This window comes from Phyllostomus discolor, chromosome 1 (assembly GCF_004126475.2).
Source record: "Phyllostomus discolor isolate MPI-MPIP mPhyDis1 chromosome 1, mPhyDis1.pri.v3, whole genome shotgun sequence".
NCBI lineage: Eukaryota > Metazoa > Chordata > Mammalia > Chiroptera > Phyllostomidae > Phyllostomus > Phyllostomus discolor.
Window position 1 is genome coordinate 143,568,746 of NC_040903.2, and position 59,911 is coordinate 143,628,656.

The 59,911-nt window shown below is 44.6% G+C and overlaps 1 protein-coding gene across 4 annotated transcripts; it reads left to right on the forward strand.

Annotated features, from left to right (window-relative positions):
* Nucleotides 1-13,134: 13,134 nt before the first annotated feature.
* Nucleotides 13,135-58,825, forward strand: SLC7A8 (solute carrier family 7 member 8). Of its 4 annotated transcripts, XM_028506089.2 has the most exons (12): nucleotides 13,135-13,611; nucleotides 13,847-14,025; nucleotides 27,080-27,284; nucleotides 28,196-28,347; nucleotides 44,559-44,684; nucleotides 46,512-46,665; nucleotides 47,276-47,399; nucleotides 48,764-48,867; nucleotides 52,706-52,802; nucleotides 54,394-54,543; nucleotides 56,114-56,291; nucleotides 56,808-58,824. In XM_028506089.2, exons 2-12 carry the CDS (start codon nucleotides 13,881-13,883, stop codon nucleotides 56,939-56,941), a joined length of 1,569 nt encoding a protein of 522 aa, XP_028361890.1. In that variant the 5' UTR covers nucleotides 13,135-13,611; nucleotides 13,847-13,880; the 3' UTR covers nucleotides 56,942-58,824. The 4 variants fall into 4 exon arrangements, with proteins under 4 accessions (XP_028361890.1, XP_028361889.1, XP_035886127.1 ...); XM_028506088.2 differs by having other exon boundaries at nucleotides 13,140-14,025; XM_036030234.1 differs by lacking the exons at nucleotides 13,135-13,611; nucleotides 13,847-14,025; nucleotides 27,080-27,284; nucleotides 28,196-28,347 and adding an exon at nucleotides 37,516-37,670.
* The last annotated feature ends 1,086 nt before the right edge of the window (nucleotides 58,826-59,911 follow it).

The following is a 59,911-nucleotide window of genomic DNA, read 5'->3' on the forward strand; positions in this document are numbered from 1 at the left end:
GTTTTATATTCTACATCAGTGAGCCCCACACCATAGCCTGGCAAAAGTTTCAAATGACTGGGTTCATACATTTTCACATAACTAGACTTTTGTATTTCCTTCCCAACTTAGCTACACATTTCTTGTATAGGAGATCACAGTTAATTATCATGATTTGGTGAGAAAGAGATAAGAAAAAATAAAAATGTAGTTTTTTTAAAACTTGGTCTTAAGAAGAACAATTAAAGTCATAGCTTTCACTAAATTAGTCACCCTACTTTTTGGCATCCCCATAACTGGGACACTCTTGGATGCAAAGCATGGAAGGAGATACTCTTTGTAAAACCCCCCCTTTGGAATTTAGAATTTAGGTTTTCAACAGTTGGCAGTAAATGATTAAAATTTATCTTGAAAATATACCTTTATTTTCCTAACTAATTCAATACTCAAGAACTATTGAATAAATATGTATTTATTAAATTCCTTCTACATGCCAAACCTTGCTCTAGGCACTAGAGAGATTACATGAAAAAATAAGCCAAAGTTTTGTTTGTTTGTGTGGGGAAAATTAAACATACAAAAATAGAGAAGATAGTGTAAGGACCTACCCACCATCCAATCTAAACATTATCAACTCAGAGTTGCTATTCTTTCATTAATAATCTACTTCTCTCTCTTCCTATATTCCTTGGAAGTAAATCCAAGAGATATGATTTCATCCATAAACATGTTGGCAAATATCTGTAAAAGATAAGTACTCTTTAACCATAGCCATAAAATCATTACTCCACCTAAAAAATAAAAAATCCAATAATCTGGAGCTGACCTACTAATAGGAGAGACAAAGAAACCAGTAAACAAACAAATAATATGAGGTAATGATGGTAGAAAAAAGAAACTCAACAAAAAACAAGGTCCAGCTGATGGAATAGAGATTGATTTTCTGTTGGGTGGTCAGAGAAATTCTTTGTGGGTAGTGACATTTGCTGAGGGACATGCATAAAATGAGAGAGCAAGGTGCATGACTGCCTGGAGGAAGAGTGTTCCTGGCAGAGGCTCCAGCTAGTGCAAAGTCCTGAGGCAGAGCTCAGTGTTCAAAGAATAGTAAGGAAGACTATGAGTCTGGGAGGACTAAGTGGAAGGAAGAGAAGCAAAATGTAATTTTGAAGTGGACACTGAGGCCATGACAGAGATGCTTTCAGATTTGATTCTAATTAGATGTGATGGGCAGCCATCAGAGAGTTTTGAGGAGTGACATGGACTGACATGATTATAACATCATTCTGGCTGCTGCGTTGAGAATAGTGTATAGGAAGCCATTTGTAGTAGAACAAGTGTGGCAATAGGGAGACCAACTAGCAAGCTATTGAACTAGTCTAGGTGAGAACTCATGGTGATGTGGTGATGAATTAGGATGGTAGCAATGGCAATGATAAGATGTGATTCATTTCTAGATAAATTTAAATCTAAAACTAATAGGATTGGCTGGCAAACTGAATGTAGGATATGTGAAAGATAAGTCAAGGCCAACTTCAAGATATTTGGCCTGACAAACTAGTGCCATTTACTAAAGTGGGGAATACTGGAGGAAGAGCAGGTTTGGAGGGGTGTGCAGGCACTGGACATGTTAACTCTGAGATGTCTAGTAAGTATACAAACAGATATCAAATAGACAAATTGATAGCCAACTCTAGAGTTTATGAGAGAGATGAGGGCTGGATCTATATATCTGGGAAGTACCAGTGTACAGATGCTCCTGGAGATCATAGTACTGGATGAGATTACCCAGTTAGTGAAGGAGGCTAGAGAAGAGGAGAGATTGGGAAGAGAAACGGATCTAGCTGAGGAGCCCAAGAAGAGACCAGAGAAAAGAGAAACCCAGGAGAGAGGATGTCTAGGAGCCATGCCACTGTGAGATCAGTAAGGTGATGACTGAAAAATGACCACAAGATTGGCATGTGTGGTGGCTACTGGTGACTTTGACAGGAATTGATTAGGTGGAGTGACAGGGATGAAGGCTTAAATGCAGTGGATTCAAGCATGAATGGAGGTGAAGTGAAAACGGGGAACAGAGAAGTTGGGTAGGCAGCTGAAAAGAAAAGTTGAGTCAAGGAAAGTTCTGTTAGGATTTTTGTTGTTGGTTTTTAATACCCAGTTCTTGTTACAGAACAGAACTGGGGTGGGGGTGAATGATATACTATTACTGAATGGACCCCCGCTTGTGCTCCAGGGTCCCCTGCCCCATACTAGGTTTGCCTTACCCACCACCAGGGAAAGGCCTCTCTCAATGCCAGAGATTGGTGAAAAGGAAAGGGATTATTTATGTAAAGAGTTATACAAACTTAAGAGTAATGACTTAATGTCTTCGTTGAGATCCCAAAGTCCTTTAGAACACCCACAAATGCACAGTCCTTCCTTCCCTCTCTGCCCAGTCTGGGGTACTGTATCTCAGACAAAGAAATAGAAGTCCATGGTTCATTTCTGCCCAAGCTGCGTGGTTCCAAAAAGACCCCACATGGCTGCCATGACTGAGTTTAAATCCCAGCACCAATCTTCCTCTGCTGCACCCTTTCCAACTCCTCCCACAATTGGCCACAGCTGCCAGCATTTTTCCAGCTTTACTGGGCTACCATAGTAAGTCTGTGCAGGTGTGGCAGTATGGTGTGGAACCAATCACCTCCAAGCTCTTACTCAGGCTCTGTAACCAGGGGGAGTTGCCTCGCAGTTGCATCATGGGTTGATGTCACTCCCATCCCCTGGCTCAAAACCTGGTCACAGCTATTTAACATATCTATGGAACCAGTTAAAGGTTATAGATATGTTAAATGACCATTCTAGAGGTTATCTGCAAAACTGTTGCTATGCAAAACTGCTCTCAGTGGCCCTGCTCCATGTGTCCCATCCCCCAGCTCAGACTTGAGGGGTGAGGACATCCTATATACATTTTTTCTAATATTTTCTGGACACCCTGAGTTCTGGACCCCATTACAAATCTCTATTTGCCCCACCCTGGCTGCACCCTGTTATACTCTTACAGCATGTTTATAGGCTGACAGGAATAATTCCCTAAAGAGTGAAAAACTGGCAGTGCAGGAGAGAGAATAATTGCAGGAGCAATGTTCCTGCATAAGTGAGAGCAGACAAGGAAGCTCATGCACAAGTCAGGGACATATATAGGAGCACATCCATTTCTATGGGAAGGGAGTCAGAATACATGGGTAAAGCTATGGGCAGATTGACAGATTTAGTGCTTGGAGGATGTGGAAGTTCTCTTTCTGCTATTTCTATTTTCTCCGTAAAACAATAAGCAAGGAGGTCAACTGGAAGTGAGAATTTGGAGGATGGTGTTAGTTTGCAGAGAGGAGAATGTAAAGGTAAAGGTCAGTTGATTACAGACAATGGTAGGATTGCTGCTGGGCAGTGTTGAAAGCCTGCTTGAAATCTGTGCTCTATGTGAAATAATCTATAAAGTCAAACCATGATCACATTTTTCTTTTTTCTACAATTCAGACCCTCTCCAGGCACTGAGAGCCATACGAGGGTGGACCCCTGAAAAACTGAAATTATCTTCTGGAAGGACCTGGTAGTACAGGCTTTCCCACCTAAATGAGTGTTTTAAGAATCCGGCTGTATCAGTGTACCAAATGGCATTGTTGTGAGAGGCTTCAGTGGATTGTTTTTCATACTCTTTCAACACATTTTGTTGGGAACCGCCCTGCCTGGTATCAGAAGCTGTAACCCCCGCCTAGGCTAAGGCTAAGGGAAGACCCTTGGAACCGTAACTCAGGGAGGAGACAAGCTTATCTCCCTGACAGGAGCACCACTTCTGCTCCTTCATACCTCACCCTGCCTGGACCCCAATGCTTGGTCAGTTAGCCAATGACGGGTAAGATTCCCCAAGGGGGGGAACGATCTAAGACAGGCACGATCACGTGGGAGGCCCCCAAAAGGACTTTGGGGGCTACAGCAAAAAGGGGTGATGGACTCTCACCCTTTGGCTTTGACAAACCCCGAGTCCTCCTGCTCTGCAAGAAATTCTCTTAATCTCTTGGCTGCCTTACTTCCCTTGCTCCACCTAAGCCTGAAACAATGACAGGGTGATACAGCTCTGTGCTGCAAAGGGCGGATTCCCCAGGTGATCAGGCCTAAGAAAGAACTTGTAAATTCCTGTGAAACCTTCTTTGTTTAGAATGCTCTCAGTTGAATGAGAAGGGTCCAAGGAGGAAGTTAGTTTGTTCCTTAAAGTCTTACAGCTCTTTGACCCTGACTCAAAATAGACCCTCAGAGTTCCTTGTTACCTATTGTTTGATCCTTACTTCCTCACAATGAGTGATGTGCTTTACCTGAATTCTTATGCAAAATGAACCCAATAAAAGCTGGTTTGGACAGTAAATCGGCGCGCTCCCCACTAGACGGGGTGGCCATTCCATCTCTACTTCTCCACAGAAACTGGTCTGTCTCTGTGCATGTATTTTCTCGAGTTTTGATGAGACATCCGCAGCGTTCCGTGATCACTGCTGGCCGGTGACCCACGCATCAACATTTGCCCACTTTATGATGGATGATCTATGAGAACACCTGCCCACACCATGCTAACTGGTCAGCAGTTTTTGCCCCAAAATGGCATGACCCCCATTCCCCACCATCCCTATTCACCAGGTCTTGACCTGAGCAACTTTTTTTTGTTGTTGTTTCCCGGGATGAAAAAAGTCCTCAAAGGGAAACATTTTGCCAGTGTAGAAGAGGTAAAACAGAAAATGGCAGAAGCACTAAAACTCATCAAAATCAACAAGTTCAAAAACTGTTTGGAGAAGTGAAAAAAAGTCTTGATAGGTGTATCACATCAAGTAGAGAGTACTTTGAAGGTGACTGATGTTTAAACATGTAAGAATAAATACACAATTTTTTATAAACAAATTCCTGTTTTGGGGGGTCCCCCCTCATGTCTCACTATGATTAGTCAGCAATTCAGTCCATCCATTATTGCATAATACTTACTTTTTATGCATAAATGTACATCACCTTTTTTTTTATATGTATTAACATTTTTTCAAGATAATTATTTTTTTTTAAGATTTTATTTATCCATTTTTAGAGAGGGAAGGGAGGGAGAAAGAGAGAGAGAGAGAGAGAGACATCGATGTGCGGTTGCAATGTGTGGCCTGCAACCCAGGCATGTACCCTGTCTGGGAATCGAACCCGCGACACTTTGGTTTGCAGCTCGATCTCAATCCACTGAGCTACACCAGCCAGGGCTACATCACCTTTTTAGAAAGATTTTATTTACTTATTTTTAGAGAGAGGGGAAGGGAGAGGGGAAGAGATGGAGAGAAACATCGATTGGTTGCCTTCACATGCCCCCAAATGGGGACTTGACCCACAACCCAGGAATGTGCCCTGACTGGGAACCAAACTGGCAGCCTTTAGGTTCGCAGGCCGGCACTCAATCCACTGAGGTACACCAGTCAGGGCAGAGGTACATCACCTTTTATTCATTCATTCATTCAATCATATTTTTGAGTAACAGACATCATTTTAGTTATTATGTTTACAGAAGTGAACAGGACAAATCTCTGACCTCAGGGAATTTATCTTCCATTATCCTGAAAGATATGAGCCCTCTTGCAGCATCAGACTTTGTTAACAAACAAAATTGCATGGACATTTAGATATATTATTATTTATTATTTTTAAGTATATATTATTGATTATGCTATTGCAGTTTTCCCAAATATTCTTCTCCCCTCTATCCTCCCTCCACCCCATATCCCTCTGTTACAGAACAAAAAAGGGGGGCCTGGGACGATACACTATTATTGAAAAAAAGCCCCCAGGTCCATCATGTCCACCACCAGAGGAAAGACGTCTCTCAATGCCAGAGATTTGTGAAAAGGAAAGGAAATGTTTATTTAATGCTATACAAGCTTAAAGTAGTGACCTAATGTCTTTATCAAAATCCTAAAGTCCCTTAAAACATCCACAAACAGACACAGTCCTTCCTTCCTTCCCCTTTTGCCCAGTCCAGAGTACCGTATCTCCTAAAGCTGCGGGGGTCCCCACTCTGGCAAAGGCACATGGTCCTCTCTCCCCGGGCTACGGGAGTCCCCACTCTGCCAGAGCCACATGGTTCTCCCTCTCAGGGCTGCGGGAGTCTCCACTCTGTCAAGGCCACGTGGTTCTCTCCCTCAGGGCTGCGGGAGTCTTCACTCTGCTAAAGCTGCATGGTTCTCTCTCTCCAATGGCTGTGATCCTCTCTGCACTTCCACAGCTGCATGGTTCTCCCCCTCAATAGCTGTCACCTCTGGGTTTAAATCCTCCACGCTAATCTTCCTCTGCAGCCCCATTTCCGACTCCTCCCACACTCGGCTTCACCTGCCAGAACTCATATCCTTCCAGCTTTACTGGACTGCCATGATGAGTCTGGGCAGGTGTGGCCCCATGTCCTGGAGCCAATCTTCTCCAAGCTCCCATGCAGGCACTGTAGCTTGTGGGACCTGCCCCCAGTCACATCTTGGTGGGGAAGTTACTTCCATCCCCCTGGCTCAGAGCATGGCCACAGCTATTTAACATATCTAAGCGACCAGCCAAAGGCTATAGATATGTTAAATGACCACACCAGAGGTTAGCTGCAAGGCTGTTGCTATGCAAAACAGCTCTCAATGGCCCTGCTCCATTTGTCCCTTCCCCCAACCCACACCTGGGGAGTGGGAGTGAGGACATCCAAAAATCCCCTGGACACCTTGAGTTCTGGACCCCATTTTAAATGCCCATTTGGGGTCCCCCCCTTGGCTGCACCCTGTAACACCTCCACCCTCTAGCCTTCCCCCACTTAGTTCATGTCCATAGGTTGTACATATACGTTCTCTGGATTCTCTGTTTCCTTACTATTCTTAATCTCTTTCCTTCTATTTTATGCCTACCAATTATGCTTCTTATTCCCTGTACCTTCCCCCCACTCAGTTCTCCCCTCCCCCTCCCCAATGATAACCCTCCACGTGATCTCCATTTCTCTGGTTCCATTCCTGTTCTAGTTATTTGCTTAGGTTTTTGTTTGTTTGTTTGTTTGTTTGTTTTTTAGGTTCAGTTGTTGATAGTTATGAGTTTATTGTCATTTTACTGTTCATAGTTTTGATCCTCTTCTATTTCTTAGATAAGTCCCTTAAACATTTCATGTAATAAGGGCTTGGTGATGATGAACTCCTTTAACTTGACCTTATCTGAGAAGCACTTTATCTGCCCTTTCATTCTAAATGATAGCTTCGCTGGACAGAGTAATCTTGGATGCAGGTCCTTACTCTTCCTGACTTTGAATACTTCTTTCCAGCCCCTTCTTGCCTGCAAGGTTTCTTTTGAGAAAGCAGCCGAGAGTCTTATGGGAACTCCTTTGTAGGTAACTGTCTCCTTTTCTCTTGCTGCTTTAAGATTCTCTCCTTATCTTTAATCCTGAGTAATTTAATGATAACATGCGATGATGTGTTCTTCCATGAGTCCAATTTTTTTTTTTTGGACTCTCTGGGCTTCCTGGACTTCCTGGAAGTCTATTTTGTTCACCAGACTGGGGAAGTTTCCCTTCATTATTTGTTCAAATAAATTTTCAATTTCTTGCTCTTGTTCTTCCCCTTCTGGCACCCCTATGACTCAGATGTTATAGTGCTTAAAGTTGTCCTATAGGTTCCTAAGCCTTTCCTCATTTTTTGGAATCTTATTTCTTCATTCTGTTCTGGTTGGATGTTTATTTCTTCCTTTTGTTCCAAATCATTGATTTGAGTCCCAGTTTTCTTTGCTTCACTGTTGGTTCCCTATATATTTTGCTCTATTTCACTTTGAGTAGCCTTCATTTCTTCCTTCATTTTGTGACCAAGCTCAGTCAGTTCTGTGAGCATCCTAATTACCAGTGTTTTGAACTCTGCATCAGATAGGTTGTCTATCTCCTTGTCACTTGGCTCTTTTTCTAGGATTTTGATCTTTTCTTTCATTTGGGCCACATTTCTTTGTCTACCTGTTATGTTACAAGGGTGCGGAGCCTTAGGTATTCACTGGGGGTGGGGCAACCCTCTTTGCTGTGTTGTGGTGCTGTATGTGGGGGAGGGGTACGAGAGGGAACAATGCTGCTTGTTTGCTCCACTCTAGCCCCACTTTCCAACAAATTCTCCTGTGAGACTGGGAGTTTCTCCGACCATCGCAACCCCCACAGTATTTTACAGCTAGCTTTGAGCATTTCATTTCCCATTCAGTCAGCCCCTCCTCACCCTCATGGTCCACTGCCTTGCCACCCATCCTCTCTGCCCGCCTGTCTTCCACCTCCACCTGTCCTACAGGTCTGGATGAATGTTTCTTTAAGTCCTTGGTTGTTGGAGTTTCATGAAGTTTGATTCTGGGGCACTTCTGATTGTTTATTGTTTGTAAATTGGTTGTTATCCTTCTTTTGGTTGTGTAAGGAAGTGAAACATTTCTACCTACATATCCATCTTGGCCAGAACTCCAGATACATTATTATTTTATAGGCCCCAAAGCAAACACTTTTCATTAACTATGGGGATAATATTTTATTTTTTTGGTGTATTAGCCATAGTCTGGAGGAGAAAGACATATCTCTTTAGGATGTTCATTTTTGTAGTTGATTATGATAAAAGGCATTTGTTGGGTGCCTAGTTGCTTTTGTATTGTGTTAGATTTAAAAGCAGCTGTGCTTTCTCAATATATGCTGCATTGTCAGAAGCAACAGCATATTGTTTTTTTGAGCTATCAATAAAGATCCTCATTTTACTCTTTCTACTCTAAGTGTCTTAAATTAAATAAATAAGAGCCCTCATCTTTGGTAGAGAGTAATCCTCGGTAAAAGTCAATTAAGAAATGAAAGTTTCCATATTTAAGCACTCAGAACTGGAGTCACCTAAATCCTTAGATAATACCAAGCCTCCACCACAGATTGGGCTCAGCCAAAGAGTTAAGAATGTGCAGCCTGCCTTAGGCAATTCATCTTTATTTTGTTCCCACTAGTGCTGGGCTGGCCCCATGGAATCCAACCAAGTGCAGGAGACAGAAGAGTAATTTGCTGGAATTTTTGTTTCTAGTGTCAGAGCAAGGATTCATCATTATCTCCAGAAGAGCATGAATTAATTGACCATCATAACAAAACAAGTTCACCTCATCCAAATTCTCAGGACTGCATAAACCCTAAAAGATACAATTCCCTTTGAACTTATGAATATGTCCAAAAGGCAAACAGCATACACTAAAAAGGGCTTATTAATGGCTGCATCTCCACATTTTCTCTTACCTTCTTTCTTTCTGACCTGTTTTGGCAATTTCTATTTTCTCCTTCATCTTTGCTCACTAATTTTTGTCTACTTTCCATTTTTAGTGAAATAAAGGCTCCCAGAACCACTAGCTCAGGAAGCCACTGTTCAATCATAGGCAGTGATCACTGGGACTCTAGGAAAAGAGCTAGCTTTAATTGAAGTCAGGGTTTCCTTTTGACTCTGCACATATAGGTGCAAGAAGAAGAGTGGAATGGGAGCATAGATTGTGACTGTGACTTCTCCAGCAAGAGATTTGGGTCCTCTATTAGTGACCTCAGATTTCACAGCTGTTACAAAGAACAAGAATAAAGTACTTCTTTCTTGGGTCCAGAAAAAAAAATGAAGAATGGGGTGAATGAGCTTTGTGCTCTATTTCTTGGCATTAATAGATATTTCTTACCTGTTATTTCAAAAAGAGAATATATTGGAACATGACTGTGTTTTTGTTTAACTAGTATACAAGCAGCACATCCCATCCCGTATTCCTCTTTGTGCAGTAGGTGTCAGCCTCACACAGCCTTTCTCTTCCTAAATGCACCTTCATAACGAAATGACCCTCTTATTTTCCTTGGTTAAAAGAACCAATTTCTTTTTCTTTCCATCTTAAACATGCACAACAATAGAAAACAGTCACCCACATATTGGAAACAAAGTTGTACTAACGTACTTGAAAAATTACCTAACCAAATGTTGAGGTGGAGGACTGGAAAGGGCAGATTAAGTCTTACAGGTCACACTGAACAGATGTTAAGTGTTGGCTTCAGGGTGGGTCTCTAAAAGATGCAGTTATGACACCAACTCAAGAAGAGCTGGACATGACCTTATCCAAGGGTCTTCTATTTTCTTCAGGCAAAGGAAGTTGAGGCATCAGCAAAGAGCTATAGTGTTCTGAGAAAAGTTCTCAGTGTAAACCATCGATATCTACCTTTTCCATGAATAAGTTAAGTGTCTTATCTTTGACCTCAGGCAAGACACTTCTCTGAGCCTGGCTGTCTGATCTTTATAATAGGAAAAAATAACTGCCTTGTCTACCCAAAGTGTTCAGCGAGGAGGGAAATAATTGAGATGTCATCCACAAAACAATCTGTAGATGGTAAAGCATTATTTAAATGTAGAAAGTAAAATAAAATATATAAAGGTAAGGGTAGAATAGAGTTATAAATAAAAAATATTCAGTGCTCAAAATTTAAGAAATTTCAATTAATCATTTCTGTAGATTTTTTTAAAATAAAAGTGACCTCAAACATCAAGGGCTATTCTTCTTCTTTTTAAAAAGATTTTATTTATTTATTTTTAGAGAGGGAAGGGAGGGAGAAAGAGAGAGAGAGAGAGAAACATCAATGTGCAGTTGCTGGGTACTATGGCCTGCAACCCAGGCATGTGCCCTGACTGGGAATCAAACCTGCGATACTTTGGTTCGCAGCCCGCGATCAATCCACTGAGCTATGCCAGCCAGGGCAGATTTTTCTTAACATACCTCACCAACACATTTTTCTCTCCTGTGTTCAATGTTAGTGATATAAAATTTTAACACACTTAGGGTTTATTTCCCAAAGCATCCCAACCTAAAAAGAACCATGTAATATAAATAAATGGCCCTTTTGAAGGAGCAAGAGGAGAGTCTTTTCCTAACTTTTACATGTTACCACTAATAGACAGTCATAGGTAAATACTAAAGAAATAGAAATATTAATCTTCACCAACACTTCCTTTCCAATTTGGTATGCCTCATACCATGATATCTCAAGAATGTATTTGACTGCATATTCCTCACCCTTGTTAGCTTCTAATTTCATAAATTAAAATGGCTAAAGTTTATCATATTGTAGTCAGTTTGCACTGGTTTGGGCAACAGACCTCCTACTCATTGCATTCATGTTTTATCTCATAAGTCTACATAATTTAAATTCAAGTGCAAACATAACTGAAAGAACTTATGTTTGAAAAGCAGGAAGATTTGTTTTATATTTTGATGCTGAAATTTGATCAGAAGCCCTCAAATCATATTGTTTAAAAACGAATCCATTAATTTTTCTCCCAATGCTTTCTAATGTTGTCAGGAAAGGCCAGAGGCAATTCAAAATTTTTCATGTCCCCTAACTTATCCCACCTATTGAGTTTTGTGCTATATATTCCCTTCCTTGTCTGTTCTTTTTGTTAAAAATCCTTTTTACATCACCACCCCCTCTTTTTTTTCCTTTTTTCTTTTGCTGAGGTGTTCAATTTGCAATATCTTGAACTGGCAGAGAAGAAGAAGGGGTGGAACTCTCAACCTTTGAAATCTCTTCATACCTCCTGAGTGGATCAAAGAACAAAGTAGAAAAGACTGATGATTGAATGCACTTTACCCCACAGCTCAAACACCCCCATTTTAAAGGAGTATTTATTTTCCTTAAAAGTCAAAATCTTTGCACTGGCCAGGTGGCTTGTTGGTTGGTGTGTTGTCCCATACACCAAAAGGTTGCAGGTTCAATTCCTGGTCAGGATATAAGATTTGATCTCTGTGGTCAGGGTGTGTGTGGGAGGCAACAAACTGACATTTCTTTCTGTCTCTCTAAAATCAATAAACATATCCTAGGGTGAAGATAAAAAAAAAGTTAAAATCTTTTGGAACATGTTCCCAAAAAGTGAGGCCAAATTTCTGTACTTAGTGGTTAGCTTGGGGAACTTTGGTTTTTAGACCTGCTTTAAAATCAAATACTTTAGAGTAATGTATTTAATACACATTCGGAATAACTTTATTTTAGGTTTATCTTGTTGCCTGCTATATTGCTTTTTGCTGTTTTTTCAAAGTACTTTACAATTATAAATAGACGTCATTGCTCTCATGCTTCAGGCAGCAGTTTCTGGGTGAAATTCTTCAGAGAAGCCAAGACACAATATCATAAGTTAGTCTTCTCTTAACATCAACAATCTGCTTCATGATCAGAGAGGTGCTGATAACTTCCTACCTCTCCTCAATCTGCCTTTCAAATAATTTATAGATGCAAAAAATATTAGAAACTGTGAAAGGCCCCAGTCCACTAGATTTTGTGTCATTCTTTCCTGGAAGCAAGGTGGGAGCCATTTTTTTTTCCTGTCTCAGCTAACACTAAGAGCTGCAAACAGTGAAGCTATTATCTCCTCCTAGAGAGCTTGTTTCCACTATATTCTTTACAGTTCAGGATTATAATGAACCTCTTTTCCATTCTTTTTTTTCCTAAGATTTAAAAAAATTTGTTTATTATTGTAATATTAACATTTTTTAAAGATTTTATTTGTTTGTTTGTTTAAGAGAGAGGGAAAGGAGGGAGAGAGGGTGAGAAACATCAATGTGTGGTTGTTTCTCACGTGGCCCCCACTTGGGGACCTTCCCTGCAACCCAGGCATATGCCCTGACTGGGAATCCAACTGGCCATCCCGCAGTTCACAGGCCCGCGCTCAATCCACTGAGCTACACCAGCCAGGGCCCATTATTCCTCATTCTTTCCATTTCCCACCCCCACAGGTGGCTCTTCTCCTCCTTTCAGAAACCTGAAGATGATGACCTTACAACCTTCTCTCTAGTATCCTCAAATGATCCAGACATAAATATTTTAGTGCATTTGCCAGTGTCTTTCTGATTGCATGAAAGTATCTGCACAACTAGTCTCTCATTTATAAAGCTGTATTGACCTATAACGCTCTACTAGCTAATGAACTCTCCTGGAACAGTTGACATGGAGGAAAAGAGACGATTACGAAGAGAAATATTTTAACCCATCTTCTCTGTGGTCTTTGGAGGCTGAGTGCTAATATTAAATTGAAGAGGGAGGGGACGAGCGAGGATGGGAGAGGAATGGACAGAGTGAAGGCGGAGCTAGCTCAGTATATAAAACCACCAGCGAAAAGAGAAGCACGTTCCGCTGAGCCAGAGCCATTCTCCAAAAACCGAGAGAGATGGGGCGGTCTGTGCCGTGAGCACGGAGATTGGAAGAAAACAAGGACAGGACAAGCGAGACAGAAAAGGACATCTGGAAAAATCAGAAGGCAGAAGACGGGGCAAGGAAAAGAAACCCACACCAGGTGGAAACAAGATCCAGAGCAAACCGGTCGGATCTACAGTTGTTTTTCTGCAAAAGAAGGGCTGGAGGATTGCCTTCCCCCCCTCCAGTTAATGAAAAGTATTTTATCCTCCTAAAAGAAAAGGCTGAGGGACGGTAAAAATCTGTTTTCTTAGGGAGCGAGCCGAGGGAAATCCAGACTCTCCCTTTTTGAAGCGTTTGAAATAAGCCGCTGCCTGAACACTGCAGAACCCTCCTGTTTTCTGAAGATCTACATTCCTCCAGGAAAATTCCAGCCGGAGTAGCCGGTACAGTTATATTTTCGTATTTAAATATCTGTGTCTCTTCCCCCCCTCCCATTAACAACATTTTCCTGGTTTGTAAGCACGAGTGACAGTGTCAATACAGAGTAGGAATATTTTCAGTTTTCTCTTATCTGCCTGAGTGTTTTTTAAGAGGGTAGGAGTGGTCCTTGTTTCGGGAGAAGACATTTTAATTTGAAAGGCTCATTCTGTAAATATATTCACACCCATTCGCATTTAGAAAGACATCTTTCGGAGGTTGAAATTCTACTAAGATGGAAAAAGGAGCCAGGCACCGAAACAGCACCGAAAAGAACCACCCAGGTGGGAGCGAGTCAGAGACTGGGCCCGGAGAGGGAGAGGGCGGAGTAGCCCTGAAGAAGGAGATTGGATTGGTCAGTGCTTGCGGTATCATTGTAGGTGAGTGCAATTCCTTCTTTCCCCCTCTTGGTGGTCCTTCTGTGGAAACTTAACCCTTCTAAAGTACTGTTTTGCTTCCTGTTCCCTTAGAAAAGGATTGTCAGTCACCTGTACTGTAAGGCTGCAGCCCACCTGCTGCTGGCCAAGTGTTATTTAAACCAAGCAGAACAGTTTTGTCCAGTGTTCATAGAATGGGCAAATAGGGATCACACACCTGGCTGAAGGTCAGCATTGCCTGAGAGCTTGTTAAAAAAAATACAGGTCTTCGGGCTCCCCACTTGAAGGTTCTGATTCAGTAGGCTTAAGGAGGGGGTAGGGAACCTCAAGTTTTAACAAGCTTTCATGCAGCCATCTCCTCACAGACTCTAGACTAGCTAGGTTTTGAGACATGTTTAGTAGATATTTGTTGTTGTATGTTATATAAAACTATGGGCCTGCAGAGATGCATAATAATAAAAATAGCTACAACAGCCATAATACTACCTTGCCTTTCTATAGCGTTTCGACCTTAGGCAGCACTTAGTGAAATAAATATGGCAGGGCTCTTACTTCCATTTCACAGATGAAGAAACACATTATGGAAGAAGAGACAGATTGTGCCTTTCTGTAACTGTTTAGTTTGCACTTTCTCTAGTTGCCTAGTGAAGTTCCCCTGTCTGTTAACCCTGTGAGGTTCTGAGATGGAATGGGGAGTAACTAGAATGTGGAGTCAAGTAAGAATTGATGGCCCCCTGCCTGGTGTGGCTCAGTGGATTGGGCACGGCCTGTAACCCAAAAGGTCGCCAGTTCGATTCCCAGTCAGGGCACGTAGTGCCTGGGTTGCAGACCAGGTCCCCAGTAGGGGGCGTGTGGAAGGCAACGACACTTCAATGTTTCTCACCCTCTCTTTCTCCTTCCTTTTCTCTCTCTCTAAAAATAAATAAAAATCTAAAATAAATTTTTTTAATAATTAACCTAATTTTAAAAAGAGAAGAACTGATGGCTAAAATGTGTCCTGGCTAAGAGGCTTTAAAACTGGGGAGCTGGGTGTCCCTGAGGGTGCCAATGCCAGCCACTCCAACCCCTAACTGTAGTCTGTTCAGCAGGGGGGCCCAAATATGGCTTCACCTCAGAAAATACTTCCTCCTCCTTAATGGCGCATTACTGTCCTCACTTCAGAGGGAGAGGGTTTCTTCTGCTGTCTTTGGCAGAGGGCTTAACCTTTTCCCCATGGAAAGGAGATCTGGTCAGAGAAGCTGGATATGCTTCTGCATCATTTCTCCAGAGTTCTTTTTGAAGGCTTATTGTTTCTCGGTGCCCACAAACCAGTTTCTCCGGATGACCTGATGATCCATGTGGTGGCGCAGAGACATTTTTGGCACCTGTGCAATAGTGACACTGGAGAACACCCTTGAAATCAAATAAAATCAGTACAGTATTCAGATAATCCTCTTCACCCCTACACCCAGACTTCAGTGATAATTATCTCCACCCTGTTTTTAAAATAGAATCCCATTTTGTTTAATTCTCTGATTGTGGGAGGTTTTGTAGGCATCTGCAGTTACAGGAAAAGTAATGTTATTTTAAAAACTATAGCCCTGATCTCAATCTTTCATTACCCTTTCTTTGCCTGTTCTTCATCCCAAGTGCTCTAAAAAATGAGATCAGCAAAGTACTCAATATGTACAGCACATGCCAATTTAAGATTTATAAATAGCCCAGCGCCTGTTACCTCTTTCACCAGTTTGACTGATAGGATTAAGCGTTTTCCTCCCTTTGGAAAGGTTCTGATTCATACACAAATGCGCACACTCACACACACAAACACAACTGCCTTCTTCCTGCCTGAGTTTTGCTCACCCACCCCAACATATGAGCAGGTTTTCAAGGTCAGAGGATATTTTCCTATATGCTAAGATTGGTTTGTGTCTTTCTTTAACATTTTTCTAAGCCTATGAAGAAATGGGAGTGTTCAGATATAAAAAGTACAACTCGAGTGGTTGTTACTACTGACTTGTCCACAACCTCATGGATCACACTATGGCGAAAAGAGATTCCAAATATGTGATTTCAGAGAAATCAGGATATTTTTCTAAAATGAGAGAATCCTTGTAGAGTTACTAGGCACTATCCTACATTTAAGCTGGGATAAGATGCCAGCTTCCCCTTTAGGATGACACGGGGGCCAAATCCTTTCTGCTTCAACTCCTGCATGGTCGTTGAGTTACAAATGTGCTTAGCATCATTTAGAGGAGTTTCCAAGTGGATGATAGTGACTCAAGTTTTTTTCAAAACCAAATGCAAAAATAGAAATGGCATTTTCTACACAGAATTTAGTAATCTGGTGTTCAATGTCACCACCATGGAAGAAACAGAATTAGAAGGCAGAAAGAGAAAGGAAATTTCCTAAGGGAATCAGGTGATGTGCTACAGGAAAGTAGCAATTGCCTCAATTTTATCTGTCTACTACACAATTGACTTAGAGGGATAAGTGAAACTGTATTTCATACAAACTCATAAAACTTCATTCACAATCATCATTGATGCTCTAAAGTAGAAATAACAGAATGACAAGTGCTATAGGATTATAAAATGAACTAATAGAAAACTCATGCCCTAGAGTTCCTTATAATCTAATTGGGGAGCTCAAATCCATATGCATTAAACAGAGAACATTGAAAATGCATGCTATGATTGCATAAGAGGTGAAGGGAGGCAAAGTTAAGTGAATGGTGGAAAACATAAAAAGAGAGAGGTTCTCACCCAGAACTAGATTAAGAAGCATCTTAACAGATGTGAAAAAAGATAGAGTAGAAAAGATAATTTGGGGAGATTTTGTAGGCAAGAGGGCAATAACTAAACTGTTATTTCCTTGAGCAAAAAAGATGTGTCTTATACATCCCCAAGTCTTTATTGCTTAGCAGAGTGCCTGACAGGGAACAATTACTCAAATGATTGTTGAATTTAATGGACTCTTGGACAAAAGTCCTAAGACAGTAATAATAAGTGTTTATCTGCGAGGATATTGGGAGCCTGGTTTGAAAATCTTTAAGCTAGGAATAATTTCATCAACCTGCACAATTAGGTTGTTCCATTTTTCTTTCTTTAACTCCACCTTTGCCCTAAGCTAAACAAGCTATTGGTCTGCATGTAGTTGGCTAAGGAAACTCTTGGGGACAGATGAACTTAGATTCCCCCATGAATGTGAAATCCCCCCACAATGTAAAGAACATGTGAGGGAGCAACAAAATCCATTTAATGATTACACCAAAGCTACTAGCTTTCATTATGAAACACATATTATACACCAAGCACTCATCCAATTATATAACATACATTATCTTATTTATTCCTCACAATAACCCCATGTGGTAGACACTTATCATCCCTTCCTCCAGATATGGAAATACAGGCTCCAAGGGATAAACATCATGGTGAAGGTCACATAGCTGAAAAGTATGGAAGCTAAGATTCAAACCCAGAGCTTGTCTGAATCCTGAATTGAGCTCTTAAGAATTATTCTCTGCTACTTCTGTTTTTATGTCCTGAAAAGGATATTCTCTGCTACTTCTGTTTTTATGTCCTGAAGGGGTATTTTCCTTTAGATCCTGGCAAGACGTCCTTATTCATTTTTATAGATGAAGCAGTTAGTGTTTGTTGTGTTCCCAGCAAGGACGTGTCCCAGACTAAAGGGAAGCTGCGCTATCGCCTGGGGTGGAAGAAGGTAGTATTCCTGGTACAACTGCAGGAAGACTTGAGGGGGAAGTCTGAGGTCTGTCAGCTCAGCTACCACAGGATCTGGCCAGCACAGAACACACTCCCATTAACACTCCCACATGCAAGCCGTTCCTCTATGGACCAGCAGTCTTCCTAACCATGGAAGAGAGATCTAGAGTTCCTGGCCATCTAGGTCACTTTATATCAGTTACGTACATAGGCACATACTTAGAATCTAGGTCTGAAGGCACCAGACCCACTGCAAAGCCTAAAGAAAAATATTCATACTTGGTCAGACCATTTTGTTTTTACCATAGTTTGTGTTCCTGGGGGAACTCGATCAGTTTCCTACAGAGCAATACTGGATGCAGGTCTAGCTACTAGACGACTCTCTCCCAATTAAAAAGATGTTTTAAAAAAACAGTACTTACTGAGCTCTAAATGTCATTTCCTGCACTATAAACTCTTTATGTATATTACCTTATTTAATCCTGATCACAATTCCATGGAAGTAGATATCATAACTATCTCTATTTTAAATATGGGGAAGTTGCCCTGGCTGGTGTAGCTCAGTGGATTGAGCACTGTCCTGTGAACCAAAGGGTCACAGGTTCGATTCCCAGTCAGGGCACATGTCTGGGTTGTGGGCCAGGTCCTGGGGGTTGCATGAGAGGCAACCACACAATGATGTTTCTCTCCCTCTCTTTCTCCTTCCCTTCCCCTCTGTCTAAAAAGAAATAAAATCTTTTAAAAAAAAAATAAGTAAATAAATAAATAAATATGGGGAAGAATCACAGAGCTAGTAATTGCCCAACGTCATACACTTGATTTCTGAGATGGTCTGATTCCATGGCCAAAGCTCTTAGCCATTCCCCATTTCTAATTGGTAACCAAGAGAGGAGGGAAGGAAGCTGGTATGTATTGTGCAGTGGAGGAGTGGGCAATGGAGGACTACAATGTAGGCATTGGAATCTGGAAAGACCATGAATGTCTGATACTGAAAATTTGGGGGAAAACCTTTTTTTAAGGCTATTTGTCAAGAAGTTTGGCTATAATTATAACCATATGAAGTGGCACTGGGCTAGTTTGGAAAATTTTCAAGACCAAAAGATTTTCAGACCCATGTATTTTATACCACTTTAGAAAATTTTACATTTTAGCCTCTAATATGATATATCAGCTTTCTAATCCCTAAAATGTCTACTGGATGTTAACCAGGTGGATGGAATATGAAAACTGCTTCTTGAGTTTGTAGTTCAATTATTTTTTTTTATGCATAGAGAGATTAGGATTTGATTCATTCAGGATGAAAACAAGTTTAAAACTCTCATTGTCCTTAAAGAAAACTCTGAGACAGAAACCAACTGGGAACCTTGTCAAAACAGATATGTCTTGGTGAATAGAGAAAGGCTATACCCAGCAGTCTAATAATAGTAATAAGTATTATTACTATTATTACTATTGTGCTTCAGATACCCAGTATTAGGTATATATTAGCTATACCCAGTATTAGATATTCTTATCTAATCCCATGAAATAAGTGTTATAAAAAGGAAGGGTTTGAGTAAATTGTAATTGGGCAATGGCAGAGCCAGGATTTTCACTCAGGTCACTGAATTCTGAGGCCACTGGGCTTAATCAAAATGCTCCACAGCATGGAGCTCAGGGTGACTGGGACCAGGGATCTGGTTGAGGCGGCTACTCTCAGAGCTAGAGTATGTTCTTTCAAAGAGTAGTTATACAGGTCAGTGACTGCCAGGAGATGATTAGGATTGGGGAAAGAAAATAGGAATGAGGCAGGAAAAAACTATCTAAGAAATAGAACCACATAGCCCATTATATTTAGAAAAACAAAAATACCCATACTCAGATTAGACAGACTTCTCTGAGAGGCCTGCACCATATAGTGTATTACTTTTCTGAATTGGCTGCTTGAAGCAGCAGGCAGGCATAGGGCAGACTAGTTGGCTGCTCAGGTTGCTTGGCTACCAAGGTTTTCTGCTTTCCTCGGAGGGTTAACCCAGCAGCACGCTGCCTGCAAAGAAATGCATCTGGAATTTCTGTTGTTGTTCTTGTTGTTTGTTGTTGTTATTGTTTGGGGTGGTGAGGGGGTGTTAAAAAAAAGGAGGCATGAGCTTTTTATATATAATCTCAAGAATATATTCTGAGCTACCAAAAACAATAACAATTCAGGAGCCCAGGGGAACTGTTCCATTCCAATTATTAACTCCCAGCTGGCTGAGCATCCATAGCAAGAAGAACCATAGCTTGTTCTCCTCCCAGAATTTACCTACAGATGAGTCATCCCCAACCCCCATCGCTTCTCCATGGAGATCTGGAAATGGCAAATTACAGGCTGTTCCCTGGCACAGGGGTGGGGACTATTGGTCATAGGATTCAAGATGTGTCCATAGTTCACATTCAGAAAACCCTTATTGCACATTATATGCTAGACCCTGTGCTGAAAGCACTACTGAATTTTATTTCTAAGAAACAAAATTATTCCTTAAATCTATTTTAAGCTGTTTTATTTATAAAAGAAATAAAGTGTGAGCCAAAAAGCTTTATCGATTATATTTTGTCCCTTATCCTTTGTCACAGTCACAAGTCTTCCCATTGGATCACTCTCTGCTTTAAATATTCTCAGCATTAGCAGTGGCTTCCGGGGAGAGGCTTTCACAATATACCTTAGGGTGTTCAGGGCAGCCTCACACTGAGCTGCACGTGATGAAAGGAGATTACCCAGAGATAGTACCATTGCTGCAGCATTATCACTATACTTTCCTTAGTTATATATAGATTTTAAAAGTGCCTGTTAGTACATCTTTGAAATGCATAAATGCTTTAGCTTCTTCTTTAGAGTACAATTCTGCATAGAGTGTTTAGTAAGCAACTGATACAGGGAAATCAGGTTGCCTGGGAAAAGGAGCCATTTGTTAAGTGAACCCTGATGCTGGAAGTAGAAAGTATGTAAATTTTTCTATGACTTGTGTCAGTGTGGTATGGAAAGGGAGGAACCATCCACAACACAGCAGAGGAAGGGCTTTGGAGATAGTTTTGGTTTGTAAACTGCTTCCCTATTTACAAACTTTTAGCCTTGAACAAGTTAATTATCAGTTTACTTACCTGTAAAATGGAAGTTTCTTGTGGAATATTAAAATAAAGCTGGTGTCCTATGGTATACATTCAATAAATGTATTTTTTTCTCTCATCATCCTCCTACCACCTCCACTTCCCCTCTTCCCCTAACCCAAATACACACACTCTCTAATTCTGGTCCACAGATTTTGATAAGACTGACCAGGTGATGAAAAGTGGCTAGTCCAGCCCAAGTCTGATCTGCTTATCAACCAGCCAGTGCTTTTCCTTTTCTTTCTGTTGATTTGAGTCAACTTATTCATCAGCATCTGTTTTGTACTCCTCCTTGTCCAGTAAGCTTTTTTGGAACAGCCCATACCAGAGACGTTTTCCATTCCTTTTTTTAAATGTGTGGGTTTTTTTTAATTTACATTCTTCTTTCTCTTTTTTTTATTGTTGTTCAATTATAGTTGTCCTCATTTTCCCGCCATTACTGTCCCCCACCCTACCCACCCCCACCACCCACCTTCAGTCTTCCCCAATCCCATTGTCTTTGTCCACAGATCCTTTATACATGTTTCTTGACTTGACCCTTCCCCTTCCTTCCCTGTTGTCACCCTCCCTGCTCTGGTTATTGTCAGTTTATTCTTTATTTACATGTCTCTGGTTCTATTTTGCTCACTTATTCATTTTGTTGATTAGGTTCCAGTTATAGGTGAGATCATACAGTATTTGCCCTTCTCTGCCTGGCTTTTTTCACTTAGCACAATGCTCTCCAGTTCCATCCATGCTTTCACAAAAGGTAGGAGCTCCTTCTTTCTTTCTGCTACATAGTATTCCATTGTGTAAATGTACCGTAGTTTTTTGATCCACTCATTTAGTAATGGGCACATAGGCAGTTTCCAGCACTTGGCTATTGTAAATTGTGCTGAACATTGGGGTGCGTAGTTTCTTTGGAATTAGTGTTTCAGGATTCTTAGGGTGGAATTGCCAGGTCAAAAGGCAATTCCATTTTTAGTTTTTTGAGGAAATTCCATACTGTTTTCCACAGTGGCTGCATCTTTTCCATTCTTATTGCAATGTCTTGTCATATGTTGCAGTAGCACTCATGCGACTTACAATGTTGCCAGCTCTGTGTCCATGCACATGTCTTCACTTCTCCACATGATTCCCTGATGGCAGGGACTGAATCCTACTCATTTTCACATCCCAACACATTCAGCCTGGTGTGTGGTAATGCTTAGAAAATATGTGTTGAATAATAGCAGTCGGTCAAAAACAAATCATCCAGTTGGGATGTTTCCCAACAATATGAATATACTTAATGTTACTGAACTGCACACTTAAAATGATTAAGATGAGCCCTGGCTGGCGTAGCTCAGTGGATTGAGCGCGGGCTGCGAACCAAAGTGTCGCAGGTTCGATTCCCAGCCAGGGTACATGCCTGGGTTGCAGGCCATAACCCCAGCAAACACACATTGATGTTTCTCTCTTCTCTCTCTTTCTCCCTCCCTTCCCTCTCTAAAAATAGATAAATAAAATCTTTAAAAAAAAAACATGAACTACTTTCTTAAAAAAATGATTAAGATGATAAATTTAATGTTATTTTTTTCTCTCAGTAAAAATATATTTTAGGGGGAAGATGGGTGGGTGGAGGTGGAAGAGGGTGTAGAGAGGATAAATGGTGATGGGAAAAATTAAACTAAATTAAATGTTAAACATTTTAGCTTAAAAATGTGTTATTCTCATGAACAATACATTTTTTGTGCTTGACTTAAAAATAAAACACCTGCCTCATCGAAATTCAAGTTTGAAGAGGATTTTAGGGATTATCTAGATGATGACATTGAGGCATGAAGATGGAGCAGGTCTTCTCAACCTTGATACTGTTACCTTTTGGGCCAGGTGCTTCTTTGCTATGGGAGGCTGTCCTGTGCATTGTAGGGTGTTCATCAGCATCCCTTGTCTCTACCCACTAGATTCCAGTAGTGACAACCATAAGTGCCTCCAGATATTGCCAACTGTCCCCTGGGGGTGGGAGGGTATTGCAGAATTGTCCCTGGATGAGAACCACTGAGGTAGACAAAGCCTTTCACTGTTGGTGCCTGGTTCCCCAACCAGACAGGGAGACACTGGAGGCCAGATGTCAACCTTTAATGGGCATATCTAAGGGCTCAGCACTCTTAGTCCCTCAAGCCAGGATGTCTGCGTCTTTCAGTGGGTGGTGGTTGGCTCTCACTATTTTATTAAATGTCCATGTGTGAACAAATGCATCCCAGTTACCTTTTAAAGCAGGCACATATAGAGTGGGTGCTCAATAAATAGTCTTTGAGATGCAATTACCTGTCAGCCACCCACCTGCAGCATTTAAAAATTATACCGAGACAAGTAGACAAATGACTCAGAGAGTACTTTATGATCCTGGCTCTACACTTCCATTTTTTTTTTTTAAGATTTTTAAAATTTATTTTTAGAGATGGGAATGGAGGGAGAAAGAGAGGAAGAGAAACATCAATGTGGGAGAGAAACATCAATCAGTTGCCTCTCGCATGCCCCACAACAAGGGACCTGGCCTGCAACCCAGGCATGTGCCCTGACTGGGAATCAAACCTGAGACCTTTGGGTTTACTGACAGTGCTCAACCCACTGAGCCACAACAGTCAAGGCTACACTGTTATTTTGGAGCCAAGCCTCAGATTCTTCTAGGGATGGTCTCTATTCTTATTGCTATAAATCTTAGCAGTTCCTTATGTGTGCCAACATTTCACAGAATATAAAGTACTCCCACACATATGTGACCTTTGATCCCCACAACAGCTCTCTGAGATGGGCAGAGCAGGAGCAATTATTCCCATTCAGCAGATGAAGGAAGGGACCCTCAGAAAAATTCAGGACACATGGCTTGTGAGTGGCAAAGCAAGGATTGAATGACTGCTGCAACTCTAAGTCGAGTGCCCTTTCACTTTTCACTAAGAAATCCCTCCTACACAGCAGAGTCCTGCAGCACATTCCACATCTGTGTTTTGTGGAAGATGGCAGCCCCCAGGGCCTGTGTCAGAGTCTTGACCTGTTCTCCCCCTAAGATGATTATTTGTACAGTCCTGATGGGAAAGTGTAATACAGGGTGAGAGGTGTGGTGAGCTTCTGGGCCGTGAGGATCAAAGCCCAGTCTCAGCCTACTAGACCCTGCTTCTACACTGTTCCCCCAGTCCTGAAAATCCTGAGATCTTCCCACCCACTTAATGGGAGAAGCACAAAAAAGGTTCACCTTAGCTTTCTCTGGACACTGTGGAAATGGACAGAACCTTTAAGCCCCAGGAGGAACTAGATTTCAAGATCAGCATGAGTTTCACACTAAAGTAATCACACTAAAAATTGATATAGAGGATATTAGTTTTGGGTAATGTTCTTCCAGCTCCAGAATGTAACTGTGATGTGAGTGACATTACTCCCCCTGCAGAAGCACCACAGGCCACTAAGCAGGAGGAAGTGTTACATGATTCTGGTTTTCTAGGTAGCAGCTTCCTAGAATCAGTGAGAGGTACTTTCCTTTCCTTCCTGTTCCCTAGCATAAATCAATTTTAGCTTGTATCTGATTTTAACTCAGTCAAAATTAATATTGCCAGGGGGAGGGGGAGAACCCAATTTTTATAAAATGAAGATTCCTGTCTCATTGCTAACCTATTGCAGCTCTCACCGTCATTCCAGCAGCTCTATGGAAAGACATGTTATCCAAGAATACTGTAAGATGAGGCAAGAAGTAGTCAGACTTTGCAGTGGGCTGTTGGTGTTGCACATCCCGCCTTCCAGCGTTTCTTCCACCTGGCATGAGGGAAGGAGCACGCAGTCTAGAAATGTCCCAGTGTAAGCCAGAGAACAGAAGAGCATATCCATTCCCACTGCAAAATTCATTTCCCAAGAACCCGTAGTGGAACTTTAACATTCTTTATCCTTGAGAAGAAGGAATCTTTTAAATAACTTCTTTTCCCACTTCCCCCTTGCAACAGCCATTCCTGGCTCTAATAAACGCTTGGTTATTCCTGAACCTCCTTTTCAGCACCTAAAGGGCCAAAGTCAAACCTTGTTTTCCTCCTGTATTGATTGATTTTTTTTAACCTCCTGAGCTAGTTTTTTAACCCTAGTTGTATTGTTCTCTTCTTGGCTGACTTTGAAATGCCCTATAGGTCACTCTTCTGATACATACCTGCTAGGCAAGGAATTTACTGTCATCTTTCAGTGCTTGTTATCAATTCTCAGAAGCACATTTAGTTTGGCACTTGAAGGGTCACTTGACAGAGTAGGGTGCCATGTCTTGAGTCCTAGGACACTAGTGCCTTCTAGTCTCCACTAACCTAACATTCAGGCAGAGCATATATGGGGACTGTCTAGACCCCTTCCCTCTTCTGTTACTTATCTCACACTGCAATTTTTTAGTTTGAAAAGGGACAGCTTATTTTGCACCCCAGAGGAATAGGAAATTATTGTTTTGCAATGTAAATATTCTCTCCTCTTTCCCTTTGGCTGAATGCATGGCCTGGAATTAGAAATTGAATTTTGATTTAGAAGTGAGTTTCAAGACCTGATTGAGGTTGAATTATGGCTGAGGTCTGAAAGACTGTTTTGGGAAGCTGAGCATACAATCACGTACTCTGCATCTTCTTCAGCCCATCACCAGTTCCAAACCACTAAAGAGATATGTTGGGATTTTGACATGCCCTCAAAACAGTCAAATCCAGCTGACTTCATAATACACCATCTAGCTCTGCATTCTACCTGTGTCCATCCAGCTGCTGCTTCCTCCTTCAGGCCTTTAAAGGTGCAGCTGGTGTGGAGCTTGAAGAGAGCTTTCAAAGTACCTGTCCAATGGACCCTAATCCCACCTTGCATCATAAGAAGTAGACAAAGGAAAGTTTGGGAAAGAGCTTGTCAGTTGCTTCCCCCACACTCCTGCTTCTTCGCTGCCCAATACACACATTGAATTAGCCAACCATTCGGTCCTAGGTGCTGGCTTCACCTCCCAAGAAGCCCAGCCACTTATGTACAAAGGCAGAAGCAGATTAGTGGAAAGAGCTCTGGATGAGGCATTAGGAGACTGACCTCTAGATCCAACTTTACCCATCAGTAGCTGTGGAATTTAGATAAAGCCACTTAACCTTAGTTTGTAAATTAGTTCCTTAGTTTGTAAAATAGAGAAGTACCTCACCTTTGCTCCTCTTCCTGAATTTCACAAGGTTGTAAGGATCACATGAAACAGTGGGGGAGAACGACCTTTGGAGGAATATAGTACTGAGGCTTTGCATGGATTGCATGCCTATAAATCACTTCCAAATGACTACAACTTTTTTTATTTTTCATAAATGTTTATGAGAGTTATATGAGCCCGTCAACATTATGAAATGTTCTTTTTTCTTTTTTATTTCATTTATTTACTTTTAGAGAAAGGGGAAGGGAAGGAGAAAGAGAGGGAGAGAAACATCAGTGTGGAAGAGATACATCAATCAGTTGCCTCTTGCATCCCCGCAACTTGGGGACCTGGCCTGCAACCCAGGCATGTGCCCTGACTGGAATCAAACTAGCAACCTTTCAGTTCATAGGCCAGTGCTCAATACACTGAACCACACCAGCCAGGGTACAACTAGGACTTTTATAGGGTTATTGCCTGTTTCTCACCAAGGGTGGGGCTGCGGTGTCTAGGGTAGAGACCAGCCTCTAAGAATACTGTCCTCACCCATGAATCTGAAAAACCCCCAGTCGTGGGGTGTGACCAGAATGCGACCCTTTGGCTCACTTTTGAAGCTAACTGGCAGCTGGTCTCTGAGAACAACCCACTTTTCAAGCCCTGCCATTTCCAGCCAGTCTTAAGACTTTTATCACCTTGGGTGGACCATGTGCAACCCAGTCAGAGGGTCCTGAGGTTCAATACCTGCGCCAGAACTTATTACTGTGTGGACTTGGACAGTGCACTTGGTGGTATCTCTGAAACTCAGTTTCTTCCTCTGTAACATGGGAGAAATGATCTCTAACTCCATAGGCGTAACCTAAGGATTAAAGAAGACATGTAGAGTACCTGACCACATTCCTAGTCTCTAAGCACCTGTTGTCTACCCCTTTTTCCCTGCTCCTAAAGGGAAGCATTGCTAGACATACCTGCCTGAAGGTGATTCATGCAACCCAAGGGTATTTTAGAATCAGATCAGAGATGAGACCGCCCCTACAAATGCTGGTCCTGCCACCTTTTCTGATGCTACTGTCTCCCTGGAACTTTTGGTGCCTCATGCAGGAAACATCATTGGCTCTGGAATCTTCGTCTCACCAAAGGGTGTGCTGGAGAATGCTGGCTCCGTGGGCCTCGCTCTTATCATCTGGATCGTGACGGGCCTCATTACAGCTGTGGGAGCCCTTTGCTATGCTGAACTTGGGGTAACCATCCCCAAATCTGGGGGTGACTACTCCTACGTCAAGGACATCTTTGGAGGACTAGCTGGGTAAGAGGCTCTGCAGAGGCCTGAGTGGTCTAGGATGCCAAGGCCGGGGTTTTCCAATGTGCCAAGGAGTGCTAGAGAATGGAGTTTCTCTTTTTGCCTCCATGTCATGCTTGCTAGTGAAGTCTTATGTCCCCTTGATGCTCCTGAGAATGACAGAGGAACCAGGTTGTAGTTTGAATTTCTGTTGACCTTAGTGGGCAAGAGTCTGTGAGGGAGAGCAAATATGATAACTCTGACTGGAGACTTCAAGGGAAAGCACATCACAAAACAAAGCCCTTTTATTGTGACAAATGAGAGTGACCACTTAAAAGACAGAGGTACTCTCTTCTCACATTTCCAAGTATAATAACCTCCCTCAAAAGTGAAGCTCTGATGTTGAATTTCCTCAGCTTCTGCAGCCCTGCTACTAAAGAACTCACCCTTCACCCAAGAGGTGCAAGGGTGTGGAGGACACTTCTCCCACAACACCTGCTCAGTGACGCCTGTGGCATTTGTGTAAGTGGTCACACCCTTAGCATGTCCTGGCTGTCAAAATGCTGAGGTTGCAAATTTTATTTTCCACCACTGGATGCTGGGGGCCAGAATAGTAGAGAAGAGATAATGAAAGGAGAGGGAAGAGTGAAAGAATGCCAAGACATGTGTTGGTACTAGTTGAAACTTAGCTCTTCATCATTAAACCATTTTATTGTCATTGCAGAGGGCTAAGTGTCTCTTTCCAGCAGGGACTGGGCTCCTCAGCATCTTGAAAATAAAAAGGAAATGCATCTCTGTAGCCTACCTGTCCCTCCTAATGCTGCTCCATGACTTGCCCAGGCTTCCCCTGATGACTTCTGAATCCCTGCCATGCCTTTGGTGGGGGCGGGTGTCTCCATTGCCGTCTTGGGTCAAGTCCTGTCCTGTTCCCCCCTCAGGTTCCTGAGGCTATGGATTGCTGTGCTGGTGATCTACCCCACCAACCAGGCTGTCATCGCCCTCACCTTCTCCAACTACGTGCTACAGCCACTCTTCCCCACCTGCTTCCCCCCAGAGTACGGCCTCCGACTCCTGGCTGCCATCTGCCTATGTAAGTGCCATCTGGGCCTTGCTCTCAGGGCGGCCCCTTTATCCTTTCTGGTTGTCTGCATGTCTCTCTCTCTGCTGCTTCTTCCTCTCCCTCTTTCTTTCCTGCCCTCTTTTATATTTTCCCCATTCCTTATTTTGCCATTTCCTACATGTGTGCTTTGGATGAATGAATTCTGCATATCACTACCTGGTGTTAAAAAAGGAAGAAACTTAAGTAGCTGCTCAAATGCACAGTAACTTTCATTGGCAGTGTGCTTCATATAAAGTACTTTCACATATATGATCTGTCACGCTTGTGGGATGGGGTAACTCAGCCATCTCAAAGCCTCTCACAGGACAGCCAGCTGAGCCCCAAGAGGTGGTCTCCTTGAAAAGTGTACCCTGTTTGGCGCTAGGATAGACCCCTGTCATCCAGGCAAGTAGTACTGTGGGGCCAAGACAGTTGTTTGGTCAGGCCTGCTCACAGATCTAGAGAGGATTGTGGACTCCAGAACCAGGCTGCCGGAAACTGCATCTCTGTACCACTTTCTAACTACTATGAGTGCTTGGCAAAGTAACCCACCCAGCCTGCACAGGAGGGCGTGGTTGCAAGGATTGCACGGGACACTCAGATACCTTGTGGCCCAACCATTAGACAATGACATTGGTCACTTGGTGCCTACTTGCTGGTTGGATCTAGAGCTAGGGTGGTGGGAGAGGAGGAAGAGGAGATGGTAATACAGGAAGAGTGGTTTTTTGCCATCAGACAGACTAAGGGGGGTTATAACAGAGACCATATGAGTGCTGGCTACTGCTATTTCAGCATCTCGTGCACACAGACATGGCTTCCTTTTTCCTGTTGATGCTGGTGAAATTACTGAGTCAGGAGGCCACCCTTGGCCTCCAACTAGAAGTTGAAAATCCTGAGGCTGTTCAGTCCATCCCCTAGGAGAGGAACCAAGCCACAGTGGGGATTTCCCTGGGCCTTGGCACCCCACAACTTCCTTTGCATTCCCTAAACCTACCAAGGGTGGGTGGTGACATCTTAGGCAAAGACCTTCTGGTACTAGTATAGCCTCACAGATTGCCCCTCAGGCCAGAGAGGTACAAACCCTCCCAAGAGATGAGGACCACTCTTGCCTGCAGCCAGTTCCGCAAAGACAGGTTATATGTGGTCCCTTCAGCAGCCCACATCTCATCTGGACACTGCTAGCACCAAGCCAGGAGGAATTTAGAAACTCTAAGGACAAAAATGTTAAGATCTCCCTTCTTCTGACATCAAAGATCCAATGAGGCTTTTCTGGCCTCTCTCCTCTGGCTTCTAAGTAGAACTGCAAAGCAGTTATGACCAGCTTAACATGGTCAGGCTTGCCCTCCAGAGACAGGAATTTTTCACTGTCCTTGAGATATATGTGCAAATACTTTTCCACCTTCCTAAGCAGGGAAATTTTCTTAAATCCAAACTTATTCTTCCTTATTTCCTTGGGAAAAATGCAAAACAGCTCCTCACTTCACCTTGTGCATTATCCCTGCCCTCCCAGATGTGAGGGCCAGTGGAGTCCCCAACTCCTCTCTCCACAGGAGTGCACTTGTGGGCTCAGCCACACAGCCACACATCCTTTCAGACACTCCCAGGTACTTTGAGTCTGTGTGCAAAGTTTCTGTTTTCTGGTTCATTGAATACTTTTTTTTTTTGAGCCCGCTGTTACAGACCCCTCAAATAATCTCTTAAGGTAGCCAGTGAAATAAATAAGAATCAGGCTGTCAGAAAGGTTTGGTAGATGCTGTCTTTCATTAAATTTCAAGCACCCCTCCCACCATCATCCAGCTGCATCCCATTCTCTTAGCAGTTGCCAGGCAAGCCAGCTGTGTAGAACAGGCCCAGTGTTCCTTGGCAGTAAAGCCACGAATATGGCCCGGTCCAGCCATATTCTTAATAGAAGCAGTAGAGAGCGTGGAAATGATCTGGATGTACTGATATAAGAAGCTCTGCTTTCTGCTGTGTCATGTTGGTGTGATGACAGGCTGGATCCACTGTGGAAATGAGAATTTTTGAGGGAAGGGCCACCCTCTGTGGAGAGGTCGCTGGTGTGTAATGGAGGGCCTCGGGTTGAGGGAGCTGGAGAACTGGGCAGGAGCCCAGCTGGGAGAACCGGTATGGCAAAGCCCCTGGCTGGGGTTTGCTGTGGGAGAGAGATGAGGTCAAATCTGGTTCCATGGGGTGTTTTTAGAATAGATCCGGATGAAAAATGATGGTGGGAAGAACCAGATGAGGTTGGAGAGGCAGAAAGAACCTGCAGTAACTGGCTTGCCTGCTGGGAGTCTGGACGGGTGGAGAGGGGGGGAGAGGGGGAGAGAGAAGGAACTGCAGATTTGGATCACGCTTATGCAACTGCAGCTGCCGCTTTGAGTTATTTGATGATTTAGGTCAACGCTGATTATTCACTGCGGACTCAGCAGAATATGCCTAGCCACCAGGCAGTAAAAAAGGAAGTATTTTACGTTTTAATTAAATGAAAAGCCTTCCTCCCTTCTCCAGAGTAAGCATATTAGTGGGAGGAGTGAGTTAGGAAAGAGGGGATCAGGTGTAAAAACTTGGTTTTGGTGCCTTATTTTGTGATTTGCTTGAGTCCCTTCCCTCCTTCCTTCCTTCCTTTCTTTTTTATTTTTTAGTATTTCATAAGATGACTATATTCTCTAGGTAAAAGATGTTCCCCTTATCTTCACCCCTCTCTCCTGCCCAGTAGCCCTGGTAACCATGAATGGGTATCCTTACATCCTAAATAAAATGCATCTACCCATGTATGTATCTGGGTATGTAGACATACATATTAATAGGTTATTTCTGCAGCTTGATCTTTTAGCATGTCACTGCATCTTTTGGCTCTTACCTGACTTTTAGGTTATAAACAAAGTGGTCCCAGTGACACAAAAGAGCACCAGGTGTTCTGAAGTCCCTTATTTGTTCTTCTTGCTCCCTAACAATGGGTAGGTAGCCTTTAGGATCTGTTTGCCACCCCCGCCCCACCCCAGGGGACCAGACCACCTTTTACTCAGGCAGTTTCCTGGCCTCCTTCCCCTCTTTTGGGACTGGGGTCATGTCCAGTATCTGAAGTAGATTTTCCCCTCCTCATTCAAGTTCCCCTCTTCTCCCTTAATGTCTTGTACTAAAGAAGCCTCTTTTCCTTTCTCTCCCTGAGTAGAACAAAATATCCTGCATTCATTTTACAACTTAAAATGCTTCTTATCTTGTTTTCTATCTCTCTACTGAGATTCCTAATAGGCTAGTTTTCCAGGACTTCAGATTTTTTTCTTCTTAAGGATTTCACTGTATGCATTACTTTTAGCCCTGAGTTGCTCTGCAATTTCTCTACATAAAGGGTAGGTGATGCTCCAAGGAAGTTTCCAGGTACTTGATGCACGATAATGTGATAGATAAACTTGTGAGTATTGTTTTGGATGTCTCTTGCAAATTAATCCCTTTACATCAGAGGATTCAACAGTCTTTCCTAGCATATAAATTCTCTAATCTCAGTTCTTTTTCCTTTGAGGCTTCATGTTCTCAAGACCCAAACTTCTCATCCCCAGGCACTAAACGTATGGCCTGCCTCATATGCCTGAGCAGCACTGCTTCTTGCCCTTCCCTCATCCCCAGAGAGTTCTTTGGGTGTCTCATCAGTCTTTTATATGCACAGAAATCCTGGCAAATACAGACTGGCTAGAATTTGATTCTCATACATCCAAGCCCCCCTTTTTTTCTGGACATCTTCTAACTAGTCAACATTTAAAATATAAATGTATTAAAACTCCCTTGTTTTTTTGTGCAATAGTCAATTTGACTAAAATTCCATTTTTCATTATTATAATGTATAAGATGAAACTTACTTTGTAGGTGGATTTTCTAGAGAAAAAAGAAACTGCAAATCCACCGGTTAATTACGTATTGAATTCCTACACTGAGTGGAGATACAGCACTATTTATACAATCTTGGAAGAGGTTAAAGGCTAGCGAAGAGATAGGTGTACAAACAAATACAACACAATGGGATGACAAAAGGTGCTTCAAAGTTGGGAGAGGAGTGTTAGGGAGGGCTCCCAGCTTGAGCTAAATCTTGAAAGGCAAGTAGATAGGCTCCAGATGGGCATAAAATAGAATTAGCCAGGTAGAGGGAAGGGCACAGGCAAGACTTGGGGTCAAGGGAGAAATGACCTGTTGGAGAAAAGCAAGTACTTTTGAGTGGGTGGAGCCAAGGAGAGTGACAGGAAAACAGGTGAGCAGGAGCCAAACCTTGAAGGATCCTGTACATCATGCAGAAAAAAGCAGACTTCTTCAAAGGGATGGGGAACCACTGAAGGATTTTGAAAAGTAACAAGATTAGGTTCACATTTGAGTGAAGAAAAGACTGAAGCAGGGAGAAGAAAGACTGAAGGCTAAGCATTGGACCAGGCCAGAGAGGTGGCGGTCTAAAATAAAAACAAGATTCAGGGGTAGAATCAGCTGGCCATGTTGATTGATTGACTACTAAAAGGAAGGAATCTATTTTATCTACAGATCAAAATGAAATATTTTTCAACTAACTGTCTCTAGCTTTTGGGATGAGCAGTTACGTCTTCTCTGTGTTTCTGCCTTCCATGTCCTCTCCAAAGCCCTGAGGACCACTGAACAGGTCTTTGGTTGGAAGTCTTTCTCAGGGTAGACACCCCAGGATGGTATTCAAAGTGTGCTCTAGAGTCACATAACTTAGGGGTTGAGACTCTCAAGAAGCATTATATAAATGAGAATCACAATACTTTGCTCATTCAACAAATATTTATCAAGAGCTCAGGATGTGCTAGATATTCTTCTTGGCCCAGGAGATAGAACCATGAACCAGAAAATCTTCATTCTCATTTGCAGCAGCAGCAGAAAATTAAACCTTTTCTCATAAATGTTTATTGAGTCCACTTGTATGCCCTCTATAGGAACTGCAGGACACGGAGGCATTCAATTATCAAATATTCAAGTGTCTGTTCTGCTCCAGGCACTGTGTGAGGCATGAGAATATTTAATACCCCTCAGTCCAATGAATGATTATGACAAGTACACAGGGAATTTTAGTTTTAAGTGATAAGTTCCCCCAAGAGGACAACATTCTGGGAGCTAGACATGACAGAAATGAGGGCCCTCTGGGGGAGCTCCAGGTAGTTCTGGATAACCACAGCATAGACTCGAGGTAGGAAATGTAGATAGAAGTAGAGGCCTGGACATGAAGGGCCTCATGGGCTTTACTCTAAGAGCAATAGGAAGGGATTAAAGGGTTTCAAAAAGAGGACTGACATTATCATATTTATATTTTGAAGAATCATGGCTGAAAGTGTAAAGGAGAGATTGAAGAGGGGAATAAGATCAAAGGCAAGGAGACCAGTTACTGTGTGGTTACAGGAATTCAGGTTGGAGATGACAATGATGTGAATTAGAGATGAGGCAGTGGAGTAGAGAGTAGATGACCCTTGAACAACACAGATTCGAACTGCACAGCTCTACTTATACATGCATTTTTTTTTTCACTAAATATACAGTTGGCCCTTCCTATCCCCAGATGTCACATCCATGGAGTCACCCAACCTTGGACCAAAAACAGTATTTTAATTTTGTGGTTGTGAATCTGTGGATGCAGAGAACTGACTGTGTGCGTTGTTCTACACTATTTTACATAAAGGACTTGAGCATCTGTGGATTTTGGTGTGGAAGGTGGGGTCCTGGAACCAACCTTCCTTGGATACCCAAGGAGGACAGTAGTTAAATTTCTGGGGAGATAAAAGTAATATGCAGATTTTTAACCAAAGGAGGATGGAGGGTGGGGTTGGCACCCTTAACCCCTACATTGTTCAGGGGTCAACTGTGTTTGGCATTTACAAAGTAGAATCAGCAGGATTTGGTGATTAATGGTGAGAGAGTCAAGGATGACACATTCTTGTGGGAATATAGCTGAAACCGATCAAGGAAAACACTGGCTCATATTTTAATGTCTTCTCATTGGTGAGGTTCAGACTGGGCTGAGCTGGCCCCTCTGTCTTTGTAGCCTTTTCTATTTACTCTCTAATACTTAAGATTTGTTGCTAGCACTTGAGGAAGGCATTCCTGTGCTTGTGGACTCCACGCCTATAATGGCAGAGTCCCATTCCTTAGTGTATTTTACCTCCTCCCTGCCCTAGCTGGTCTCCGGAGCATTCCTTGTGCCTCTAGCCCTGGGAATGAAGGTATCTTCATTGCCTTCCATCTTACATTACTGGTAGAGTAGTTTAGTCTTGAGCTCTAATAAGATGAACAACTATTGGTTTATATATCATACTAAGCAATTACAAAGATCACAGAGAATCAAGAATGTAGGTCTTCTTCCTTAGAAGTCCATTGGTGTTGGACAATTTGTCCATTAGTTGACACCCAGTCTATTCTTAGCTCAGGATTTAACCTCTGGCTACCTGAGAAGTTGGGGTCTTCTTTGTAGTTTCATTATGCTTTAATTCCTAAACAGATGATCTCTCCTTTCTTGGCTTCTCGGAGTGTCTCTTCTGGTCTCCACCTTTTACTCCCAGACTAGAACTCTGCTGTTCAAAAGGTGTACGTAGCCCAAGTCCTGGGAACTAGAGAATCAGAAGCTTGGGAAGATAATGAGACTGAGGTTTCCTAAAAAGGTGTTTTCCTGGAGTTCAGTTTCCACTAGTATGGAAACAACTTGCTGACTTTCTCATACCAGCTAGAAGCTGAAATTCTCCACTAGCTTTGTGTTGTTGATTCTCGAGGATCACCTTCTTTTTTTTCCCCAGTGGAGCCAGCACCCGTGGTTTATGAAATCACCCATTAATTGTGTCTGGTAAACTTTTAAGGGTTAATGTGACACACCAAATCTATATCACATACCAAGGAACGTGAGAGCAGTCAGAAGATTCATGGGAGTGAAGCCTAGTGGTACTGGGAGCGTTGGGAGAGAGAAGAGAGGGCAAGATTTGTTTCCAGAGTTTAGCTGGTTTGAGCACTAGTTGTCCTTGGAACTGGGTTATAACTGATGTCAACATAAGAATGTCAAAACAAGTTAAACAGAGGATGCACCTGGAAGCAAGATCTCAAAAGACTAAGATAAATGCTTCTGAGAATAAGTTTGCCATTTCTTTTACGCATTTGAGACTAAGGAGGGGAATGTAAGGAAGATTACATGAAGGTAAGAGAAAGCAAGGCGGGGATTGGATTACAGGAGATTTGTGGTTATGTGGTCATGCTTTAGAAGGAGGAGTCTAAAAGGATAATCAGGTATTCGAAAAAAGGGTCTGAAACGGGGCATTTCAAAAGTGTGTTAACTTAGATGCACAGAAACAAAGGCTCGCTAAGGCAAAAATAAGCCTTTTACTAAAGAAGTTATAGACCTGGGGCATGACTACTTACCATGTCCTGCCCAATTAGGAATTTATGATCAGGTCACTATGTGAGGTAACTTTCCCATTATCCAACCCCCCCCTTTTTAAAATATTTTGTTTATTTATTTTTAGAGAGAGGGGAAGGGGGGGAGAAAAGGGAGAAGAATTGATGTTTGGTTGCCTCTCGCACGTGCCCAGACTGGGGACAGAACCTGCAACCCACACATGTGCCCTGACTGGGAATCGAACCAGAGACCTTTTGTTTCATGGGGATGAAGCTCAACCAACTGAACCACACCAGTCAGGGCTCCCCAGAATCCCTGTTTTTGCCCACACTGACCAGTCTTGAGAATTTTGCAGCCTGAGTCCAGGTTTATAGACCAGGTTTGTAGACCAGTTTACATTAAGGGACTCAAGCATCCTCAGATTTAGGTGGATGCTAACAGAACCCACAAGCCTTCCAGTGCCAGAATCAACCAGACCTCCTTTCCCCCAAAGCTGAGGATGATAGAGAGTCAGGTTAGCCCTCCCAGGCTCAGTGTAGACCCCTCAGAACCCATCCCATCCCCCTTACTCTGAGCCTGGGAGGCATCAGCCCTGAGTACTGGGGTGTGAAATAACAGGAATTCTTCAGGCCAAGGCTGGAACCCTAATGAATAGGATTAAAACAGGGCTTCCCAAGGTAGCATGGTGCACTATGTCTGTCTCCTCTGGTTTTCGGGTGTCCCATTTTCCTCTTCTCCCCACTCCAGCTCAGGAACTGTGCTTAGCTATTGCTGAAGAGAGAACTTCTCAGCTCTCAGAAAATGCTGAGTTGGGTGTTCAGGCTTCTTGGCTGAACTAAGTACTGGATGGTGATTCAGCAGAAACTCCAGTCAGCAACTGGCACTTGCTATTGGAGGGATCAGCATAAAAAGGAAGAGGAAGAGAGAGCCAGGAAGGGAAGGGGAAGGGGAAGGGGAAGGGGTGGGAGCTTAGCCAAAAGTTCCAGGAAAAGCTGTGTGATTCAGGACCTCCAGAAGCTCCACAGGGTCTCTGCACTCCTCCTCCTCTGCTTGCTTGTCACTGGGGGAGAGAGGCCCTTCCAGAAGGCTCAGCACACCTCCTCTTCTTATAGGGGCCTCTGAGACTTCTCAAACGGTGTCAGTGCTTCAACACAAAAAGGGCTGGAGGAGAAGGGCAAAATGTTACTGTGGTGCGGTAGACAGGATCTATCCAAGGCCTGTTGTGGACCTCACAGATGCTGGGATCAAAGCTTAGTGTATCAGGAAGGGCTACTTTGATTTTTTTGGTTGCTGTTGCTTTGTTTAGATATTTTTGTCTTTCACCAGTCAAGTTATTTAAATGTACAATAATACCAACCTTCGTTTTTTGGCAGGCAGGGACTTGAGACTTTATAAGGCAGGTCCTCACCCCATATGAAAAATGTCTTGGCCCAGGAATCCAGGGAAGGATTCAAGGAAGCTGGCTCTGTGTTCGCAATCCTACCCCAGTTGTTCCCCAGCCTCTCTGAGGAGGAAAGAGCTGGGGCTGGCCTGCATGGGCGGGGCTGGAACCTCATCAGAGCCTTGGGTTGAGTGCGTTAGAATTTAAACAGGGTTCTGTGCTTTCTTTGCCTATCAGTGCCTTTTGGCAGCCAATATGTCTGAAAACGGTTAAGCAGGTCAACCCGGAATAGCCTTTCCACAATTGGAAACACGTGCCCAGTTCCTTCCAAGAGCAAGGGAGGCAGCCAAGGAGCCCTGTCCAGCAGTGCAGCCTATCACAGAGCAGAGTGTCGCCACACCCCTTCACCCTGCAGGCTGGGTGCTCACCAGCTGCTCCAGTGTGGTCACTGGAAGGCTGGTCTGACCAGCATCACCTTGCCCCTTTTGCTCCGGGTCCAGAGGGAGGGAGTCGGGGAAGCTGGCCAGAGCGTGGCGGAAGGCAGAGAAGTGCACACCGCAGCAAAAGGTGAGACAGAAACCTATACACTGTCAGGCACAAGACCAGGTGAAATACACCACTGCTTGGGAGGACTGAGGAGCTCCATCCCAGAAAGGTGCTTATTTGGAAGTTCTGGAAAGGAACAGGCTGCTGTGATTTCTACAAAGTAGTATCACTAGCTTCCCTTTTCAGCAGTTGCCTGCTTACTATATTCCATCTTCTTTTTTTCTATCCTGGCCTCTTCTCACTCTATTTTGCTGCCCAAGCTCACTCGCTAGTGGCTTGTGCTCTCTCTGTCTCCCACCCCATCCCTTCTCTGTCTGCTCCTCTCCCCTTCCCCGCTCTTCCCCCTCCTTCTTCCTTGCTATTGTTTCTCATACTCTTCTCTCTTCACCATCTGTCCTCACCCTTTCTACTGCCTGTTTTCTGAAAAGCCAAGGAGAGGCCTGCTTTTGAAAATTCTAAAGGAAAACAAGGCTTTCCAGGTTCCCTCCAGCTCACTCCTGAGAAAGGGGCAAGTCAGCAAGACTGGGAAATCCAGATGGAGTTCCCGGAGTTCCAGGGAACGTGTGATGGTGACATTGACAAGGGCCCAGGGGAGAGGACACAAGGCAGAGAGACAAGTCTGCCTGTGGAAAATGATTTTCAAAGCCTTGGGGGTGATGGACACAACTCTGTTGGTTTCTGAGGAGTAGCCACCTTAGTCTTCCTCTTTTTGCCACAGTGGCATCTTACATCCTGCTGCCCAGAAAGCCACCTGGCCAGTATCTTCAGGTAATAGACTCAGAGGCTCGAATGGCACTGATAGCAGTGACCACAGGTACCACTGACAGGAGGAGGGTGTGGAAGAGTTGGGATGCTACCATGTGGTGTGGAAATCTGCCAACTAGATCAGCACAATGGTTACCTCACTTTCACTGTCCACTTGTAGAGATCCCCACCACTTCCCTCTGCTTGGTGTTTTTTGGACAGTAGTTCCTTTGGGTCTTGGTGTGTGCTGCCTGGTTGCTCTTTAAAAGCTTTTCTCTTTAAAGCTATGTATGCACCTTGCTCTCTGGTCTTTCTATAGGGGGTCTGGCCCTATGTTAGTTTCCTACTGCTGCTAGAAAGACTTACCACAAACTTAGTGGCTTAAAACTACAGATTTATTCTCACAGCCTTGAAGGTCAGAAGTCCTAAACTCAAGATGTCGGCAAAGCTGTGTTCCTTCCGGAGGCTCTAGGGAGAATTGTCTCCTTGCCTTTTCCAGCTCCTAGAAGCCCCTACATTCTTTGGCTCACGGATCCTTTTTCCATCTTCAGAACCAGCAGGGTGGCATCTTCGAGTCCTTCTTTCTCCCTCTTAGATCTCTCTTTTGGTCATCGTTATCTCCTTTTCTGACTCTGACCCTCCTGCCTCCTTTGTAAAGGACTCTTATGATTACATTGTGTCCATTCAGATAATCCAAAATAACATCCCCATTTGAAGATCCTTAATTTAGTCACATTTGCAGAATTCCTTACATCATGAGAGGTAACATACTCACAAGATTAAGATGTTGACATTTGGGGATGCCATTCTTCTGCCCATCCCCATGAGTGCTGGCGCTATTGTCAGAGGGAAGCAGTAAAGAAAAGGCCTCTGTGACTCCCCAGGGATCAGAATCTGAGGATCAGAGCTGAGATGGGGCTAGGGCCGCCCTCTCTGCAGGAAGCAGGAGCTGGCTCACCCCCTCCACAGCAGACACCTTCCAGGATCCGCTTTGTCATCCATCTGAGGAGAACTCTGCATTTCACTGCCAGTCCTGCAGCTTTCCCACCCAGTGGCAGGAAGCACTGAGCCCACCTGTCCCATTTGGCAGTTGAGAGGCCCTGGGCTCCAGGCAGGGCATAGGATGACTAGGGCTACTCTTGTCTGCCACATTTTTTATACCCTTCCCATCACCTTGGCATTAGGCTTTTCAAACAGGGCAGATTAAGTAACTAAACCTTGACTTCAGCATCTTCTTGGGGGTTTTTGCACCTTTTTTTTCAAAGCAAGGAAACGAAGGAGATAAGGCCCAAGAAATATAGATAGCCTGAACTTCCATGGGGTCTCTTAGAGAAGCAACAACTACCCCCACAGCCAGATTACAATGGACAAGAACCAGAGTTGTATGCCTTATTATTTTGTCCAGCTAGGCCCAAATTATAAAATTCTCCCTGTTGCTAGGACCTCCCCATCCTATAGAAAAGACGCCTGCTGGCTTCCATGAAGAGCTCTACCATCACCACATTGTTTTGTGATCATCTTTTAGCTCGCCCATCTCCCCTGTTAGGATGTCAACTTCCTAAAGGTGGGGACTTGAGTCTTATTTATAACTCCCCTACTTACTAGAGTGCCCAGCATGTGTAGGAACTTTGTAGATGACAACTGCATATATGTATGTATGTATAGATAGATAACCCTCATATTGTAAGGTGCAGTGGCTACTGGTCCCCATCTACCTGCAGCTTCCTTGACAGCACTGTATCTCAGGCATACAAAATTCAAGGAAGAGAGAGGGAACATAGCCGTCAGCAACAGAAAGGGGTGCAGGATAGCAGCCGGGCAGAGGCAGGATGCCTGAGCAGGGCAAAGTCTTGGCAAGCATCTGGCAAGTTTTGCCTTCACTCACTGACCTTTCCTTCTGGACAGAGGCTCAGGTTTCAGCCTGCTGTGAAGGAAGCTGTCCTGTGGTACAGGATAGGTACTTTCAGGAGACTGAAAGTACCTTCTTTTTTTCTTCAGTCACATGCTGCAATCTCGCCTAACTGCCGGTAAAAGGTCACACAAGGCCTGCAGCCATTGTTCCAAGGAGATTAGTATCAGGCAGCCTGTCTCCTCACCTCATTCTCAGGATTTCTCTCTTTATTTCTGAAAGATCCCTGTAAAGGGGAAAGGTTAAATATTAGTCAAGGACTGGGTTCTTGTGAAGTTTTGGAGGTAAACTCAGGAAAGACAGAAGATACATACCTCAAGTTTATTTGACAAATATCCCTTCACACATCTCTGATCCCTGCAGGATACTACAGAGTTCACTTTTTGAAAGTCTTTCTGGCTGCCTCGACAAAGAGATGATTTTGTGTTTTCTGTCCTAGCTCACAGGGAAGTAGGCCACATTCCCCTTCTCCCTTGGTTTTCCTGCTCTGTCCTCATTTGCATCCAAGCACTTTTTTGCCACATCCCTGCCCTCCCCCTCTTCCCCTTGATGGAAGATAATTTTCTTCTCTGCTCCCTGTTCTATAATCCTTACCTATCCCTGAACCACATGGGTTTTGTGTTCTGATCTTCCTTCCTTTCCTAAGTCAGTCTCCTTTATCTTTTAGTTGTCATTGCTTGTGTCTGCTGAACTCCTGGGACCCAGGAGCCCAGCCTCATCCCTAGCATGCTTCAGAGCCCTGGGGAGAAGCCCAGTTGTTTAGAGTGATTTGGGTTGGATTGTCACCAGGTGCGTGATCCTGAGATCCTTACTGAATTGAGTGAGATAAACCAAATGTGTATTTATCAGGATATCTCAGTCCATCTGGAACATTCTATTATTTACAAAATGTTCTCCCTGTTCAGGCACTTAAAGTCCTCCCTTTAACAACATGTTATCATTCTCGTCTTATGACACCATCTTGGCTAACCGCCTCTCCACAAGGAGTCAAGAGCTTCTACTCTTGAAGTCACTCTTCCTCTTGCTTTTTTGGCTCTGTGACACCAATTGAGGATTATGTCTTCTTTTGATGAGTTTCCTGGAGAGCAGAGGGATTGGTGTGCATTGTGAAATATGTAGACTGAGGTGAGATTGGAAGGCTAATGAATTGGGGCATCTTCTTTATTCAAGTATCAAATATTTGCTGAGCACCTACTATTTGAAGGCACCAGTGATATGTCTTGGGATTAAAGACATGAAAAAGTCAAAAGTCACAGTCCCTGCCCTCCTGCTCTACAAGAAGACAGAGAAAAAGAATCAGATCATTATAATACCAAGAAATAAGTGCCAGAGTTAGATATAAACAACATGGTCTGATAGGAGACAGGAGGGACACACTTTGTTCCTTGTCTGAGAAAGGCAGCTGATATATCTTGCCTGGCAGGCACATTGTCAGGAATAAGTAGAATAATAACAACTCATGGAACAGGTGATATTTGAGCTGGATCTTGAAAGATGAGAAGGAGTTGCCAGGCGGAGACACCATAGGGAGGAAGGTTACAGAAGAAGAATAACGTCAGGTCCTTACCCTGCCAAAATGTTCTCAGAATCTAGTAAGGTTGGAAAATATTTGGAAAGTAAATGCACAGTTTCAGGGCAAGCTATTGATAGAACTTGATCAGCTGTTTAAGTGAAATCAGAGGCCTGGTTAGGGGAGAGAAAGAGTCTTATGCTTTTACACATAGGACTTATAACCTTGGAGAACTAGGGGGCATCTTGGTCACTGTTTCAAGGGAAGGGGAAGAAAGAGAATTTTAACTTTTTCCCTTTGTTCTCAAGCACTCCATAACCACTGGGAAGTTGAGGCTCCTGTTCCTGTATCACAGGGCTCCCATGGGTTCCATAGGGAATGTGATGGTAAAACAGAGGGTGCCTCCATCCTAGTGCTCAGCCTAGTGCTCAGCCTCTCCTCCAGACCTGGAGGTCCCACATTGTTGGGATCTCTGTGAGAGTCCATGACTCCTGGGAAAGAAAACAGATCAAAAGCCTCCCATGCCACCCTAGAAGATATAGGGATGGTGGAAATAAACACAGGAAAACATGTTCAACATCATTAGTCACTAGGGAAATGCAAATCAAAACTACATTGAAATGCCACTTCACATCTATTAGAATAGCCAGACTTTTAAAGCTGACAGTAGTATATGCTGACAAAGATACAGAGCAATGGGATCTTGCACACATTGCTGGTGGGAATGCAAAATGATACAGCCACTTGAGAAAACAGTTTGGTGATTTCTCACAAAGTTTAGTATACAAGGTCTGACTGGGAAAAGTCCAGCCATTGTGAACATAATGAGAACAGTTTGTACAACATGTAAGCTGGCAGACAAGGAATGTACATGTGTGAACAATGATGACTTCACTGTACTAGTCAGTGGGGGCGGTAGATGCCATTGAGTGAGCATGTGTACTGTGTCGCTGTCACATTCAAAATGACTGAGCAAGTAGAGCAATGAATCTGCATCAGATTTCACATTAAGCTTGAACATTCCTCTGCGGAAACTATTTGGATGATTCAGAAGACCACAGCTATGAGCAACTGGTGATTGGCAGTTTCATCATGACAATACACCCACACATGTGTCACATCTTGTGCAGTTTTTTGACAAAAACATCAAATCACACAGATGACTCAGCACCCCCTACAGCCCAGATTTTGCACCCTGTGATTTCTGGGTTTTGCCAAAACTAAAATCACCTTTGAAAGGGAAGAGACTTCAGACCATTGATGAGATTCAGGAAAATATGATGGGGCAGCTGATGGCAATTGGAAGAACTGTGTGAGGTCCCAAGGTGCCTACTTCATAGGACTTAGGCATCATTGTCCTATGTACAATGTTTCTTGTGTCTTGTGTCTTCTTCAACAAATGTCTCTATTTTTTCTTTTTTTAAGATTTTATTTACTCACTTTTAGAGAGAGGAAGGGAGGGAGAAAGAGAGGGAGAGAAACATCGATGTGCAAGAGATACATCAATCAGTTGCCTCTCACACATAGCCAAGCTAGGGACCTGGCTCACAACCCAAGTATGTGCCCTGATTGGGAATCGAACCAGTGACCTTTTGGTTTGCAGGCTGGCACCCAATCCACTCAGCCACACCAACCAGGGCTCTATTTCTCATATTACATGGCTGGATACCTTCTGGGCAGACCTCGTACATTTACCATAGAACCCAGATCCCACTCCTGGGTATTTACTCAAGAGAAATGAAGACCACATTCAAAGACTTCTAGGTCTACTTAAATACTTCTGTGCAAGTGTTATAGCTGATTTATTTGTAATACCCCAAAATTGGGAGCAACCCAAATATCCATCAGCTGTCAAATGGAAATCAACCTGATATATTAATATAATAGAATTCTACTTGACAATAAAAATGAATGAATTACATATATATGTAATATATGTATTTCATTCATATATATATATATATGATCACACCATTATCAGATATGAGGTATAGATAGATAGATAGATAGATATCATACCATGTGAAAGGATCTCAAGAGCATCACATTAGGTGAAAGGAGCCAGACTAAAAAGGCTACATACTATGTTCCAATTATGTGCCATTCTGGAAATAACAAAACTATAGGGACAAAAAGTGGTTCCCGGCAGAGGAAGAGGACTGATGTCAAAGAAACACAACACATGAGAGAACTTTTTGGAGTATTGGAAATGTTCCATACGGAAAGTGTGGTAGTGATTAGACAGCTGAACACATTTGTCAAATCATACACTTAGAAAAATGAATTTTATTCTCTGTGTTTTATACCTTGATAAACCTAAGTGGCAAAGACTCTCCTGAACCTCTGTAGCCCCCAAAACCAGGCTCAAGAATATGACAACCAGGATTCCACCAGCTGCTCAGGGCACCCCTTGAATATACAATGACTTAAAAACAGAGTTCACACTGCTGCCCTGATCAGCTGTTGCTTTTCCCCCCAAAGCTAGTGCCCACACTTCCATACCTACTTCTGGCTTCCAGCCCCGGGCACGGCATGTTCTGACCACAGATTTGTGACACGTAATCCCCATTCATGACCCATTAACCTAGCCCAAGTTTCCACACAGTGGGGCTGAGCTTGCAGGATATTTGGCTGGTCTGCTACAATTCCATCATCGGGATCAAGGAGCCTTTCTGCTTCTGTGCAGAGGGCATCCTGCAGCCTCTTTATGGCCCCTGAGGGTATATTTGGGGGTCTTTCCTTTCAGTGCTCCTCACATGGGTCAACTGCTCCAGTGTGCGGTGGGCCACCCGGGTTCAAGACATTTTCACAGCTGGGAAGCTCCTGGCCCTGGCCCTGATTATCATCATGGGGGTTGTACAGATCTGCAAAGGTGAGTGTCATTGAAACAATGGGACCCTGTCAGATGTCCCATCCCTTGCATGTACACACCCCCTCGTACTGTCTTTGGGTGTGTGCACACCCTGAGATTTCCCAATTCTGGCCTTAAATGACTTCTGTTCTTCACTTGCTTGACAAAGGGGAAGAGAAACCATTTTCCATAGGCAATAGGACAGGCCTTGCTTGTTAGCAGATTCAGCCCTCCCATGCTGACCTCATGGCTCTGAAGACCCCAGATCTCTGGACTCCTATTGCCTTCTTGCCCCAACCCCATGGAAGGTCCCTGCATCTTATATTGTACCTCATCCATACTTAAAATGGGGGGTGGAGGAGGAGATTTTATGTTTTTAAATTACAATCTCTACAAGAGAGAGCTCTACATTTCTTGGGCCCCTGCCCGCATTCCCCACCAGATTTGGTCATTTCCAAGCTCAAGTCTGTATTTGGTTTCCCTGGGACCCTGTGCCACCACAAGGCTCTGCCCAGTGTCACTGCCTCCTAGAGAAAGTCAGGTGACAAGCAGGAGACCTCCCACCTGCCCACAAGCCCAGAAGGCAGTGTGGGGTGCCTGGATTTTTACTCCAGGAAACATAATTAAAAGTCTGCTATATAAAATGTCCATGATTAATTTAATCAGATGGATTAAGTTCTTTAGCAGGTTTTATTGTTTTCAGGAATTTAGACATAAGGAAATCACTGTGCTGTGTTTTCAAAAATAGAGTCTCTCATAATCTGGCCCCAGTGCTTTCTCCTGATCACTCTAATCTCCTTACTTGCTGGCCCTATGCTGGGTTACAGATGAATAAGTAAAGTATGAAGCGGTTCCACTGTGTCTCGTTGCAACCTCAGTCAGCAGCCTTTCTTGAGAGACCTCTGTGTGCAGAATACTGTGCTAAGGGCTGGGAAGAAAATTTAAATGCTCTTTGCTGAAGGACCCTCTGTCCTCAGGGAATCTACACCATAAAAGGGGAAACCAAACGCACACCTTAGAAAGAAACATTTGGAAGTTGACAAGGAGAGTAGATAGGCTTAAACTAATAGAGCATTATGGAAGCTTATGTTGGCACGTCTGTTGTTCTTGATGCCTTCTTCATGAATTGTACAAACTTAAACACCAGGGAGAAGGGTGAGGAGACTGACAAGGGCCCTAATCATGCATCTCCAAATCCCAGCAAGCCAGCTCCAGTTTACCCTGCTAGTCCCCCAAGTTATCCTGCTGTCCCTGGTGACCTTCCCCTGGCCTTTCCTTTCCAAGTAACTTTGCCTTATAAAAAAAGAACATTCAGCCCTGACTAGTGTGGCTCAGTGGGTTGGGCATTGTCTGAAAACTGAAAGACCACTGGTTTGGTTCCAGGACAGGACACATGCCTGGGCTGTGAGCCAGGTCCCCAGTTGGGGGCATGCAAGAGGCAACAGATTGATGTATCTCTTGCACAGCGATCTCTCTCTCTCTCTCTCTCTTTCTCCCTTGCTTCCCATTTCTCTGACCAGGTATCAAACCGGTGACCTTTCCATTTGCGAGAAGATGCCCAACCCACTGAGCCACGATAAATAAAATTTTTTTCAAAAAAAGAAAGAACATTAAGAACTGTGCTTTGAACCTGAGCCTCACTGGAGTAATGGTTACCAGGTTCTGGGAGGTCCTGGAGTTGTTCTGCTCCTTTTGGTCCCACTTCCCCAATGCCTGGGGTGTACTGGAGATAAGACAAAGAGTTGAATCATTGCCAAAGGGAGCGGTGGGGACCAGACCAGGCAGGCCATGGGCAGCTAGGCCTCTGACTGGTCTCTCTGAGCAGCTTCCTGCCCCTTGTGTCCACAGGAGAATACTTCTGGCTGGAGCCAAAGAATGCATTTGACAATTTCCAAGAACCCAACATCGGCCTCATTGCACTGGCTTTCCTTCAGGGGTCCTTTGCCTACGGAGGCTGGAATTTTCTTAATTATGTGACTGAGGAACTTGTTGATCCCTACAAGTGAGTTGAAATAGCCCAGCCTTTTCTCTCTTCCTGGAAAGGCCAAGGCACCTGCTACTGGAAAGGGGGAACCAGGTGTCCACTGCCCACTTCTCCTCCCAGCCCTGATTCTAATTGTGGTCCATCTATCCTGAAAAAGCAGTTTATTACCCAGGAACTTAGACCTCTTGCCATTCGCTCTGCCAGGAGAAGAAAGCTGACCCAGAAACACTACCAGAGTAGGTTAAAGGCTGAGAATGCTGCTGAGATAACACTACTGCCTTAGAGAATGAAATGTACCCCGAGTGGTTTTCAGGCATCTTACCTGTTTTGGGACAGGTGGTCTCTATGTCCTGAGGCAGGGGAAAGGGCGCATTGTGTAGCTGATGATCAAGAAGAGATCAGTAGGTATGGAATATATGTCCAGCCTAAACTGTCTAGATAATTCCTTTAAATTATCCTGCCCATATTGAGAAAAATTCCTCCTCCCACTCCTTCATGGAAGAGGGAAAATCACAGAAGGCTGCAATCAGCTTCATGAAGAAAAACAGAGGCACTCCCCAGATGCCATGGTGAGGCAGGCGGTCCCAGGTGCCACGCCTTTCCCCTCTCACCTCCTCTCCCTCTACAGGAACCTTCCCAGAGCCATCTTCATCTCCATCCCACTGGTCACATTTGTGTATGTCTTTGCCAATGTCGCTTATGTCACTGCAATGTCCCCCCAGGAGCTGCTGGCATCAAACGCAGTCGCTGTGGTAAGAAATCGCACTCACAGCCCCTCAAACTAGGCAGGTTGACATAGACTTGCCTACTGAGCTACCATTGCTTTCCCCTGACCCATGGATTTGTGAAATTGGAAGTCATCCCAAGTCTGTAGGACAGAAACCACATCTTCAGGTGCTCAGGAGCAAGCTGGTGGACACACTATACCTAGAACAGCCACAACAGCAGAGCTGAGTAATTGCCACAGGAACTGTATGGCCTGCAAAGCCGAAATATTTACTCTCTGACCATTTACAGAAAAAGTTTGCCAACTTCTGATCTAGGGCACTTTAAACTCTGAATGCAATGACTGTAGAAAGGAGACAGGCGTCTCCCCAGAAAGATGCCATCTTGCTTGAGACATGCTGTTTCCTGCTCCATTTCCACCTCGGGAAATCAGGCAGCCTGACTCCTTCACTCGTCAGGGAAAAATGTGCACCATAAATGACTAGGAAGTAGGAGTGGGTTGTGTTTTTTGGGGAAAGAGATCCTGCAGGTCCAAGGCCCTGGGGTCCTTGATACCCAGGAAAGACTTGGGATCCATGCTACTCCCTCACCTGGCCTCACCTGGGCCTTGACCTCACCCTGTCAAACAGTGTCTTCACTTGTCTTATTGAAGACTAAAGAAAGAGGCCCTCCGAGGTCCCATAGCAGCCTGTTCCACAGGCTTCCCCAGCAGGACAGCTATTCTAAACCCATCCCCATTATATGGTATAAATCAAGTGTGTACTTGACCCAGGGAATATAGAAAGGCTGGTTCCCTGACATTTTATACACGAACACTGTAGTGTCACCACCTTTTCCTTCTCAGCCTACATAATAGCCTCTTATCATTTTCCCCCAATAGCATTTGTTTCTATGAATTTAGAAATCCTCACTCTATGAATTACGATTCATCTCTAATTCTGAGGCTCAAAAATTAAGAAGCTTGCTCAAGGTCTTACAGCTCCTGAATGCTGAGCTGAGATTGGAGCCCCAAACCTGCCTGACTCACTGGTGTATCGTGTATTGAGGCCTAGGCTCACGTCCTGGCCCTGCCACTTCCTAGGTGTGTGATCTTTGGCCATCCACTGAATTGCTCTGTGCCTCAGTTTCTTCATCTGTAAATCAAGGATAACAAATGTTAGTTCATTATTAGCATTATTAGTATTAACACCACACACTGCCTCCCTCAGTTAGCTGTTGGAGGTGTTGGTGTGAGACGGGAGCCAGAGCGCAGACACGCACCACACCTCCTCTCAGGAGTTGAGCCAGAGACCAAGGAAGGGTGGGCCTGGGAGGGAGCGTTCCTAGCAGTGATGCACAGGTGCAGGGTTGTAGCCTCACCTTTTCACTTACCCCTTGTTTTCTCTCACAGACTTTCGGAGAGAAGCTCCTAGGGGTCATGGCCTGGATCATGCCCATTTCTGTTGCCCTGTCCACATTTGGAGGAGTCAATGGGTCTCTCTTCACCTCCTCCCGGTGAGTGCTATCTGGGTCCTTTCAGGGCCAGGGGCTACTCTGCTGTGTATATAGCTCTGTGTATATGTGGGGGCTTGTCTCCGTCAGCAGGGTCTGTGTGGACACCTGGGCAGTGGCCTTGAAGGGGGTGATTGCTCACATGAGGACATGCGTGTATCAGTGTAGATGCAGAGAGGTGTAATGCTGCTCACGTGGTTACCTATGATGTGTGTGCCTTCACGTGAAGTGGTGAAAAGCCCCATCCCACCTTGTTTCAGTTTGAGCAGGAGGCTGAGGAGGCCCGGGCTGCCTGATGCAGTCCCAGGTCAGGGGCTGTGGCTGGCAGCAGGACTGTCTCAGCTGCAACTCCAGAGCTCCTTTTCCACTCTCCTAGAAATGGGCTGTGCTGGCTAGAAAGGAATCCCACTCTGAATGGGATCAGGAGGAACCTGTGCCTCTGGGCTGGCCTCCCAGGAGAGTTTTGGGACCAGACTACAGGTGGGACAGGATCATCTCTGGGTGCCGGCTCCTCTCTGCTCCACAGACAGGCAGCTATGGGAGGTCTTCGTGTGACCATCCCTGAGACCCAGGTGGACTCACTCATGTGACATGAGAGAGCTGGGGAAGAGCATTGAGACAAATGCAAAAGGAAAGCATTTGTCTAAAGCCACATCCCTCATCCCTCTCAGGGAAGCCAGAAGCTCAAGGGAGCCCTGGAGTCCCCATCTCTTGTCTCCATACATCCAGGATCTATCTCCTTGGTACCCCTTCTTGCTGTCTCCAGAATGGGCTGTAAGAACAGCAGATGATGGATGATTTCCATCAGTGTGGTTCTAGAGGTCTTCCCAGGGTTCTTAGAAAGCCCCTCGGTGCCCGGGGCACAGTCCTACTGAAAAAATACAGCAAAGGAGTATGTCCCTGAATTCAACTACTTGTAAAGCCACCCATCACATCAGGGAAGAGTTCCCATAAAATGGCAAAGGAGTGCCATGTTTTCAGGACCCAGGGCAGGAAAGAGGGAGTGTGGGTGTCCCCTGTTCTCCGGGACCCTATGACACATCCACAGCAACCTCGTGTGCATGTTACACAGGAGCAGTGGCCATCTGGAGGCCCCAGCCGTGGGTGAGCAGTGGAAGAGCAATGACCCATGAGGCTGTCTGGGATCTATTGGAGGAGAGTGACTGGCTATAGTCACTGTAGAGTGGGGTTTGTCCCTCAGGCAGGCCGAGTAGTGGTCTGCATGCATGTGGTATAGCAGTGTGTGCATGCAGGAAATGCAGCCTGGTGTACTCAGCCTCTGATTCAGAGGTGCAGCTCACCCACCAGGCCTCCTCTGCTCATCTTCTAGTTCTTTTCTTTCTTACTTTCTCTTCCTTGCCTTCTTCTCTCTTTCTCTTACCCTTTTGTGTTTTGTGTTTTGGGGGTATGGAGAAGATGATCCTTCCTGAGGAGTAGGAGTGTGTGTGGGTGTGTGTCATGCTTACTGTCGTTGTCTCCTCTGTTGTCAGCCAGCTGGGCAAGGATTGTCTCTTGTGAACTTGACACTTACAAATGCTGTTGGACCTGGACAACTCCACTTGGTCCCGGCTGCCTGTGGAGGAGGGATGTGAATGCGGGACCCTGGCTATGTGCATGATAAGGCCCACAGGACACTTGGGTCTCAGTGGGGTGCATGAGGCTGCACTGTAAAGGGCCAGTGCCATGTGGCTGCATGAAACTAATGACAGTAGCCTAGGGATTTGGTGATGGCAACTGATGGTGATGCATTTGGGTACTTGGGACCATAATTGACCCCCACACTTCTGATGAGCTACTGCTTTTAGCTTCACTCTCCCCCATATACAAATTACGAAGTAAATGACAGTTCTCTTCAGAACACCCAGTGTGCCAGTTCTGTGCCTTTCTGTCTCCATCACACCATCCCCTGCTTCTCACCCTGGGGTGATCCTTTTCCTACAAAATTCTAGAAAAAAGAAGTGGTATAATTCACATTGATATGTAAATGACTCCTAACAGCTTGTAGTAATTTTTTCTCTCAGGAGAAGAAAGGGGAAGAAGGCCTGCTTTTTATGTTATAATTTCTTTTTTTAAAAAATCACTCAGTCCTGGCTGGTGTGGCTCAATGGATTGAGTGCTGGCCTGTGAACCAAAGGGTCATTGGTTCAATTCCCAGTCAGGGCACATGCCTGGGTTGCAGGCCAGGCCCCCAGTAGGGGGGCAGTTAAAAGGTAACCACACATTGATGTTTCTCTCCCTCTCTCTCTCCCTCCCTTCCTCTAACAATAAATAAATAAAATCTTTTTAAGAAAGAAAAAATGTCATTAAAAATATACAAGAAAAAGAACAAAAATTTTTTTTGAAATTCACTCTTAAACATCAACATCCTGGTCATAATATTGTACTATAGTTTCGCGGTTATGCTACCAACAGAGAAACTGGGTAAAGAATACATAGCGTTGCTCTGTATTATTTCTTACAACTACATGTGAATATATAATAATCTCAAAATAAAAAGTTTAATTGTTTTGAAATTTTAAAAATTTATTCTGATTGCAATTTTTTTGTCTTTTAGAATTTTCAAGTTTTTTCTATAACATCTAAAGGAAAAAATTTAAATTACTCATAATCCCACTACCCAGAAATAATTAGCTGGTATTTTAATATGTGTTTTTACATGCCCCATGAATAATTTTTTTTAATCCTCACCCAAGGATACGTTCATTGATTGTAACGAAAGAGGAAGGGAGAGAGAAGAACATTGATCAGTTGCCTCCCATATGCAACACGATAAAGGATTGAAACTGCAGCTTTTTTGTATACAGGATGACACTCCAACCAACTGAGCCACCCAGCCAGGGAAACAATTTTTAAGTGAATGGAACTTTACTTAAGTGTATGGAACTTAAGTGTATGGAATCATTGGTTTTCTATCTTGGTCTTTTCATTTACCATATACTGTGAACATATTCTCATGTAATCAGTTTTTTTCTAGAATATTATTTAGACCGTATAATATTCCATTTTATGGGTATACCATAATTTATGTTATCAATCTCCTACTTTTAGACATTTAGGATATTTCATTATTATGAAATATCAAAATATCTTTATTTTGTTTTTTATTATCAAAATATCTTTATATATGCACATTTCACTAATTATTCATTTCTTTTGATGGCTTTTTGGAAATAGAATAAATAGCTTAAAGATATAAAATTTTTAGGTACAATTCGCATGCAATAAAATACACAGACCATAAGTGTTCAGATTGATGAGTTTCAGCAATTGTAGACAGGCGTATGACCCACAACTAGACAGAGGACCTCTGCACGTATCCCACAAGTCCTCAAGTGTCTCTGCTCAACCATGCCTTCCCCAACCCCAGAGACAATTACTTTCTGACTAGGATATGAATGCTTTTAAGGCTTTCCTTGTACAGTTCAGTCTCCTTATATCCCCTGAGGATATGGAAGGCACTTTTTTTAATGGAATTAAGGCCTTAAGCAAAGGAGAGAGGCTGCTCCCACAGCAGCACTCCCAGCATTAAGAGAGAGCCACAGAGTGACAGCACAATCATCAGTAACCCCAAGCCTCCCAGGCCACACTCAGGGTTTCCACACACCCAGGGTCCATCCACGTACCCACCAGCTGCTTCTGGTTTGCCTGCATCAGCATTTGTGATTGTGGGTCCTGTGACTAGTGGGCTGGAAGGCATGCACGAGAAAGTGGGTACCTGGTCGGGGGTTGACGCCCGGCGTGGGCAGAAGCAGGGCATGAATGAGGGAGCCTGGGCTGGGGAGGGAGCTTTCGAGGGTAATCCAGGAGCTACCCCAGGCTGACCTGCTTTTCTCCCTGCCAGGCTGTTCTTTGCCGGAGCCAGGGAGGGCCACCTTCCCAGCGTGTTGGCCATGATCCATGTGAAGCGCTGCACCCCCATCCCAGCCTTGCTCTTCACAGTAAGGGCCCCTCCTTCTGCCGGTCCTACACCACCCTCCCTCTCTTGCTTTCTCTGAGCTGGGAGTTCACCCTTCCCACAGATACCCCTGTAACCCTTCTTCTGCTCCTGGACTTAGAGAATCTGGCAAGTGGTGTACATAGGCTTCACTAATATGAAGAGAAAGAGCAAGGCAAGAAACTGAGTCCTGAAAGACCTTAAGGCTCTCAGGCCAGGTCATTTTCTTGCTCCTATCTTCTGGATCAGAATGACCTGACTTCCTCAAGATTTTATAACCTCACAAAGAAACTTCTCCTTTCTTGACTCTGCTCTGCACCTGTTGCCCCCAGGGTTGCCCTTTGGGCCTCTGCTCCCAGCAGCACACACCCCTCCCCCTCCCATTGGTCTTCTTGCCCCAGGATTTTCTGCCAGTGGGAAATGTCACTAAAACAAATTCAGTGTTAAGGGTACACCAAATAAGAAAAATCATAAAGGAAGACTGGCACACTGAAAATGGAGAAGAGGAAACTTGGGATGGGGTGGAGGGGGAATGGGAGTAAAATGACCCCAGAGTAGAGTCATTCAGAGAGAGCAAAAAAGAAGGAACAAAGCATTGTCCCATTGAGCCCCCCCTTTTTTTCCTTCTGGATCCTGAATAAAACATTGAAAATTACTTTGTCTATCAGAGACACAGTTATAGCAGGATAGGAGAGCCCTCGGAAGTCAAGGACATTCGTTGTACAACATTGGCCGGAATTTCAGAATGTTCAGATACAGGGAGAAGGTCATCATGATTGTTTGTTGTAAAAGGTGATCGGAGAAACACAACACTCCCAGCGGCCAAAGCCATTTTTCAGTTTGAGCCATTGGTGCAGCACTATGACTGCGAGGCAAATACAGTAAGAATCTGGCTCATGCGTTCATTAAAATGTTCTCAGTTATTTTCGCCATGAGATCTCACAGGAAAATTGAGCCTTCTATTGGCCTTCATGTATTAGCAGAAGGGAAGAACACTGTTCCGAGAGAGCCACTGAAATGATTTTGAAGTTGGAAAGTGTATTCTATCAAGAAAATATCACGGGGATGTTATGAGGCTTAAACAAGTTAATATTTGCAGAATGTGAGAAATAGAGTCCAGCACCTAGTAAATAAGTCTTTATGATATTTAAAAAAAAGGAAGGAAGAAAAACAAATGACTCAGACAGGGGAAGAGGATGAGGGCAAGATAAGGCCTTAGTCTGCAGTTAACAATCTTCCCTAAAATGATAAAAAGAAATGTACCGTAAATGAGAGCAGGGAGGACATGGAGCCAGGTGCCACCAGTGTGGCCAGTCTAGTTATTTACAGCCAAAATCTGTTCTGACTGGTTAATCTCCATGCCGCACCAGTGATTAAATATTTTATCACCCTTGCCATCGGCAAGAACTTCCAGGCAACAAAGGTGTTGATGATGGCCTAGGTTTCTAGGAGTGGTTAAACAGTTTCCAATTTGAGACATTCTTTATGAAATGGCCACCTGCCTGAAGCACGCGCACAGTCCCCGACCTGTAAACAGCCCCAGTCTCCAAATGTCCTTCTGATCACTGACGATGTGCTTCCCCCATCCCCCTCAGTGTGTCTCCACCCTGCTGATGCTGGTCACCAGCGACATATACACACTCATCAACTATGTGGGCTTCATCAACTACCTCTTCTATGGAGTCACAATTGCCGGACAGATAGTTCTTCGCTGGAAGAAGCCTGACATCCCCCGCCCCATCAAGGTGCGAAAACCTCCCCGTGGGGTCCCCCTCACCCCCACCAGTGGTTTCAGCTGCAGCGCAGATTTTTCAATCACCTCGTTCTCAGCTGCTGACCTACCCATCCCCCACATGATGGTAACAGACCCTTTGGGAGGCAAGGGCCCTGTGGGAATGGGGCAGCCATTTATTCCAATCTTCTGCCGGGGGTAGGACCAGAGCAAACTGCAGCTGGAAAGATAAGTTAGATTAAATGATATTTTCATCACATTATTTCTTTGTTTCCTATAACTCTGTCTTAAACTGCCGCTGATTGCTCAGGACTCCCTTATCGTTCCAGCGTTTTCCTGGATCCTCTTGTCTGGCCAGTCTCTTCCTTGTCCCTCCAGATAGCTGGGTCCACTTGTTCTGTGCTTCTATCCCAGAATGAGTTTCCTCCTTTCATCTGCGTATCCAAATTCTAACCATTTTCCACATAACCTTCAAGCACCTCCTCCTCTTTGAAGCTTCCCAGTCCACTCCAGCCATCCATGAGTGAGCCTCCCTTTTGAAACTTCTGTGACCCTATACATAGCAGGGTACCCAGTGAACCTATTGGTTGTTACAAGAAATAACTTTGTGATGGGTTTTACAGGATTACTCAGAACAAAATATGCAAGAGTACTCCAGATTTTCCTGCAACTCAGAAGAATAGAGTATGGCCCTAAGTTATTTGAACAATTCTATATTGGAAACAGAGGGACCCTAGATGCTTCTAGAAGATTCTTCCAGCTGAGAAATCAAGGGCCCTCCAAATCTCTGTTTGCCCCTCACTTTCCTACCGCTGTTGGAAAGCCTGCTAAGTGGAGGAGTAGAAGAAGCCCATCTCCCCACCACATGCACACCCGCTGACAAGAGGGGCCAAGGAGTTGAATCTAGAGGCTAGCTCTCCGCTGGGAACTCCCACCAGTGTTTAGCAAGAAGGGATGAATCCCAGAAAGAGATGCTTCTTTCTGAACAAAGTCAAGGGCCTAGACTGCCTTATACTATGCCAACTTTTCTGATTTCTTGGGTGTTGGCAGATTTTTCTTCTCAAATGGCTTGAAAGAAATACGTAGGGACTGATCCTGGTGAGAGGGATTCTCCATTTGCCTCATGCCCAGATGAGGGCTCTGCCTAGAAGTGGGTGAGGGGCAAGGAGCCTGACTGACTCAGGTGGTTTCCTGCTTGCCTCTCACTCATTTCCTCACCTCTCCTCCACCCTACGGCCACAGCAAGTATATACCACTGTGCCAGCAAGTCCCCACGGGCTGTTTTGGCTGCCGTAGGCACGTGGCATGGATGACAAGGTTTTGTTTGATCCTACCCGGGGGTGGGGGTGGGCAGTGAGGATCATTCCCTCCTTAGGTTCCCCGTCCTCTTCTTGTCCCCTGGTCTAAGTTTACTAACATTTGTTGACACAGCACTTGCCCAAGGTTCAGGGTGTGGGAGCCTTAGAGCTGAGTGAAGCTCAGCCTTTGCACTCAGAGGTACTCCCTGAGGGTGAAGAAAGGGGAGGGTGCCCTAATCCTGGGTCAATAGGGTCTACCCAGCTAACAGCACCTTTGCTCCACAGATAAACCTGCTGTTCCCCATCATCTACTTGCTGTTCTGGGCCTTTCTGCTCGTCTTCAGCCTGTGGTCGGAGCCCGTGGTGTGTGGCACCGGCCTAGCCATCATGCTGACTGGAGTACCTGTCTATTTCCTCGGTGTTTACTGGCAACACAAGCCCAAGTGTTTCAATAACTTCATCAGTGAGTTGTTGAAGGCTCTGGGTGCCTTAGGGCCTCCTGGTCTGGGGTGGAGTGGTCAGCAGTCTAGCAAGAGAAGCCCACCAGAATGAGGAGGGCTAGGCTGGGCCACAGAGCTCTGGTGAAGGAGCTGGGGCAGGAAAGAGCAGATGCCTCCCCAGGCACCTCTGAGGAGAGAGCAGCTGATGTTTCCACACAGACTTTGGACCTGCAGGAGTAGGCAAAACTTGATAGCTATCCTGCAGGAGCTGCCCTGGGCTTGGTGGAGGCTGGCAGAGGCCCTGGAATTGGTGGTCAGTGGGCGTGAGGACAGTAGAAAACTGGGACCTTGATGAGCAAGGGGCAGCTGGCAAACGGGCTGCCCAGAGACACAGGAGGCAGGTGGGGGCATCTCCTGGAGGGGGAAATTTCCTGAAGACATGATGGCTCTGTAGAGGCAAAACCCAGGGCAGGAGAGCAGGGAAGAGCACAGTGGGCCACTCGGCACTGACCTGGTTTGTGTGTGACCTCCTCCCACAGTGTTGCTAACCCTGGTGAGCCAGAAGATGTGTGTGGTTGTGTACCCCGATGTCGGGGGTAGCTCGGGGACAGAGGTGATAAATGAGGACACAGAGCAGCAGTGGCAGCCCATCGCCTCCAAGAACAAGGACTAGTGGAACAGCCCGGCCCTGAGGACCACCATCTCTTCTCAGTTGTCTCCTCCCTCTTTTACCTGCTTTCTGTCCTCCTGCCCTGCCTGGGTCCCCCCAACACACACCCCTCTGCTTCTGTCAAACAGGGACAGGACCTGGGGATGAGTGGTGAGAAATTATAAACAAAGACACTGACATTAGTACCCAAAGAACCAGCCCTTCACCCCCAGCGCCTGTGCCCAAAGGCAGGGCTGCCCACGCTCCTGTGAGAGGACAGTGGAGCTGCTGGAGTGCCCTCCGGGGCCCTCTCTCCCCATCCCTCACCCTGTTGCCTCCTCAGGAGCCTGAGTTCAGGACTGCTTTCCCTTCCCATTCCTGAGTCCAAGGCCTCAGCTCTGAGAGAAGTGGCAGCAACAAGCAACAGTGAGTAGGCTGAGGAGGGACAGACTCAAGCAAATCTGTCACCATTAAAAGTCAGCTGGAGAGACCTGTATCGCTTCCCTCTGCCCTCCCCCCTACTCCTCCCCCCACGCCTCCATCCATCACAGCCTGGGCTCCCTGTCCAGAGTAAGTTCCTCTGGATACCATCCCCACCCACATCCCATCCCCCATCCCCCACTGGGCTAAGGACCAAGGAAATAGGGCGAACTGCCCCTCACCTGACCCCCAGCCAGGCCTGAGGAACAGATTGGGAAAGGCTCAGATTGCAGAAACCCAGCCTTGCCCCTGACCCCTGCATCATGCCCCCAACTGGGTGCCAAAGCTTTCTGAAGCCAGAAAGTCCTCTCCTAATGACAAAGCAATTCAGCTCCTCTTCCCTCCCCACCCCTTTGGGGAGGAACAGTCACCCTGTCACCTTGCAGCTATGCTCCCAGCACATACCACTCAGCCAGCACTGCCTGCCCCTGCCCCCATCGTGCCCTTTTCCTCCCCTGTCTGGACCTTGGCTCCTGGGACCTAGGACTGGGTGTGAAGGCTCCCCAAGCCCTTCAGGGCTGAAACCTGAGCCAAATCTGCCTTAAGTCACCTCCCATCCAAGAACTGGACCTAAAAATACTCCCTTATTTCTAACCTTCAGGGCAGACCTGGTATGAAAAGTTTTCCCCTGGAGAGAGGGTGCTCTCCCATCACTCAGAGGGGCCATTTAGGAAGAAGGCCAGTTCCTCCCTCCTCCCCCAATTCTACTAACCCCTCCCCCTCTCAGGTCCCACCACTGTCCTGCCTTTGGACAGCCTCCAGGGCCGCGTGAGAAGGCAGTGGTGGCAGGTGCCCACTTTGGAAGCCCTTGGAGAAGCTTGTCCATGGAATGAGGACTCTGGCAGAGTCCTTTCCCTGTGCTCCAAAGGAAAGAGGCAGTGTTTGCCCTGGGCCTGGAGCCTTCCCGCCACACCTGCTGTGCTAAGGACTAGATCCTTTTATCCCAAACAGGAGCCTTCCCTTTCTTTCGTGCCACTCCCCATACCATCTGCTTAAACTGGAACACCCGGGAGCCCCTCTGGCCTGCTCCAGTCTCCCAGCTTCCTGCCGGGCCTGCCTGACCCTGCATTGGTGAGATGCCAGGTTTGGGCTGAGTTATGGTTTCTTCTGAGGGGACTCCAGGCGGGCTGGGGCTGGCCCCAGGAGGGTCAGGGGACCATCCTCTTATTTCTTCTCATTCCTCCAACCACCTTCCCTCCTTCAAGTATTTTTTCTAAGTGGATGCCTTACTTTTTGGAGAAATATTTTTGAAGCTGGCATTTCTATTTCTTTTGGATTTTTTAATGTAAGGTTGTTTGGGAGAGCAAGGAGTTGGTTATACCTGGATAATAATTGTCTGTCTTTGAGTTGGTTTAGGTTTCAGAGGGTTGGTTGGTTGGTTTTGTGGAGGGTTTGGAGTTTTTTCTTTGATGTAATAAAATTTAAAATGGAAATGGAGTTGTTAGTGTTGATAATTCAGCATTATCAGGAAAAGTATGAAAGAGTCTCCAGGCATTTTCTGTCTTTGTCAGGAGGTCTGCTTGCCAGATTCCTTCCAAGGCAGCATTCCCAAAGGCCCTCACTCTGTCCCAGGGGCCAATGGCAGTCCTTTCAAACAGCCACTTCTTTTGAACCAAAAACTTGCTCTCATTTCTTCTGTGAAGTCACGAAGTGTTATTAAGTTCCTGCTCTGTGTACTGTGCTGAAAGCCTGCAGCCTAGTAGGCTAGGAAGAAAAACCTCATCACTACCCACCGTGGGAATGTAGGCACCAAGCTGAATGGAGGAAGGCGAAGGCAAAAGCAGTCCCTAAGTCTCCGTCAGCAAAGGCTTCTGGTGCCCGGACAGTGAGAGCTGAATGAGGAAGAGAGGGACAGCCTGACCCTGTGGAGAGGCGGAGAGCAGGACTTAGGAAAGCACCCAGCTGAGTCCAACAAGCTTGATGGGAGAGACTGAGAGATGAGATGGGGTCCACCTAGCAGTACAGAGCCAAGGAAGAGGAAGATTTCTAGGTGGAAGACCAGGAGAACTGTTGGACTAGGACAAAAGAAGAAGTGGTTAAGGTAGGGACAAGGACCTCCTGATGCTTTGGGTTAACTACTAAAGGAAGTTAATGGGATTAGATTCTGTTCTTGCTTGGAGTCCCTTCTTTGTGGGCATCCCTCCCACTGCCTGTCCTGGAACAGCATCATTCCAGAGCCAGCACTGCTGACACACGTGGGCAGGAGGGGAAGTAGGGTGGAAAGGTGTCACAACATCACCCTCCACCACCTGGGCCACTGTGAAGACACAGGCAGGCAAGATGCCTCCACTCCCTGTCCTGGCTGGCCCTAACAGTCCACCAGCTTTGTGGCTGGTGTTCTTGTAGACTGAGGTTGGAGGCTCACCATTCACATGGGCACAGACACTTGGCTCCAAGTCCCACATCAGCCACTGAACAGCTGTGTGTCCTTGGGCAAGTCATTTAACCTATTTAGCAGTTGTGGGGGTGGGGGGGCGTGAGTATTCCTGTATCTCCCTGTCCAAGGTTGTTCCA

Excerpts from the sequence above, each read along its gene's own strand:
- SLC7A8 (XM_028506089.2), top strand. The coding sequence starts at position 13,881 with ATGGAAAAAGGAGCCAGGCACCGAAACAGCACCGAAAAGAACCACCCA. Across the intron at positions 48,868-52,705 it reads TCTCTCTTCACCTCCTCCCG|GCTGTTCTTTGCCGGAGCCA; the intron begins GTGAGTGCTATC and ends TCTCCCTGCCAG. Across the intron at positions 52,803-54,393 it reads TCCCAGCCTTGCTCTTCACA|TGTGTCTCCACCCTGCTGAT; the intron begins GTAAGGGCCCCT and ends CATCCCCCTCAG.